General features: G+C 37.8%; 5 protein-coding genes across 5 annotated transcripts; 2 read left to right on the forward strand and 3 right to left on the reverse strand.

Annotated features, from left to right (window-relative positions):
• Positions 1-8,086: 8,086 nt before the first annotated feature.
• Positions 8,087-10,549, reverse strand: LOC116182642. The gene is made up of 3 exons (XM_031503184.1): positions 9,875-10,549; positions 8,772-9,826; positions 8,087-8,719 (listed from the first exon to the last, which is right to left on the reverse strand). The coding sequence occupies exons 1-3, from the start codon at positions 9,912-9,914 to the stop codon at positions 8,576-8,578; spliced, it is 1,239 nt and encodes a 412-aa protein (XP_031359044.1). The 5' UTR covers positions 9,915-10,549; the 3' UTR covers positions 8,087-8,575.
• Positions 10,550-16,546: 5,997 nt separating this feature from the next.
• On the forward strand, positions 16,547-33,164 carry LOC116182636 (protein yellow). Its single transcript, XM_031503177.1, has 2 exons — positions 16,547-17,284; positions 31,677-33,164. The coding sequence occupies exons 1-2, from the start codon at positions 17,026-17,028 to the stop codon at positions 32,780-32,782; spliced, it is 1,365 nt and encodes a 454-aa protein (XP_031359037.1). The 5' UTR covers positions 16,547-17,025; the 3' UTR covers positions 32,783-33,164.
• Positions 33,165-38,209: 5,045 nt separating this feature from the next.
• Positions 38,210-38,981, reverse strand: LOC116182640. Its single transcript, XM_031503182.1, has 2 exons — positions 38,682-38,981; positions 38,210-38,627 (listed from the first exon to the last, which is right to left on the reverse strand). Exons 1-2 carry the CDS (start codon positions 38,889-38,891, stop codon positions 38,247-38,249), a joined length of 591 nt encoding a protein of 196 aa, XP_031359042.1. The 5' UTR covers positions 38,892-38,981; the 3' UTR covers positions 38,210-38,246.
• A 3,886-nt stretch (positions 38,982-42,867) lies between these two features.
• On the reverse strand, positions 42,868-44,634 carry LOC116182639 (putative inorganic phosphate cotransporter). The gene is made up of 8 exons (XM_031503181.1): positions 44,536-44,634; positions 44,358-44,494; positions 44,001-44,310; positions 43,732-43,949; positions 43,534-43,686; positions 43,354-43,486; positions 43,055-43,308; positions 42,868-43,005 (listed from the first exon to the last, which is right to left on the reverse strand). The coding sequence occupies exons 1-8, from the start codon at positions 44,594-44,596 to the stop codon at positions 42,868-42,870; spliced, it is 1,404 nt and encodes a 467-aa protein (XP_031359041.1). The 5' UTR covers positions 44,597-44,634.
• A 1,050-nt stretch (positions 44,635-45,684) lies between these two features.
• Positions 45,685-47,202, forward strand: LOC116182638. The gene is made up of 3 exons (XM_031503179.1): positions 45,685-46,475; positions 46,557-47,039; positions 47,191-47,202. The coding sequence occupies exons 1-3, from the start codon at positions 46,197-46,199 to the stop codon at positions 47,200-47,202; spliced, it is 774 nt and encodes a 257-aa protein (XP_031359039.1). The 5' UTR covers positions 45,685-46,196.
• The last annotated feature ends 15,658 nt before the right edge of the window (positions 47,203-62,860 follow it).

The raw sequence follows: 62,860 nt of genomic DNA on the forward strand, positions 1-62,860 counted from the left end.
AAATTCGAGACCTGCGCGACTTTCGTTCTGATTAACGACACTCAACTTTAAAATACATCAATAAAACGGTGAGAGATCGTAAAAGGCGGACGTTTAAAAATTATCTCACCGCAGTCCAATTCATTCACTCGCCGCCATTACAATTTATGCCCCGATATTCATCTTGACGCATATTCATCATAAATATTCATGTGGGTGCCGATGTTTACAGCATATTCTGAAACATCTGCAACGCGCCTTCCAAATTTAGCCCAAGCCCCTTTCTGCTGATTCACCGCGCGCAGAATTTAGCCCATTACTTTACAAATATGAATGAAGGCGAGATTGAAAAAATAATTATAAAAAGATCGTACAATTCGATTTCGTTTGTGAAACGAGGCGTCCATAGCGTCGACCGTGAAACGAGTGAACGACGACGCGAGAGATCATTTTGAAAATAGACTTAACCCACTATCGTAAAATGTTGCATACGTTTCGTTCGGCCGTCCCTCTTCAGCCAATTATAGTCGAACATCTTTTTCTCTCTACACAATCATTCGGGTTAGATACAGAGCGTTCAAGTATTGTACCACCACCTTATTAAGCTCGGAATGTTTGAATCCACACACTCACACTCTCTCAGCCCACTTTGGAGAAAGATTACTTGCGAAGAGAACTTTGCATAAGAGAACCAATGGATCGGCGCTTCGGCTTAGTACCTATTTGGAATTTTTGAGATATCGCGCCATTCTAAATTTAGCAAAATTTTGCAATACAAGGTGGGTGGTATTAAAAAGTCTCGTATTTATAGAATCGCGTCGAAGGAAATTCGTACGCGATGAGTATGTTGACCGATTACAGAAACAAACATTTTTAAGTAAGATTTCGGCTTGGATTTTTGCTCCATTCCCAAAAAAAGAGGAGGATTGAACTTGGACCTCGAACTTAGTGGCATTGGGCATTTTTGCTCGGTCGCCGTAACTACATCTGCAAAAGCAAAATTTAAAGTCAATGTACAGAGTTGAATTATAAAAAAGACACCATCAACTTCCCCCTACGCGTTTATTATTTAAAACGAGTGTGAGTCAATTTAAAAAGTGACCAGTGTGAATCAATATGAAATGTAAATAGTATATTACGTCATTCGGTTGTAGCAGTGCGTATTACAGGTGAGTAGAAAAATTGCGCATGATGCGGCAACTCTACGAACCAAATTACTTTTCCCACAACCTCTGTGAATTTCGAAATGAAAATAAGGCAAAACCCAAAGAGACGTCTGTTGACAGTTTAGACATTCCCAACGTACGTGATCTTTTCTAATTATTTTCATTACGCACTGGTGTAGGTAATGGGCACTATATTACGGTTCTAAGTCATACGTTATGACATCATTTTCAGAGAGGTCGTGCAAAGCTTTGGGCATGCATTTATTGAAACCTCTTTTGGAATAGGAAGTCCTGGAATTGGTGTCATGTCGGATGTTTCAGTGGTGGCTCTTTCTCGTCCTATGTGGAAGGTAAATGGGAAAGGTCTCGGAGGGTACAATACAGTCCAGCATGTCCCAACGTGCAAAATGTGAGTTAGATTACGATTATGATTCTATGGCCTGTTTCTAACAAAATATTTCTAAGATTTCCTTTCGACAGGAAAGAAGGCAAAAGAAGGGAAAGAGACATCGAATCATTTCAAAAAGCTTCCAGGGCTGTGTCAGATACCACCATTAGTGTAACTACACTTTAATGTGTCAAACACAATTTTTAAAAAAGTACCATAGAATCAGAAATGTTGTAACGGTTCTAAAGTTTTTTCCAAATTTAGTTGTGAAATTACAGATTTTGAGATTTTTAAGGGTAAAGCAGCTTAACCATTGCATATCATAGAAAATTGTAGGTTGTCGAAATTTAGAGAGCTGATTTTCCAGTTGTAAGGATAATTAATAAACCACTAAACGATTAAAGATGTCCGGTTTTGTTATTAAAAAGCCATTTTGCAAGCGTTCATTAATCAAGTTCCAGATTACGCAATAGAGTGCATTAGCCAGAATTCACTTTGAGTTACTGGAGCCTCAACTGCTTAAAGAATAGTTTCTTCTTCGTGAAAGGCGTAAAATATAACCATTTCTGTTATCACTTACATATAAAAAAGTTGTCTTTCATGGGATTGCGTCTGAGCAGGAAAATTAGATCAAGTTGTGTAAACGAGAAGTTTCAGGCGAAGGTGATTTCTAGAATTTTCGGCTTCTCTGAAATTATGGTTAAATATTGCCCCAAAACATGAACTGCGCTTGAAACTAAACACCCACCAATGCATGATGAAGCAAATTATCCTCCTAGTCCTGTTCTTGACGATGTTTAACATCATATTATGAAAGTACAAAGAAAGCTCATTACAATTTCCCTAAAAGTTCTTCCGGAGGAATTGACTTTGATAATGCCTTCGATGCTTTACGAAGAGATCTATTCATTATTCACAACGGAGCCGGACCAAGTAGCACTTAGGTACACCAAAGATCCATTGCGCCTACCCCCCTTAGCCTTCTTACTTTTTACTTACTTCACCCTCCCCGGTTCAAGATAGTTGTCAAACCGGCAAGCTCTGAACCTTTTCTAGCTGCTTCCTGTAGGTTTCCCTGCGCATGTTTTTGCTTATTCCCTCAATGTGCTCTTTCCAGATCAGGCGAGAGTCTATGATGACTCCCAAATATTTCATTGACCAGGGGCCGGTAACACAAGCCGTACAAGTCCTACAATTGTTAGAATATATTTCACACTTGTAGCTTTTTCATAACACAACTCATTTGCATATATAGAATTAAGTAGGACTTGTAGGCAGATTACTTGTACCTTATAGGCTTGTTACAATTGTATTATTTGTGTTACAGGGCCTTGGGATGATCCGTTTGACGTCCTCGAAGAGGTCCGGTCGCCTGAATGTTTGGTCTCCTGATAATGGCACGATCTGTGGCAAGTTGGCAGATGTTTTCAATGTTGTTGAAATAGTCATTCTCAGGAATAAGGACCGCTAGCCCCCGTAACACATCCAAGAAAAAAATTGCCATTATACAAAATCGAAAAAACGTAAATGAAATTCGAGTGTAATAAAATCCGTTAACGGGCTCCCGTTACAAGGCTGAAGTAGTGGCCTTTTCAAACAAATACCCGTAACCAAAACAGCTAAGTGGAATTCATAGATTCGTTGCAAACTTTTTGCTTAGATAACAAAACCAAGCTTAGTAGTGGTGACAGTAGTTTGGTATGTTGCCACTAGAAGCCATTCTGCAATGTTGCCTAAGCAAACCGCATTTCATTGCGGCAGCTACTTATGACGGGAGGCACTGGGGCTTGTGTATCATTAGGTAGTTATAAGTTCATAAGCATGAATTATACCTTAGTAAACGTTGCAATCTGAAATATAATCTTTATATAATTGAAGGAGGTAAAAAAATATGGAAAAAGTAAATAAATTGAAACTTATAAAGAAACTCTATAAAATTCTTCTTTAGCTAAAATAAACAAAATTCTCTTATCTAAAGGCGCACATGCGGCAAACATCTGTTTACGAAATTAATTAACCTTTGGCGATAAGCACAACTCTTATCTACAACTGGAGAAAAACATGAGATCAACTTTTTAAATATTACGCAAATATTTCTTATCTGAACGTAATTTCTTTACAACCAAATAAAGAAAATCAACAAAGGCCCCTTTAATGAAAAATCAGACATCGCCAAAACTACACAAATTAACACGATAATATAAAACTGATCATGCCATATCCCACGACGCATCGGGGCCTTTAGCTCTCAGGCTCATTTAAAAAGTCAGGACAAAATACAAAAACTTCTAATTCGAATAAAAAGTTCCGTTAACGGCTCCCGTTACGAAGCTTTGCACAAACTAAAGAATGAGTGTCGGGAGAATCCCAAGAAACAAATCTGATAGATTATAGGAATAAAATAACAGAATTTCTTTAAAAACAGAAAACTCCAAGTATCCGATATATCCAGGGCAAAGATTATATGGTGATAGTAATTTAGAAGTAGACATAGCGATTTTTGTATTGTTTTCCCTTTGTCTAGTATATGTCTTCTGAAGGACGACCAATTTTATGCAACCAAAATAACTTCTTAAAGCAAATGAAGATTTTGCTGTCATATTAATTAATTGGAATATTATTGCTTTAGCTGTCGTATTTTTTTTCATTTGTGTGCGACGTGTTCAACTGAAGAAAAAGTTGATATTGTCAATCTTTGGTATAGTGCCGGTAACAGTTTAAGCGTAAGAAACTTATTTTCTGTGTTGATTACTTTAAAATTGGTGGTTGTTTAAATGCGATCCACAGAAGATACTGTAAACAACTCTCAATTTTAAATTTAAATAAACGATTAATGAAATTAATAGAACAGGAACAAATTACATAAGAACGGAGTTTTAAAACATAGTAAATTTCGTCAAAAGAATTACAAAAAAAAGGTAAAGTTCCTAAAATACATTCGGCATTGCCTTTTTGGATTTCTAGACTCAATGTTTTAATTTTTGTGAAAGAGAATCCTATAAGAAAGTTATGGAAAATAGCGGTCGTATTTAATATCTTTTCATCATAACCTAAAAGCGTACTATTTACTGTCGTTTTTATTTAACATCTAGAATGACAGTGCAAAATGCGTGTGCATGTTATTTCGGTTGCATAAAATTAGGCGTCTTTCAGAAGAGTTTTTGTCATTTAAAAGTAGACATAGGAAATCTCTGTGTCTACTTCTAAATGAAAATGAATATCACTGTATACTTAAAAATTGGAATATTGTGAAAGAGGCGACGAAAACCTAATAAAATTAAATAAACCGAATCCGAAGGAACATAATCGGATGATTTGCAAGGATTCGGAAAATATCACAAGAATCTAAAAAAAATCGAATGCATTGAAAGAAAATTCGACCAAGAACTTAAATATTTGAAAGGTTTGAGAAATTTGAAAGTAATTTGATCAATCCACAGAATCTAATGAAAACCGAAATAAATGGGGAACGTTTTAAAAAGTGAAGAATATGACGGATCTAAAACTGAAGCATTAAATGAAGGTAAACAATCCGAACAATCTCATGTCATGGATATGGAAAATCGAAGAAATTCCGAAGAAAATGAAGACAGTAAAAGGTAAAAATTTTGTAGATCTGAGGAGGTTGAAGAAACCAAAAATTGGAAGTATTCTAAGTAGCGAAAGGAAGAAAAATTGGAAGATTATTAGAGAACATTTCAAGAACACTGTAAAGATTCCGATGAACCCGTAGGGTAACTGAAAAATCCAAGGAGAAGAGTTGCAAATATTAAAAAATTGAATTTGAGGAAATGGAAAAATTTGCTAATACATACAGCCATTTTTTGTGTTAACGATAATAGTTTGAACAATATCCCTAATCAAATGGGGGTGTTATGAAATAATGTTTATGTCAAATAAAATACTTGGAACAAATATAGCATACGAGCTCCTGGGTCACTGAACATTTAATCAGTCCTTCCTTGGGTGATGATAAACAAAATACTGAAAACAGAATTGGATAATTCGAAACCGTCCACGAATTATCTTAGTACACAGACGGACGGACGGAAAGTTCAAAATCATGAACTCGCTAGGAGCTCGCGAGCTTCCGAGGTGCTAAAATTAGCAAACTTGTGGATAAGGTATCTCGAGGTTGCCTTTTATTGTTGTAAATAAAGATTATCATCAATCATTAACAAAAAATGTAAAAAGGTTGTCGCCTTAAGTCGTGCAACTTTAGCGCATTTTCCATGAATTGATCAGAATCCGTGATTCAAAAATATATCCATAAATCAGAAAGTTAACATTGCGCAGAGCGCACGTCTCATATTTACAGTGTGCGATATGCTTGTCTTTACTAGAAACGTCTGTGGCACAATTGCAAAGAAATATTTCCATAAATAAACAAGTTGACATTGCGTAGTTTGCGCATGCGCACATCTGAGTTGGAAAATGCGCTAAAAAATAGTCTTTTGAGCTCTTTCCGCCGCCTAATTATTCTTTTCCCAAATATAGCCCAGTCAGAATAGGAAAAATATAGGAACTAATTCATGTATTACCAGTTTCTTCGGAATTGTGTAAGGGACGTTTCCCTAATCAACGTAAAGTAAAGTCCCCCCGACTACCGGCTGTGCTAAAGGGGGGAGGGGAGCGAGAGTGGCTCTGAAGGTCCCATTTTATAGTTTTTTGCTTACACCGTAGAAAAGGTACGCTATAGCAAAAAATTTTGTACATAAAAATGAAAGCTTATTAAATTTTCTATAACTTTGAGTAGATACATAATTATGAAAAAACGCATCGTTTTTATGTTATTGACTATCCAAGGTTGAATATTTTCATATATGTGGATTATACATATCAATGTAGTATATGACCAATACCTACATCATGATTTCCTTTTGTTTTTTCCCTCCAGGAAACCTCATCGTAACTGCATAAAGGAGAAGTAGTAATTCGAAGGTGGATCGTGCTATATACAATGTGTAACATCAGATATTAACAGTACCTAAGACTAATTTTTCGCGTGTTTTCTTCATCGCCGTCCTCGAGGACCGGTGGGCCGTTAAAGTACGCACTTTCACATCCACAAGCTGAAGTGCAGTTGATGCTCGTCTTACGACACCTACACCTCGGGCCGCATCCAGTTCTAATAGTTCAGCGACAGAAGATGGAACTTACATTGGCCGGTGCTGGCGGGTCGCTAGTCTTGATACCCCATCAGCATTCGATCCTCTCCTCCCATCTAACCCCACCGCTGTGGAGGGTAAATCCGGCTATGCGGATCGAGTTGGCTAGTACGGTCATGTGTATAATCCACATATTCAATTTTGGTGGGTCAAAAACTTAAAAACGGTGGGTTTTTTAAGAAAGTGTATAGAATCAAAGTTGTAGCAAATTTAATGAGCTTGTATTTATATGTAAAGAATTTTTTCTAGAACACACCGTTTTCGAATTGTAAGTAAAAAACTATAAAATGTGACCATCAAAACCACGGTCTCCCCCCTCACTCCTCTAGCACACCCGGTACTCGGGGGGACTTTATTATATGTTGATCAGAGAACCTTCTGCTACACATTTCCGAAGGAATTAGTAATACATGATTTAGTTCCCCTATTTGCCATTTTTTGATCTATTCTTACTGGACTAATAACTATGTGGACTATGTGGAGTACATTGTATGGCCTACCCCAAGTAAATAAATTGAAGCTTTTCAAGTAAGTCTATTCGCGACATACCCACCAACTTACAATCACTACTATAACACAGTTGTAGTTAATATGTGCTACTAAGGTGCTTTTATTACCCAATAAGTGATGACATTTAGATCTTCCCTCTTTTCACGTCACACCCACGGCCTCGTTCTTCATATTTTCTTTAGTACTTATTGGCCAATGCTTCATATTATCTAAACTTGAAATCACGAATCTTTGTCCCTGCGTCATTGATTTGTGAATCAATTTCAGACATACGCTAAAACACTGTAATATCTGTCAAGTATGCGAAATCGATAAAAAACTTGTCTGAAATTGATTCACAAATCAATGACGCAGGGACAAAGATTCGTGATTTCAAGTATACTTTATATCTCGTTAACGCTCCCACTACGGTGCTTTGACACATTCTTTACACCCTCTCCGCGTTTTCTTGGTGCTTTCTACACTCATTACATCTTTATCACGGCTTTTACGCGTTTTTGTCAATTCCAATGGCTCTCGGCTCTCGCTCTCCCACCACGCGTCTTTTCGCTTTCTTCACCACTTGTTTATGCCTCCTTGGCATTCTACTACCTTTCCTTGACATGACGTTCAGATTTTTTACTCGTGTCCTTTTTTCCCTTCGTTTACATTATCTTCTATCCTCCTTCCTCTTCCTCTTTAAGGCTTACTCAGGCCCTCTATCCATTAGTCGTCTCATGTAAACGTTAGGTACGATTTACTTTCGGAAGCAAGATCTCGGGAAATAGTTCATGTGGAGGGGGAGGAGGGGGATTCACACCTACAAGTAGTGCAAAACCTAGAAGAATGCGAATAACATATTTTTTTAATTATAATTCGAAGAGGCATAAAGGAGAAATAAAGAAACCATCACTTTCCTGGAAGAATTGTTTAGCAAATAGAGTTTACTTTATCTATAAAAATTCACACCTCTATAACGAGTAGTTTCCCAGATACAGTACCTTGCTTGCTTATTTGGCCACCCTTTACGCTAATTAGTAGCATATACACTTGGATATGCTCTGTAGGTATAGAGTAGCAAAGCAAGCTTAATTGATACCAATTTACGACACGTATTGCTTATCTAAAATTGTACCTTGAGCACCTCACCGAGTTAAATCAATGTCGTTCATTATGAATCACTTTTGAAGTGAATGACTACATAATTTAGAGTATGTTCCCTAACTTAACCAAAAGGTTGGTTGTGGTTGACAGTGGTTGACAAAACTGATCAGCTGTTTTCTGAAAAACTGGTAAGTAACGGAATGCAACCTGGTTTGACATTACAACCATAACAAACCGCGCTAAAAAAGGCGGTCGTTTGGTTGACGTTTTGGTTACCAGTTTCAGCAGTGTGAAGTTGGCAAATAACTGAAATTTTCAGGTTGTTTATCGATATGGAACGCGCAACCATAATCTTGGTTGTAACCAAGGTAGTTACGGAACATACTCTTAATGCTTATCGCAATAAAAAAGTGTATTTCGATCCGCTTGAAAAAATTAAATCGTATTAAATGAGTCACTTCCACCTCTCTCACTCACGTCGTTCCTCCACCTGCGATAAACGATCGCGATTTCGTCCTTATAATTGGCAATCTTGGCCTCGTACGTTTTCTTCATGGCCGCCATCTCCTCGACCTTCCGCTCCAGCGCCGTCTCCACCTCACCGTCCTTCGCCTCGTGCTCCTCCCTCAGCGCGGCGATGAACGCGTCCTTTCCCAGCATCTCCCTCTTATGAAAGCTCTCGAGCTCCTTGCACCTCTCCTCCACCTTAAACTTTTGCCTGTTGAGCTCCTTAATAATCTCGACCTCCTCATCGGCCTTCCTCCTGATGTCGTTCTTCAGCTCCTGATTTTCGATGCTGAGCACGTCGATTTGCTGCACCAGCGACTCGTACTTCATCATCATGTCGGTCGTGTAGGGATTCTCGACGAAGTTGTCGCGAATTATTCTATCCTGGTGCTGTAGTTTCGCCTTGAGTGTCTCCACGTAGTCGGAGATGGCTTTGATTCGCTTGTAGGTGTACGTTCCCTCGTGTCTCGTGAAGTTTTTCAGCGAAGTGTAGAGGACCGAGATGGTGTTCTTCTGGTACTTCGCCTCCTCGTAGTACGTTTCCAGGGCGTGCTCGATGTTCGCGATTTCAAAATTGAGCGCGTTGTTTTTTTCGATTTCGGTCTTGAGGTGTTTTTTGACGTTCGCGAGTTCCAGTTTGAAATTCGTGTTGATTTCCGATAGTATTTCCGTTCGGTCTTTAACGAATTTAGTCTTTTCGCATTTCGAACATGGCATGCTGCAATCCTTGAGAAGGTCTAGGGTTGGTGCGCTTTCGGAGGATAGTTGCCTGAGTGGTGTTGTGGGAGGAGTGACTTCGTTTTTCTTTAATTCCTCCTGGTGGCTCTTAGAGTAGTGGAAGATCGGCCTATTGTCCGAGGTGGGGGTGCTTGATTTGGAACTACTTCTGCTGTTGCTTCTGCTTCTGCTCTCGTAGTATTCCAGCTTACTTTGCACGTTGCCATATATAGAATCGTAAATGTCTTTGATTTCTGTCGGCAACTCGTTTACGGGACTTGCACTGTGAGATGTCGCGCTTACGTTCTCTAGAGAGGAAGACCAATTATTATTGCAATGGTTAAGGTACTACTCACCAGGTAACTCCAAGTAAAGTTTTCTCTTTTCGACCTCCATTTTGATATTTTGGTGGGCGATAGGAGTTATGACAATAGCAACCTTTTCCTTTGAACTGTCGCGTCACGTAATAAAAGTAGGTTTATGATATTGTCCCTTTAGCTTGTGTTTAATTAAAGCCTGATAAGATATGATACCCACTATCATAGAGATACGCCATTCTTATTTTGGCACAAAAAGTGCACTTCATCCCCACGTTTTTCTTGTTCTGTCCCTAGGTAACAGAGATAGAATGCCGTTAACTACAACGGTAAGCAATGCGAGATACTGGACATTGTTATTTTATTTGGGAAAAGAATCATTAGGCGTCGGAAAAATCTCAATTGACTATCGTCAGGTGCCTTTGTCGCAATCGATTTAATCTGGAAGTGTTTTCGTATTATTTTTTTGTCTTTAATGATTGTCAGTAATCTTTATTTATAACAATAAAAAGCAGCTGCGAGATATCTTATCCACGAGCGTGCTAATTTTGGCACTTCGCAAGCTATTTATTACTATTTTAAGTTATCTGACGTAAACATTATTTCGTAACACCCCTTTTTGGAGGATTGGATAAGGGATTTAGGGATATTGTTCAAATTCTTATCGCCAGATGATTTAAGTCCGAAGACAAAAATTTGCAGTAGGTACTTCATGCCATATTTTTTCCAATTCTTCTGAACTATTCCATTTTTTCTTGGAACCTCTGATCTATCAAACCCTTTAATTTTTTTAGTTCTTGGTCGAATTCTACAATTCTTTAAATTCCTTTGATTGCTTAGAATTCATCTGATTCCTTGCTGTGTGCAAATGCTTTGTAACGTGAAACCGATAACGGCATATAGTGCGAAACTGTCAGCGAAGTTAAGTGAGTGACCTGCAAATCCCCATGGAGTGGTTTTTACCCACATAGCAGACTTATATACATTGCATATAACATGCACATTCCACGTGGGATTTTGTATATCCGGAAAAGTATGTCGCAAATGTCCGATGTATGTACTTTGAAACTGGCGTTAGATTTTCCTTTACTCCAAGCACCTATGTATCAAATTTCATTCAAATACTTTTATAAATAAAAAAGTTTGCAATTCGGTTTGTAAATGGTCGAGATGCGGAAAGGGCACTGTGAATTTTGAATCGATTCGACTCAACTTTTGGCATTGCGTATTGTTGGCTAAAGCTATGCCCATATTGAATTTCATGCAATTCAATTCAGAACTAACGGAGATGTCAAAGTTATCGTTTACACGGACAGATAGAGGGACAGACAGACAAAGGAACAGACGGACAGACCAACAGACGGACGACAGACAGCAATACAAAATTATAAACGATTTCTAGGATCGTTAATAAACGGCGAAAGTGTAAAATTATCATGTAAAAAACGGTTTGTTGGTTTTTTTACAATAACTTTTTTAGCAACAAACGCAGAAAAAATTCCTTCCTTGGTGAAAGCCTCGACACCATATCGAACCAAATAGCGAAAAAAGTAGAACAATAGCTCTTAAGATAAAGAACTAGTAGCGTCTCAACAAACGAGCGGACGGGCGGACGGACGAAGTGGGCACAATAGCGAATTTTTTTTTAAATTTTTGTGGAAATGCGCTAAAAAGGAGGGGCGAGGTTTTAGAAAATAAAATTTTCTGTTTTTAGCGCATTTCCACAAAAAAATGCGCTATTGTGGCCACTTTGTCCGTCCGTCCGTCCGTTCGTCTGTTGAGATGGATCTCAATTGATGCCTCAGAAATCTATGTCTGATTTTTTGAGAGATTCGTGCGGCAAGATGTAAAAAATGAAATGCGGATTTCCCTTGCACGAGAAGGGTTTCGGGCAACTACATACACCATAACAATCAAAATGGAACGGCGGGGAAGATAATAAAAGCAATATACAAGAATATAATGGTCCCACAGTTTTCGGATTGTTATCAAATGAAGTAGGGAAGCATGTATGCATTCTTTTGTGGCAATGTTAAAAAGCGAAAGAAATGATCTATGAAGATAAGCAGAAAGTAGTGATTGAGAAAAATACTTGCTTTAAGTGCTTGAAAATTAGTCACCCCTTCAGGAAATGCAAGAAGAAAGTACGATGCGAAGTCATTACCAAATTATGTGCAATTAATAAGTGGAAGTCATCCAAGGAAGTAGATTTCATAGTAGGGGAGTACTTTGAAAGTTAATATCGTTGATAAAACCGGGAAAGCAGTCTCTGTTCGGACATTTGGAGACGCCGGAGGTCAACACGGTTATATAACCACTGGAACAGCGCAACAAGAAAATGCTGTCAAACTTGTAGTTCTCGCAAATATACTCTTGGGAGGAAAACTGTCGCCACTGTACGACAAGGTCGCATAATGCTCTCAGACGTCGAAAAATACTCTTCGGATATCCAGATTTTCTTAGGAAAAAATTATTGGGGTCATGTCATAACTGGAAAGGTGGTCAAGTTAGAATATGGACGGAGTCTATCATTGGATGGACCCTGGGAGGACGATTGCATCTACAGCTACCATAATCCTTTCATTGATTGACTTATGGAATCTGGAGACCATCGGCATAAAGGACCCAATAGGCAAGAGAATGGAATCGGCTACAATGAAATTCCAATAACAAAATGTTTAATGTTTAATTAATTAATTAATTTATTTATTATCCCTCACTTGCTCTGAGCCCTCAACAGGCTTCCGTCCAATTACAGAGTGCTTTTTAGAGATGCCTCTGCCAGGCCCCGGGCTATGTCGATAGCGCCCCCGTAACTAATGGTTATAATAGTTAAATTGCGCACTAAGTGACCGCTTTTATAGGGTTATTTATTTGTATACAGGGTTCTACATGACCCCATGTAAAAACAAGTACAAATTGTGTACAACCCTTGTGCAGGTAAAGCGCACCCCTACGAAATTTCTTCCATAAATAAGAAAGTTGGCACTGCGTCTGCGCAAAACGAAATTTTGAAACTGGCGTTAAATTTGGTTTTATTCTCTCAGGAAATAATTCGTGGGGGGGGGGGCCTTTTAGACAGCGAAACTTGATGGCCGTCTGGCACACCTTCAAGGTATAGGCTACCTACTGCAATAAATTCCAGGACTCTAGGACCATTCCCCTAGAAGTAGTTCAAAACGGTAGAAGTGGGCCCGGACGGACGGACGGGCGGACGGACAAAACGCAAACAATAGCTCATTTTTTTTAATTCTTAAAAAATGCGATAAAAATTGGGTGATAGAAGAGATCAAAATAATCGTTATTTTTTTGTTATTTGCGACATTTTCAATTAACTAATTCCAGATTCGTCATTTTCATGTTTAAAAACCCCTAGATACCAAATTTCGTAGAAATCAAAATTCTTTTTCGCACCCCCAAGTAGGGGTGCGCCCTTTCGTGGTAGGAATTTAAAAAAATTTCAAAATCGGATAGGGAATACCAGAAAATCTATTCAAAGACGTGCCATCCATCTTTGTAACTCATATGGTTGCTGAGAAAAAAATTAAAGAAGAAATCCAAATTTCACCACTGCTTTGGGGGGTGGCTCTCAAACGAAGCACGTTGGACCCTTGGTTTATTTGGAAAAAGTACTCGTCCTGATCCCCTCTATCACCCAATCTTTTTTACATGCGGTCATGTAACACCCTGTATATTTTGAAACAAAATACATCAAGAACCACAGCGGGGAGGAATGTCCCACTGGAAAAAATAAACCTACACTTATTTTTGTTCATTTATTTTGAGAAAAATTATCCACAATTCTAGATCTAAATTGCAAATAATGAAAAAAAATATATAATTTAGCACATCTTACCGCCAGGGACCAAGATCAAAATTAAATATCGGTTTCGGTTCTTTTTATATTTAAGCGAAAATATTTATAACGGTTCCGGTACGGTTTTTTTTCGGTTCTAGTTTTTTTGAAAGTATGGCATTCAAAAAATTGATTATAACAACATGATTGAGGTGTGAAAAAGAAGTAAAAAGTCATGACTACCAAAACTTGACGTATCGTCAGTGTAGCTTATTTACAACGACATGGTAAATAAAGGAAGAAGAGGGAAATATGCATTTAAACTTAATTTATTAATCAAAAAGAGAAAAAATACACAAAACAATTATATATGGAGTATTGTTTTTCATTTTTATTTTCTAAAACATCGCCCCTTCTATTATTATTTACATTATCAGTAGTGTCTAAATTACCGCCACCGTTATCGGTACTGCCTTCAATTTCGACACCTTATTAAAAATTTATAATCCACCGATGCCAATTATAGAGTAATACCATTGAATTTATAACTATCATTCAATGGTAATACCATTGAATAAGCACCTTAAAGAAGTATAACGCCCGTGTTAACTGATGAAATAAGAAAATCTGCCCAGGATTCTGTCGTCCCTCTGTTGTGGGGGAAAGTGAACCACAAATTTAAAGCTAGTTACCGACTTTGCAGATTTCTTTACTTCTTTAAAATTCCAACGTTGCCAGATTTTTGGCAAGCGCTTTGAGTTTGAATAAACTAGATTAAAATATTGAATAAGCTTTTTATTCAATGCCAATAACAATATTATGTAAGGGAGGATCAATCTGAAATGTAAGATCATAAGGAACAATAAATAAAGTAAAAAATGTAGTTTAATCTAATAAGAAAACAACAAGAACTGTTCTAAGGACCATTATCTTTACATAGTAAACAATCAAACTTTACCTAGCTCCATATAAGGATTTGGTAAATATGACAACACTGTTCAACTCTGATAAACAAGGAAAACAAGTATAACTGGTTTCCCTGTTTAAAATAGTCATTATTTACCGCCCGAGGGCAAATATCCTTCAATATTTGTGGTAATTAACCACTTTGCAGTGTATACCACACACCTTACACCAATTTCAGGTTTTCCTATGTAGTTGTACTTCTTTAAAGTGCTTTATTCAATGGTAATACTTTATCAATTTGCAGGACGTTTGCCGGTGCGTCCTTCAACTTCCAATAACCTGTTAAAAACCGAGAAGAACCGAAAAAAATAATACGGGTTCCGGTTCTCAATAAGTTTCCATTCGTGAAGGAATAACCGTTTCGGTTTGGTTTTCGGTTCTGAAAAAAATATCGGTTTCGGTCCGGTTTTCGATTTATTTTTTGGTCCGGCTCGGGTCCTTACTTGTCTCTCCCTTCCATCATGCTGTGATTTTAAGAAAACACCTGGGAGTAGGTATCGTAAGATATTTCGAAGGCATTCCAAGTGTACGTGAAGAAGACAAGCCATTCCAGAAGTTTCTTTGGTTTCTCTTCTACCGGTACAATCTATTCGGTCTCAATATTGTACTCCATACCTGCTTGGCGAGACAATCAATTATTTGGATTCACGTCCGGGCCCTTTTGCGCAGAAGATGAGAAATTGTTTTTATGTGTATAATGTTCTCACTTTCGTTTCATCGCATGAAGAATATGAGAGATGTACGAAAAAGTCAAGTTTAATTATTGGAAATGCTAAAATAGGGGATGGATGTCATCTTCAGAAACAGGTTCCAATGCAAATGGCAATGGTGATTCTTTTCCAGAAATATCAGTTTGCGGCTTGAAATGAATGGAGCAAACGACACTTTACAATGCGTAATCAAGGATACGAAGTTTGAGAAAGATGTTACGAAGAGACGTATTCTCTCCTCAGTCGCAGGAGTGTTCGATCCGATGGGATACTTGTATCCAGTCACAATCCCGACAAAATCGTCCCTACCTGAAGTATTCGTACCACGTCATTTTCAAATAGAGAACGCGTCTAGCCTTCAACTTCATGTTTTTCCTGAGGCCTTTCAAGATGGCAACCGCATGTTGCTGTGTTCTTCTGTTACTTTCGAGAGCAAGATTACCCCCGTTACAAATGAAAAGTTCCAATAAGGTTGCAGTTGACGGGATGTGTAATTGGAACGAGGCAAGTTCGACTTGGGAAGGAAACCCTTGGATTAAGACATCCCCAATCACTTCTCGACTGATTCTTCAGTTGCACTCGCTTGGACACAAAGATATGGGAATTCGGGGGTGTTTGTTTATAATCGGATGAGAGAACAACTTAAAGCAACTTGACGCCGGGATTAATGAAGACATAGCTATCGCCGGTACGGTATTCTGAATCCAGGAGACTTGTCTTCGTGAGGATGCACTCAATCTCAAACTCAATTTATTAGATTCAGATTGTAGGAGCGTTGAGTAGTTTTAAGCATTAGACACATATAAAAGTGGTCTGTTGTTTCGATTAATCGTATACATCTTGGGATTCACGGATAGTGTGTCAGTGGGAGATTTAACAGTAGCCAAAAATTAATTGTTGACAGATTCCAAGAGTCATAGGACCACCAATTATCACAATTAGCATGCGTTTAGCATGTAATTAGCACCTACGGTTTGCACTAATTATCGAAGGTAGTAACACGTAGGTACATCACCATAGAGCAGCGAATTCTTCATCTATTGAGGACGTGCAGATTCTGCATTTACTTTCACTGGATCTTTTCACTGCTCCGATCCTAAGTATCATCACTACTTGGCCTGCACTTTAGCAGTAATAAAAATAATAACAGGAAATTATCGGAATGCGTGCGTCACGATAGTAATGTTTAAAAACGGCTCGATAAGAAGATCACTTTGTACTTTGGCGTTTCTGTGACTAACTAGCGGTGCGTCTAATTGCGGGAAAAATTAACACCTTCCGTCCGCGAGAGATTCGCTTTTTTTTCGGGCGCGATGACGTACGCGACGAGGCCGGTCGCACTTTCGACTCCACGCGGTATAAACCAGAGTATCCGACGAAGTCGTTAGTGTTGTAAAGGTCTTCTTGTGCTGTATTAACATTACTTTCACTAGTTAGCTAGACGGTAGCGGCGGCGGCGGCCACAGGTGAGCTGAAATGATACCCAAATGTAGTACCTGTGGCTCATCGAAATAGGTACTCATAGTTTATAGTGTTATTAGTGTCGCGGTGGCGGACGTCTACACCTGCTTGGACTTCCTGGACGTATTCCGGTTAAATCGTAATTACGCAATAAAAAACTGATCCGACCACAAGACGCGTGTGTGATGTAAGCAAGACTATAAAAAAAAGAGTTGATAGTAGAGATTTACTTTTAATTCCACCGCGGTCGCCCAACTATGCGTGTGCTATCGTATTTATTGGCGATTTTATCGTCGACTTTTGCTATGGACAATCTGCGCGTCGCGTTCGAGTGGAAGCAGGTCGATTTCGAGTACCCCTCCAGTGAGGCAAGACAGGAGGCGATCGATAATCGGGATTTCGTGCCCGAAAACAATCTACCTTTGGGACTGGAAGTGCATGGAGATCGGCTTTTTATTACGCTACCGAGGTGGAAATCCGGAGTAGCCGCCTCATTGACCTACATCAAACTGACAGGTTAGTTTGCATTCAGAACTACGCTTGGAATTTCATGCGTTTTACAGGTGCAGGTTGTCGTTTTCGGTAATGAAATACCGAAAAAAATTGTGTGGTAATGCAACCCCCCCAAGGCGATTTTGCAAATTTTTTTCCGCGGCCCCAAACCAGTTCTGCCCTCCGTCTGTTTTGATTGATCATAATTTTTGGTTTATCCTTGAAACTGAGCTCATTCGCCAGCTTCAACGTGTTTGGTTTGATTATGGCCGATTAGTAAAATCAACTCACGCCAACTCAGTCATGCAAATTAAGTAATTAGCCCCCTCTTTTCTTCTTGGTGCTTCGAAAATGCTAAACTGAAGTATTGACCATAACTCTTCCTCAATTTGGGCCAAATACATTTGGGATGATTTACGATAGCAAATTATAAACCCACATGCCCAGTCACACAAGCCATGCAATTAGACGGTAAATCGGTACAATAAATAAGGACCTAATTGAATTTGACGGGCTCGTTTCGTCACACTGCACTACTTATTGGTAATTATTATCGTAAGAGTGCAAGCTGTTTCTTCTTCGTCAAATTAGAAATTAACAAAGTCATTGACTATTGTAATTACAAGTAAAGGTAACGATGCTCTCAATGGCAATATTGCACCATCACATTAACCTAAATAATTTGTCTGCCCAATTGCTGAAATCTTCCGAGAATGATTTGGAAGCGCAATAATTATTGTTATATAAAATCGTTGCATAATTGTAGGTATGCGTGTACACTGTACAGTTCACCTTGTATTGAATTAAAATCTACGGAGAAGTCTAAGCGCATAATTTACTGTGATTAACAAGATTTTAATTAAAGCGGTAATTAGAAGAGCGTCAATGCATACCAAAACTAATTGCAACAATCGCCTATTACAATTGCTATGAGAAATAACTCGGATTCCTATCGAATCCTACCCCTCCGGCGCCGGCCAAGGATACGCCAATTTACGAATGTTTAATTATTAACCTTGTGCAATTATTTATGCATTCTTGTTGAAATTTGCGAAGGATTCTGGGTAAGATGAGCTGAAGGGAAACCGAGAAATGAGACACTTCCAAATTACCATTACAAATTATTCATTTCTCTAGGGGACCCAAAAAACCTCAAAATGCATTGAGCGTTAGTCCTTTTTTTGTTGACAGGGAATTAGGGAATGTTCCTACCGCACACCGCCGCCTTGGAACTGTCGGACGGCGGTAGTGTGGGGCTCTCACCCACTAAACCCCTTCTCCCTTACTCCACATCTGGGTATCGCTAGGGCATTCTTCCAGAGGGGTTTTTCCCTAATCCCTTTTATTACCTCGCGCCCTTTTCTCGCGTGCCTATTATCTTTTCAATCAGGTGGGCAATTTTTTTTCCATTTTTCTTCGCCTTCCAACATTATCTTCACTATGCTTTCCTTCTCTATCATTTCCCCTCTGATAGCGACCCGATATCTTTCACGTTCCCACCTAGGGCATTTTAGCACTCCGTGTCCTGCATCGTCCAGCTCACCACAGTCTACGCAGGTATCCCTCTCTCTTTTTCTTATCCATTTCAGGTAAACCCCATTCTCCCCATGCCCGGTCAGAAACTGTGTGAGGAAATAGTTAACTTCTCCATTCCTTTTTCCTACCCAGCTTTTTAGGTTGTCTATCAGTCCCTTCGTCCACGACTCTCGTTCCTCCCACTCTTCTTCCCATGCATTTAGTTCGTCTTTATTATTTATACGCCGAAGCCATTTTCCTCTGGACTTTATCCTCCACGTCCTTGGCCTTTTTTGTTTTCATTACTCTTCCCCACACGTCGCATCCATATAGTATCACGTTATCGACCGCCGAGGCTAGCACCCTTCTCTTCCACTCATTCGGTCCCCCCGTATTCGCCATCAACCTGCTCCATCCACACTTGCACCTTATGGAGCTTTGCGCATTTTCTGCCGCTCACTCGATCTTGTGGTCTGTCACCACCACGCTCAGGTCGTCGGCGTACGCCACCATAGCCACCCCGAGTCAGATGACCCCATCATAGGCAATATTCCACAGGACTGGGCCCAGCACCGACCCTTATATGGCACCCCTCCGTTCACCTCAAACTGGTACCCCTTCCCGTAGGGCAGTTTAACCCGATTCCTCCTGTTGCTTAAGTAGCTGTGCACTACCCTCCTTGTATACCCCGGTGCGCCCTTTCTTTCTAGTTCTTCTAATATGACCCCCATTGGGATAGAATTAAAAGCATTTTGAACATCTAAGGAGGTGATTATTGTCACCTCCCTAGTTAGTCGTGTGCCACGCATTGCCGTTTCAGCTATTTTATGTATTTGACTGAGCGGCTCTCGGATCCCTTTCATGAAACCATACTGTCCGTCCGAAAGACTGGCAAACTGTTGGATCCTTTCTACCAGCACCCTCTCTAGCAATTTCCCCAGATGGCTTATTAGAGATTTATACTCCCGAACTTAGCACTTCGTCGAAAGCCCTCGTAAACCACTCTGGCCTCTCCCCGGCCACTCTGGTCACTAGCTCCGGAGGAAGCCCCTCTGGTCCGGGAGCTTTATTTTCGGGCATCCTCCTGACTGCATGCCGTATCTCTTCTGTGCTAATTTTGATTATTGTCTCTTTTCCTGCCTCCCTTCGCCAGTCCCTACCGACCGGGCATCTTGTTTGCATCGGGAACAGCCTGTCAACTTTCTCCATTAACTCCTCATCGGACCCGATTACTTTTCGTCTTCCCCCGATCTTGCCAACAACGATTTTATACGCCCTTCCCCATACATCTCGTTCAAGGTCGGCACACATATTTCTCCAACATTCTTTTTTCTTTTTTTTTATCATTTTTTTTTTAGTTTATTTTTCGAGTCCTTGTATTTGCATTCATTTTCTATATACCCATGTTAGCCCTTCTACCCGTTCTCGTCACCTTCCGCCTTAGGGTTACGCATTCCTTTCTAACTGCTACCACCTCCTCGTCCCACCAGAACGTAGCTCGCCTTCCTTTTTTATTATTTTTCTTGGGCATTGTATATTTCGCTATGCGCTGCATAACCCGGTGCAGGGCCGCCGGTGACTTAGGAGCTTCAATGTGGTCCAAGATGTGGCTCAGTTTCTGCTGATCCAATTTGTTGGCCAACCAGCCCCTGACTTCCGGCTCGCCATTCTGTCGCTTCCGTTCCGTGCCCCAGTTGTCAATTTTGCCGCGTATTTCTCAGGAGATATACCTGTGGTCGCTAAGGGTCTCGACCTCCTCCACCGTCCACATGTCTATGTCTCGTGCTTTTAGCGCGCAGTTCGTTTCGATTTTCACTTTCTTTATTGGATTCATTAAACTGGGGATTCTGGAATAATTAGGGAATGAATTCGCCTAAAAACTTCAATAGGGAGGATATAATTGCGTTTTTGCATGTTATTCTTAAGTATCACTATTTGCATTTTCCGTAATTGAAGTGGACCTTTTCCTTAGGTTTCGGCTGATATTTGTCATAGTTCCATAAATCGCCTAATTTTTTACGTCTATAAATAGTTTACGTTTTAACTAACATACATTTTGGGTACCTACTATGTAGCAGAATTCTTGCTGAAGCTATTATAGAACAAGAATTGCAAAAAAATAAATAATTTTAATTCTTTTTTCGTAAGATTCAAACATGAGAAGTTTGTGTACATTGTCTCAAATTTTTTAGATTTGTAAATTAAACAATATTCTACTCTCAATAAAGATAAAAATTACCATGCGGTTTTAATGTGAGAAATGCGGCAAACGTGTTTTGTTCTGAATGCTAGAACACAATGGCCATGGACAAGACCATGTTATCATGTATACGTACACATGTTTATTGCCTTTAAATCCGTATATTATTCTCGCGTAAAAACAGAAATTTTATGCATATATTCCTTAAATATATACTGTACCGTTATATAACAATCATGGAGCGCAACGTATCTCTTTGTTTCTACTATCTCGTTCTCTCACAATATATTATTTGTCTATTAACAATTTTTTGTTAGTGATTATAAGTTCATAATATCGTTTTTAAATTTTTGCACACACATTTTTCAAGTGGTTGTCTAAGCGAATAACAAATTGCCACATTTTCGCTATAACTTTTGTGTAAATGCCCAAAAATACATAACAATCTTAAAAAATAAGATTTTTGAAATAGGGAAAGGGTTCACTTTAATATGCACTTAAAGGGCGGCTTGTGGATCCCGTAAATTGAACAAACCAAGAATCAAAAATATTTGACGTACCACAAAAATTATAGCCCTTGTAATAAAACAATCGTTATGAAGCATTAAATAGTTCGGGAAAAGTCAAATAAAATGATTACATTATTTCAGTTACTATACATATTACAGTGTGCCCCACGTTGGGCGCCAAATAAAAATGCTGTAGCTCAAAACCGATCAAGATTTAAATTTAGAATGTTTCCCCTTGATCCGCTCCATAAGTCTGATCCTGCAAACCGTTTCTTATGGATTCTTCAATTATAATTGGGATTCATCGTCTTTTTAAGAACATTGAAATTGAAGTTTCCAAATTTTCAAATAAAATTAAGATTCTTCTAGTCCCCTCAAGTTTATCTCAATCCCTCGCAATCTTTCAGTTGTTTCTTAAGTGTCTCTCAAGTTCATCTCAATCTTCTCTAAAATATATGTCCAAGTTATTTTCAGATTATTCTGATGTTTCCCTCAAGTTCTCTTTAATTCCCCTCAATTACCTCTCAGTATCTCAGCGCCTAATTACTTCTTAACCGTCTCTTAAAAAGGTTGGTGTGAGACCCTCAAATACTCCTAAATTCCCTACGCCCCGAATTATCTAGTTCTCCAGTTTCCTTCAAGCTCGTATCAAACTTTCCATAAATTTACTGTTTCATTCAATTTCCTTTTCCAAAGTTCCTCTTCATGTTTCCAGCAATACTCCACTAAGTTCCCTACAGGTTACTCTCAATTTTTTTTAAGTTCTCTTCAAAATTCCCTCATAAACTTTCCTTAATTTCTACAGAATCCGCTATGCAGTTATCCTTGCTTACCTCTAAAGTTCTTTCTGCTTCTACAACTTTCAATCGAGTTCCTACTTCTTTTATTTGCACGCTGCTGTTGGGCTAAGTATTAGGAAGTATACAGGGTGTTTCCGTTAGAGGACGGTCAATGCGGATGCGGTGTTCGGTTAACGGTCCGAGAATAGTCCACCCCACTACGCATGTGATTAGGGTGGCGAAACGAATGGTCGATTTAACCTATTAAACACCATTTTGTAGGCATCTTAGAAAATAAAAAAGTGTAGGGACGCGTCCAGGGAGGACAGCGGCAGGACGTTCGGTTTTGGACCACCAGACAGTCAACTGCATGGTTCGAAATAACAGTTTTTTTTGGGCACTAAACGTGAAGCCACGTTCATTTATAATTTTTAATTCGTGAGGAGCCATGTAGGAGTTCAAGTACAAGAATCCGTAATTAAAGGTAACGCAAAAACCGTTAGTCACTCAAAATAGAAGGAATAATCGAGTTCGAAAAAAAGAAGAATTTTTAACGCAGTAAAGCATCAAAATTATAAAAGTACGTGCGAATAAATCAGGATTTTAAGAGTGACTTCATTAAAAAATTCTAGCGCGTAAGCGAAAGTTTCATGAAACCAACTAAGTCAGTTTCGGTTGGGCCTTGCAGTAAGCTATTAATAAATTATATATCGAAAACGGAAAGATCGTTGAAAGTAGACTATAAAGGCAGACGGTTTAATGCCCAATCAACTGTACAAGAAGGGATAATGGTACTAAAAACTTCCATCTGGAGATCCACTTTTCATTATATGCTGTACAGCTGCAAGGCCCAATCCCTTCGAAAAGGGTGGTATTGATTTGTACCATAGGGAAACCATCGATTCCAGTAAACGCTATAATAAAAAAAAATTGTATCAGATCGACCGGGAAAAAAGATTTCCTTATAGAATGTGGCCTGTAGAATCCATAATTTCAAACAGTTCCAAGATTAGGCTACTAGCTCAAAAGTTACAGTCCTTTGAATTTTCTTTCGAAATTGGTTTCTAGTCCTTAACTTTTGATTGATAAGTCTAATCGAAAAAGTACGAATCGTTTTGGATTCTACGCCCCAAAATTAATAAGAAAAAGTGTTTTCCCGAGAAATTTTGGTCCTGTCTATTTTTGGTAAAATAGGACGGTTATACACTGCCTTTTTTGAGCCTCGAAAAAAAATTGTCCCAGATTTATCGGAAAAAAAGATTTCCTTATAGAATGTGGCCTGTACAATTCATAATTTCAAACAGTTCCAAGATTGGGCTACTAGTTCAAAAGTTACAGCCCTTTGAATTTTCGTTCGAAATTGGTTTCTAGTCCATAACTTTTGATTGATAAGTCTAATCGAAAAAGTACTAATCGTTTTGGATTCTACGCCCCAAAATTAATAAGAAAAAGTGTTATCCCGAGAAATTTTGGTGCAGTCGATTTTTGGTAAAAAAGGAAGGTTATACACTGCCTTTTTTTGGGCCTCGAAAAAAAAATTGTCCCAGATCGACCGGGAAAAAAGATTTCCTTATAGAATGTGGCCTGTAGAATCCATAATTTCAAACAGTTCCAAGATTGGGCTACTAGCTCAAAAGTTACAGCCCTTTGAATTTTCTTTCGAAATTGGTTTCTAGTCCTATAACTTTTGATTGAGAAGTCTAATCGAAAAAGTACGAATCGTTTTGGATTCTACGCCCCAAAATTAATAAGAAAAAGTGTTTTCCCGAGAAATTTTGGTCCTGTCTATTTTTGGTAAAATAGGACGGTTATACACTGCCTTTTTTGAGCCTCGAAAAAAAATTGTCCCAGATTTATCGGAAAAAAAGATTTCCTTATAGAATGTGGCCTGTACAATTCATAATTTCAAACAGTTCCAAGATTGGGCTACTAGTTCAAAAGTTACAGCCCTTTGAATTTTCGTTCGAAATTGGTTTCTAGTCCATAACTTTTGATTGATAAGTCTAATCGAAAAAGTACTAATCGTTTTGGATTCTACGCCCCAAAATTAATAAGAAAAAGTGTTATCCCGAGAAATTTTGGTGCAGTCGATTTTTGGTAAAAAAGGAAGGTTATACACTGCCTTTTTTTGGGCCTCGAAAAAAAAATTGTCCCAGATCGACCGGGAAAAAAGATTTCCTTATAGAATGGGGCCTGTAGAATCCATAATTTCAAACAGTTCCAAGATTGGGCTACTAGCTCAATAGTTACAGCCCTTTGAATTTTCTTTCGAAATTGGTTTCTAGTCCTTAACTTTTGATTGACAAGTCTAATCGAAAAAGTACGAATCGTTTTGGATTCTACGCCCCAAAATTCATAAGAAAAAGTGTTTTCCCGAGAAATTTTGGTCCTGTCTATTTTTGGTAAAATAGGAAGGTTATACACTGCCTTTTTTGAGCCTCGAAAAAAAATTGTCCCAGATTTATCGGAAAAAAAGATTTCCTTATAGAATGTGGCCTGTAGAATCCATAATTTCAAACAGTTCCAAGATTGGGCTACTAGCTCAATAGTTACAGCCCTTTGAATTTTCTTTCGAAATTGGTTTCTAGTCCATAACTTTTGATTGATAAGTCTAATCGAAAAAGTACGAATGTTTTGGATTCTACGCCCCAAAATTAATAAGAAAAAGTGTTTTCCCGAGAAGTTTTGGTCAGTCGATTTTTGGTAAAAAAGGAAGGTTTATACACTGCCTTTTTTTGGGCCCGAAAAAAAATTGTCTCAGATCGACCGGGAAAAACGATTTCCTTATAGAATGTGGCCTGTACAATTCATAATTTCAAACAGTTCCAAGATTGGGCTACTAGTTCAAAAGTTACAGCCCTTTGAATTTTCGTTCGAAATTGGTTTCTAGTCCATAACTTTTGATTGATAAGTCTAATCGAAAAAGTACTAATCGTTTTGGATTCTACGCGCCAAAATTAATAAGAAAAAGTGTTTTCCCGAGAAATTTTGGTGCAGTCGATTTTTGGTAAAAAGGGAAGGTTTATAATTAAGTAACATATTTTTTTTTGATTTGTATAAAAAATAACGATCGGTTTTTTTTAAAATTTATTATTAAGTAATCAGAAAAGATAGTAAATTAGTTGATATCGTATAAAATGATGATGTTTGATCGCATTTGGGAGAAGTATTAGATTCTCTTTTTTTTTAAGTTGTATTTTCAGTTTAAATAAAAATATTCCTATAAACGGGGCCAATTCTATTAGTTATATTATATAAGGGAATGTTTTTTTCTTTGCATAAAATTTCCATATTTATCATTGTTATATTTCTTTGTATCTCTAATAACTTCGGAGAAAAATGGCTTTCTCTAGCTCCGTTTGCACCCTGTATAAGTTCCAAATCGTTTTTAATAACATTTCAGAGCCCGAGATTGTTTTTCCTTATAAAATGAAGCTTAATATTGAGCTCCACAATCTTGGAGCCATGTGATACCTTGCAGGTCTCATGAAACTACCTTAAACTCTAAAGCTCTTTTGAAACTTTCTTGAGTATCTTACTATTTCCAGTATTTCAAAACTCTTATGCTCTACTTCTGCTTGATATATACTCGTAAAAGCTCACTTTTAAAGTTACAGCTCAAGAATAGGAATAGATTTTTAATTTTTTGGCCCAAGTGACTCAAAAACTTGGATTGTCCACGCCTGCTTCGATTACAACAATCTTCTTGGAAAAATGTGTGTTGATATTAACATTGGGAAAGATAAATATCGTTTTACGTCACGAATCTTGTAATTACACAAACATTCCTACCACGTTTTGTATTTACCAAGTACCGCATCGGTTAATTTACCACATATTGTAGTACCGTACTCATCAACTTTCTCTCGCGCGCATAAAAATAAATTATTCTGGCCTAGGCACGACCGACGCGGCCATAACTTATATTGTATGCAAAAATCAATCCGCTTAAATCCAATTAGTTACAAGGTTAAGAACGGCAATATAAGACGAGGTTACTTTTACATTAAAATGCTGTAAAAACCGCATGAGGCATACGTATGAATTAATATCCTATTACAAGTTATGATACTACGTGACATTAGATTTGACCAGCAGAGCAGCCTCGGTCTCGATTACAATTTTTTTTGTACACGGTCACCCGTTTCGAAACAACAAAAAATTTGAGCATTCGTTGAGCGTGCAAAATGTAAAAGAAACCGATCCATTGGTACTTTCACCGTGTGTAGCAAATTTGAATCGTCATGTATCGACGGTATTAAATTACAGTCTTCTTGTAAATGGACGGTTTTTCCTTCTTTATCTGCATTTAATTACACTATTATACTTTTAAATTTTGTCGTAATGATTCAGGATGAGTTGACAATTTAGCTCTCACTTAATCTCCAGCGGTTAATAGCCCAAACCAAAGGATTTTTAGCCAAGTCATTCGACATTCAAAACAGGGAACTTTTACCAACTTTCTTTAAATTTTCAAAAATTAAGCTTTTTGGAAATTCCTACTGTTATTTATTCTTGATAAACTTGAATAATAAGTGTATCTCCTTAATTTTCTGCTAGCGAAAGTGAGTAGACATTCTTCCCGTCAAATACTTTAGGGAGTATCCCATACATCGGGGCGCCAGCAACTTCCATCAAGGCCCCATAAAAGATTAGCCACCGGTGATAAAGAACGAAAGAGAATGTGACGGGTTTTTTTTTCCGTGAAATGCGATATGAGACGAAGTACTACTACAAGAAAAAATAAAGGAAAAGAGAAAAATAGTAATAGTGTAATATCTAAATAGGCGCCCTTAATAGTCTTCAGTAAATGTTGAGAGAGGAGGAAATACTTACAAAAAAGGGGAAACAAGGCAGATTAAGAGATTTTTGTTCTGGTCTGGGCAGCGAAAAGGGAATAAAACACTGGATAGTGATAGAACATAAACAATAGTTGAGTCACAATCAATGGTGATTTCATCCAATGGTCTCAATAATTTTGCAAATAAGATACTGTAATATAAATATCTGCTATGTCACTATTTGAATTTAAATTAATTTTAGAAAAAAAGGGGGTCAACACGAAGTCGGAGAAAATATTTACCCGCTTCCACAACGGAGCTATACTAAATTATTAAGTGAATCTCAAGCAAATGTAATAATAATTCGATGATATCGACAACCAATATGTAACCAAACGTTAAAGTAGGGGAAATCGACGAAAATAACAAAATTTACAGGTCGCAACGACCTTGTTGAGCTCAAGAAGGGCGTCTATACTGCAAATCTGTAAACAGGCAAAAACATAACAAACAACAAGAGGGGTAATGATCGCGCTGCACAAAATTTCACGTATAGCAATGTAACATCTGACACTGAGGCTGATCGTATACTGAGAACTGAAATTAATACTTAAAATGACTCATTATTGAGAAAATCCAAAATTCAGCGTTTCGGCTCTGAAATATCGATGTTGAAAGCACAATCCGGTAGGTAATAATGAAGTAAATCGTAAATCAAAAGTAAAAAGTAAGAAAAAAGAAAGCTTAAAAATGATTATTCAAAGTAAAAATGAATGCGTAATTGTTACATACCGCAAAAGAGCTTAAAAACTTGTAAGATAAATACGCAAATAGCGCCAGCGAAGCTTAAAAGTAGAATAACGAGGGACAACTTTGTTCAATTCGTTCAGGGTGAGTCAACGATTGCGCGGATTAACTTAATGCCTTGAGGATAAGATTTTTCGATAGAGTGCTTTTGTATTATGATATAGTTGAATATTCTCCACATTTTAAAAAAGTTTATAATTATACAGGGTGCGCCCACAAAGTAGGGTTCCCAAATGGTACTTTTTTTTTAAATAGAACCCCCTGTATTTGATTGCATTTTTAAATTTTACTTGTAATTATACATCTCTTTTATTATATGGTTAATATCCGAAAAGCTAGTAGTTTTAAAGATAATTCGATTTTTAAGAAAATTGGGCATTTGCAAGCGTCAGTGTATTGCCAAAATTATTACTTAAATTTTGAATCCAGGTTTTATATCTTTTTATCCTGGGTAGTAAAAGTCAAATAAATACATCTGCTATAAAACATTAAAAAAATAGATTACAGGGTGTTTTTTCTAGATCCAAAGTTACAAAACTTCATATTAAAAATATTCACTTCTTTTAAATGGAACACCCTGTATATTTCTCTGTCATCTTTTGGCTTCTCCAAAAACCTTCAACTTTTGATAATAATGCCCTATACCTATCTCTGATAGTTTTCGAAACATATTGGTTTTCCTGGTTTTTATATTCTAATCTTAAATAAGTTATATGTAATTTCAATCAATCTTCAAGGCATTAAGTTACTCCGCGCAATCGTTCACTCACCCTGTACAAGGAGTATGCGTGTCGGAAAGAATAAAAAAAAAATCTGCGCGACCTCGAACGGCAACAGAATGAACGATTCAAAGAAATCCTGTGTATATTCTTATAATCAAACATACTTCTAGTAACGTTTAATTTTGAAATCTACAAAAAAATTAAAATTTCAAGTCCTATTAATCAGCTTCCGTTACAGTACCCTCTTCTTGTTTTTAAAAGCGAAACAACTAGATGAGATTTGAAAAACAACTTAAAAATAAACGGAAGCTTATCTCTAAAACATCTCTAGCAAAGAAAAAAACTGAATTGTACTCTTTAATTTTTTGCCTCACACAATTTCACAAATCAACCTAACCAGGTATCTAGTATTCATCCTAACTCGCCTCAACTTACCAATTTAAATAAAATCTTGCCTAGACCCACTTATGCAGACTGTGCCTTATTTGAAGGAGGGAAAAAAATAGCATACAGTGCCGTGGAAGGAGCCCACCTCTAGCACTATATACAAAAAACTGTACCTAGAAACGTCACTTTCTAGACACGCAACAAAGTAGTGATAGACTAAAAATTGGGGGCAGCAACCACCCAAAATACCGATTCCCGAGAAGCGGCACGATCTGAAGGACCTACGGAGGGATCCTCGCGTTAAATGTGGGAGGACCTGCGCCATTCCTAACGGTAAATCTTCGAAAAGAAACTAAAACCTTTATATCGCAACCCCCTCCACAACTCGGTTCCAAAGTTGGGGAGCAATTCTCGGACTCGCCCCTAATCGTTCCAGTTCGCTAAACTAATCTGCCTAACTTAAAAAATCAAAAAAACAAACCCTACTTTCCTTAAAAACCTCTACCTAAAAATATATTAATGACAAAACACCCAAAAAAACTAATCTGTCCAATAAAATAAAATATAAATAAAATCATCTAATTTCTTCACCTGTTCACCGTGGACATATTTAATTCAACCTTAAATTGTTTATTAACGGAGATTAATCTTTAATTACTATTTTTTACTACTTTACTTTTTTGATTATTTTAGTTATGCATTAATTTTTTATACCAAATTTTCTAGTTTTAGTAATATTTACTTGTATCGCCTCTATTATTAGAATTTGTTTTCTGTTAGGTATTAAATTATTATTATAACTTCTTCTTCGCCCAATTTCGAATATTCATTCCTCGTCTTCTCTTAACTTGTTCTTCTTCGATTGCTTCTTTCGTGGTATTATTCAAAATTTTCTTCAAATCTCTTCCTTCGTAGGTATCTTAAAACCTTCTTCTGCTAATTCTTTCTTTGATGCAAAATTTTTTGATTTTCTTCAATTTTCATTTGGGCGACGCCTACTCTCTCATATTTTCTGACTTCTTCTACTTCTGGTCTTATTTTAAATTTTTGGTAATAATTTTTTACTCTTTTTCGAGAGACTAGTGGTGCTCCAGGTACCTGCCCCTCTAGTTTCTGATCTTGATTGTCAAATGCACCCTACCCTCTCCATTCTCCTTGTTGCCTATAGTGCTCTCCATGGTATAGCGCGACCCATGCTCTCTCCTGAATCCCACTGTATTCACGGGTCTTCTTTCTTCCTGTCGCCTCGGTGCTCGACCAGTTCGATCTTCTTGTTTGTTTCCGTTATTCCCCCTCCTTGGCTCAAAATTGGATTCTTTCCAGCGTTGTCACCAACTGTCGAATGGTCTTGCCTCCGGCACAAATTAAAATGTGTTCCACTTCTCGTGGAAAATGATGAGTGATAGCATGCACCAAGTGCCCCTCAGGCGAGCTGTTTCGCTGACCCAGTACCACACGTGGTTCACATCGTTGCTGTTGCGGTTGTTATATCTTCTCGGTGTTGCCAATCGTATTCTTATTTTATCTTGGATTTCTTCACACCAGAATTTCCCCAGGAAATCTTCTTATAGTTCCTGAAGATCCTTCCATCCTTGAATATGCAGATCCGTCCATGATTTGGCATTACCGTCGAGGAACTCTATGGTACGGTCAATAAGGTTCTTCAAATAGCTTTTTAAAGTTTTCCTAAAATTAATCGGATGGTTAGTTATAATGTTCCCATCAAATTTCCTCGGCTTTTGGTGTAAAGATTCAGCCTTGTACACCATTCAGGTGGAAGATCTTTCTTTTAAAAGTCCATTTTTTTAAATTTTCGCTTCAGGGTTCCTAATATTTGTGTCATGCTGATCAATCTTTTCTTCATTTCTCATCTCATCTTCTAGTTCCCCCACCACAGCCTTTATTCGCCCTCGAAAATTTCTTTCTTTCTTGCATTTCTAATATTATCTTGGTCAGCTTTAATCTTTTCTAGTTGAATGTTTTTCACTCTGACCTCTTGACCCACTTCCTCAAGCACCCCTTTCATTTCTCTTGCTGTTCTCTTCTAGCTTCTTGTTATTGTCTGATAAGCATCTCCATAATATTTTTCAATTGTTGGAAATCCCCTGGGGCATGACTGGTTTGGGGTTTCGGTATGCTGACTTCTTCAGCACCACTACATTTTTCTTGACTTGCTCCGGCTTCCTCATATTGGTGGCTAATTTCATTCCCTGAAGCATTTTCTTCTTGCATTTCGTGGCACCCAAAGATGTCTTGGCTTTCTTGGAACGAAATTTTACTAATTTGAATTTGAGCTTCTTGTTTTTTATTTCTTTCTTCGGCTCCTCTTCCAGTAGGCTTCTTAAATCCTGACCTTAATTCCATATACACTATACAAAAAACGTACCTTTGCACCCTCCTAGATTTCATAAATCAATTCAAAAATGTCAATAATTCCAGAAAATCTAAAAATTCCTAAACCCCCAAATTAAAAAAATCCTACACTGCCACCGGTTTATTCTCCTCCTCCTAAAAAACAATCATAAAAATCGCAACCTCTTTCATAAAGCAAGCAGGGAGGGAAATCATCTTTCGACCGGTGAAATATTCTCCAAAGTATTTACAAAAAGGTCTTTTGAAATTGAAGGCCCCAACAGACACAATTCAACAAAGAAAAATAAATCAATGAATTAAATTAAATGTGTCAAAAACCAACTAATAATGTTTTACTTTTCAGATCCTTCGGATTCGCCAAAGCTCCGTCCGTACCCCAACTGGGAGGCGCACAAACTTTCACAAACCGAAGGCAGCGATCCGCCCGAGATTGTTTCGCCGTTTCGCATCAGGGCGGATCAGTGCGGGAGACTTTGGGTGTTGGATACCGGAGTCGTCGACGCCTTGGGCGATATACGCTTCTACGCGGCGCAGTTACTCATCTACGACCTGCACAATGACGCCCTGCTGAGGCGCTACATGATACCAAAGGACCAGTACACCACCGACAGTCTTTTGGGGAACATCGCCGTCGAAGACGAAAACTGCCAGGATGCGTACGCGTACCTGGCCGATCTGGGCGACGCCGGTTTGATCGTGTACTCGTGGGCGAATCAAACGTCGTGGCTGGTGAAGCACCACTACTTTAACATGGACCCGATGGCCGGCAATTTCAACGTCGCTGGTTTGCAGTTCAGCTGGAGCGATGGGATTCTGGGCGTCGCGCTGTCTGCGCCCGACGCCGAGGGTTACAGTACGCTTTACTTCCATTGCCTCACGGGCGTGCACCAGTTTTCGATCAACACAAAATTTTTGCGCAACCCCACTCTGGCCCAGAACAGCTTTAAGGAGTTCAAAGTGTTGGGTAGCCGAGGGCCCAGGGGTCAAAGTAACGTTTCATTCCTCGACAAGAAAACGGGCGTCCTGTTTTACGCTTTGGTCAGCTTGAACGCCATCGCCTGCTGGAAAACAACCAACCCCTCGTACACCATGGAATCACAAGGGCGAGTCTACATGAGCAACGTCACCATGGTCTTCCCGAACGACATCAAGGTAGACGCCAACAACAACCTTTGGGTTCTCTCCGATCGCTTGCCAATTTTCATGTACTCCAGACTGAACCAAAGCGATGTCAATTTCAGAATACTCACCTCGCCGGTTGCGGATGCCATTCGCAACACGTCATGCGACTCAAAATTAGTAATCTCCCCGGAACTGACCAACAGGATTAAGCTCAACATGCAGACCTCAACGACGGAAGCTCCGACAACGAAAGGAAACAGTTCCGAAAGTGTAACACTAACGCTTGCCCTTCTTTTGGCGGCTTTCTTCTCCGTAAGACTTATTTAATTGCAGTATTGTCGTTATACGATTTAATTTAATGCGGCATGTTATTATTAATACTCCTAGTGCCATTGAATTCGCCGACGACATTGACCAGATTTGATACGTCACAATTTCGTCAACTTAGTGAATGTAGTCGTCCCTATCCTTAATGGTAACAAGGTCTAGCGCCATATTATCAATCTAGTATTTGTTTATGTTTAGTAATAATGATAATAATTTATAATTACGTCTGTCTAGCGAATAAAAATGCCAAAAAACTTACTCACCTGTACATATTGTGTTACCAGATATTACTTAATTTAATTATAGTGTAAGGATAATTATTACTTTTATCGTCTTGTTTGTATATTTTGTTTTATGTCTTGTAATAAATTACTTACTTGAATGTTTGCTTTTATCTTGCGAATTGATCCGTAAATTAACCGCAGATAATAAAGTTTGTGGCACAAAATTAATAAATGGAGGCGAAGATTAAAGTTTTGCTCGCATAAGGCACTTTGTTTGTCATTTGTTTGGCTACAACAGCCTAGAGGCCCCCAACTGAATGCCTAGCGGTCTCAATATTTTTTCAAATGTGAGGAAATGGTACTCAGGTTGGCGGCTGACTAAAGACCCCTGCGCATTAGGATCAGAATCGCATCCCAGCACTGCGGCCACATTTTTTAAGCTAGCGCAACTGTTTCAGTGTTCATCTGATGAGAACCATAGATTCACATTTTCGTTCTATCATCGTTCTACCCCAAACGAGTTTCCGGTACCCTTACAATCGTCGTGCTTGGTGCCATGTGGGCGCCCCTATCCAACCTGCACGCTGCACTACCACAACGTGTCACTCTAACTTACCATACCTCCGTTTTTTGGCGTTTTTGCTAATTTGCAACTCCACCAGAACTGAATAACTAAGAAGTTACAGTCAACTAGATATACCCGTTTCTACACAATTCGTCTGTTCCCTTTTGATCCTATAAAGGTAGCTCCTTACCTTCCCATTCCCATTCCCGGTCAAAAATTGAGACTGGTAGTCGTGTACTGTTCTCATCGCGAATATTTGGGATAGAAGTGCTAGTCTCATGCCTTCCAAAGATTACATCCTCTTTCTTCCATCGCTTTCCTCTAGTGGAGTAGTATGTCTTCTAGTGCTTTCATTTTATATGTGTTGCAATGATTCAGTGCCATCGAGCATAGATCCCCGTCTATCAAACCCTCCAAACAGGGGTGAGTACGCTAAAGCTTAGAACGGAAAACAGACACAGACGAATAATTTATGAGAATTGACATACAGAAATCCCTGCGTCTAAATTTTGGTCTTCGTGGGTTAACCCATTGAGACAGGGCAGCAAAAGACGCATGCCCGTGCTACTTCCCTTATACCCTTAAGTATGTTTATTCATGTACTTTGTAGCATGTCTGATGGTTTATCTTGTTCTTAAGGCATGGATATTTAACTTCTAAAGAAAGCGTTCGGGAAGTGGTCAAGCTTACCCGTTGATAAGAGAAATATGTAGAAATGTGCAGCTAGAAGCGTTTGTTATAGTAATTAAGGTATCAAGGGCGTTATAACGGAAATAACGCCCTAAGCCGATAGAGTATAAGCCCTCGGGTGTACGTCGGCTGTGGACGATAGCTATTTCTGACTGGCAATTGATCCTGTGGTTATTATGCATTTGCCATTTTTGCTTGTCAATAAGCTTTACAATATAAAACTAGTGCGAAACTTAAATTCAAAATGGTCCTTGGACGACTCCCCGAAGAAGTGCTTGCGCGAGTACGCAACGAGGTGATACTAAGAAGTCGGTAATAGCATTTGCAAAAGAGTTGCAAAAGTTAGAAGAATGGGAGGGTAGGAAATGCTTGAATGCCGTATCAGAAACGTGCTTATTTTCGAGAGTTATCGAAGAGTTTTGCTCCCAATTCTATAGGTATGGACGAAATACTTACTCGATCTTAAAAAAGGGGCTGATTGTTCACAAATATGTAAATAAGTATATGATTTGAGTATGGGAGTTACTCAACTGTTTATAACTAGGTTTATATATAATATCTGTATAGGGAACTATTAATTAGTACACTGACAGTACAACATTTAACAATCCTTCAAATAATAACTTTTCTTCTTAAATGTTGTCATAGAAACGAATGACAGAAAAATAAAGCCCTTGAGAATTATGATAATTCCCTTGGGCGTTATAGGTATTGTAATACACCTAAAAACTAGTCAAATGTGAGGTCATAATAACATAAAAGATCAATCATATTCAGTGCGACTCCACTATGTATAGGAATAATTCACTACAAGGTAAATTCTTTTCAATTAAGATTAATTAATTAAATTCCAGATGTAATATTTGCAAGTAGATAATTATAATCCTATAAAAATGTGGCTGTGGTGTGATATGAATAAATGCAACAGATGAAGGCGGTAGTCAGGGACGGATTTAATAAATTAATGTTAGGAGTTGCAGATTTGCGTATGTGCTTTCTTATAAGCCGCGCGAAACCATACGTTCGGTGGCAATTATTGATAATTGGAAATGGCATTAAGTTTGCTAATTACACTAACTGACTTCAAGATTACATTAGCAGGGCTTTCGAATGGCCTTTCCATCCCGTCAATGTTTTTCACGAGGACGCTTTCAAGTTGGGTATTTTCACTTTCCTTCGTTGTATTGTTTTAGAGGCAGAATCACTGAGTCAAGACTTATTGAGACTGAATTTTCCTAAGAACTTTGGAGAGGGATAACTTTCCTTGGTGACGAAAGTTCCAGAAGCTAATTATTGAAGGGGGGTTTGTACTTTTTAGAGGTTACCGTTGTGGGTGAACTTTCATTAAATGTGAAATCTTTTTCAGGGCCCGGGTACCTTGGAGAGGAATTTTGGTAGAGTGAACATTCCTAGTTCATTTACTCGAAGGATAGCAAGATTTGTAGGTGTTCTAGGTATTTCTTTAAACGCATTCAGGGTCAAGTTACATTGAAAGTCAGTTTTCTTTGGAGCGTATTGGAGGGGAGAACTTCCCTTGGAGGCGAACATGGTTCCATGGATCGGTAGGGTCTTTAGGTACAGCTTTTAAGTCAAGCGTCAATAAAACTGAATTTCCTTTGTATCCTTGTATTGGTACAAGTTTCCAGTACTTCAGAGAGGAGAACACCTGGAAGTCGATAATTCTCTGGACCAACTGCTCGGGTAAGGGAAGGGCGAGGCGAATTTTTTTAGAGGCGACCGTTTCCAACGTGCTTTATTGAAGGGGAATTTTTATTGGTACAAATTCTCAGTAGGCTATGTGCCATTTACTTGTAGGAAGGTGAGCCCTTTGGGTTGTATTTTTCTTAGGAAAGTCGTCAAGCTTCATTAAAGGTGCATTATTCTTAGATAAAGTTTCCAGGAGGGGGAGCAATTTCGCTTACGGGCTAAAACTCAGTCAGCTATTCGAGGGAAAGCAAGGTAAATCTTCCTTAGAACCGGAGGAAAGTGCATTTTCTTGGTTGTATCTTTTATTAGAGACACCCAGTACAGTATGTGCAATTATCCGGGAAAATTTTTCTTAGCTGTACTTTTTTAAATGGCAACTCTGTATATTCGAGCTTTATCGTAGGTGAAACTTTCTTAGAACATGCACCCAGTCTTCCTTAGACGAAAAACTTTCTTTTGGGGGGAACATTCCAAAACCCTAATGTTACTAGGAGGAAAGGTAGTTTTCTTGGTTGCCGTTTTTTTTGGAAGCAATCCTTTTGACTCAAGTGCCATCGAAGGTGAGGTTTCCTTGGAACAATTGCTAGTACTTCGGAAAACAAGACTTTTCTTGCGTGTAATCGAAAATTTCAGGAGCTAATCACTAGGAGGAAGGCGAGGTTCTCTTGTTGCACTTTATCGAGTCCATCCTTTTGTATTACACGTCATTGAAGGTGCACTTCTTTTCCTTACATTCACTTAGATTGTGCTGATTGGTACTAATTAAGAATCTGTGACTATTTGAGGGACATTTTTTTCTAGATTGAGCTATTTCCAATAGTGTACAAACTGGAAACGCATTGTAAATTTTCCCCTTGTTTCCAAGCTTGTTACCGGTTTTCCCATTTCCAGTGGTTCCCGGATTTCCGATTTCCAGATCCTAGTTCCCATTTTTTATATCTCGAGATCCCAGTGTGCGGCTTACATATTCTGATTTTCTGATTGCGATCGGTTCAGTTTCCATGCCAATTTTGCGGTTTCTAATGAACTCCCGATTATTTTATTGACCACTTCCAGTAGCAATTTCTGATTTCAGGTTCACTATTCTCTGGTTTAGCTTCCTTTTTCTTCTGCTAATCTTCGGCTTCCACTTTCTGGTTTGAATGATCAATTTCCAGTTTCTATTTCCAAGTCTTTTGTTTCCAACCATGGTTCTAAATTTTCAGTTTCCATACTCCAACTCAGGTTTCCCGTTTTGAACTTCTCGTTCCGTATACTGGCTTACTGTAATCCGATTTTCAATTTCCAGCAATTTTTTGTAAACGTGCAAGTACTATTTTACTGTTGTGAGCTTCCCGACTCCAGTTGCTTCTCATTTACCTACCAGGTACCAAGGTTTCTACTTCCATCTTTTAGTTCAGACATCTTCCATTTCTTTTCCAGTTGTTAGTTCAATTTCCAATCTCTGGTTCTCAATACCAAGTTTAAGTGTCCAGCATCACCTTTTCTTCCTACCAAATTTTCTGAGCTTTTTATCCCTTTAGCCTTGTTGTGAAACGCGTGTGAAAAGCACTAAAAACTGAATTATTTATAACTCAAGAATAATCTTTGAAAAAGCTCTAAATTCTTTAGAGCCACATAAATGCTTTACAGAGCACCTACATATTATCGAAACAATTCAAGGGTTTGACACGTTCCAAATTCTGTCGTTATACCAGGTTTTTGTACCATAACGCATTAGTTTCTTCCAGACCTTTACCAGCATCGGGAAAGCTGTGAAATGCTTTTGAACTTTGTTTCTTCTAACGCCTTTCTAGAATCCTATAGGTATATTTGCCACACAAGACAAAGAACGCTTCAAGACTAACACTAAAAAAATTTGGAAAGCTTTCTTAACTAAATGAAAGAGTCTCTAGAAAGCATGTAATCGTTTGAATAGGAGGCTGTAGAACTATTCCCGGGATTATGTGCCTCTTATAACAATGAAAAGCTCTCTAGAGCTTTCTGGTGCGCCTTGTAGAACATTTTAGTGCATTTCTAGACCACAACTGCACTCTTCCATTGCCTCACTTAGGGCCTTACTAGAACTTTCTGTATTAGAAACAACCCCTACGTATATTACCAAATCTAGCAATACGGCAACACTGCTAGTAGAATATTACTGCTCTGTAGAAAGAAATGCCACAGTTGCTGTAGCCGCTGGACATCTTATTGCAGAGTCCTTTGGACTTTAACAGGACCTTAACCATGCAGAGAAAAAAGAGCCTTTAAAAAACGTTTAATAACATAAAAATACAAATTATAAGAGAGGAAGCGTGGGATACCCAATAATATTCGAAGCTTCTGGTAAGAGACATTCCTGGGTCTGAATCAGCGCCCTCTCATCCATCGTGCTTTTAAGATTCGTATTTAACTGCCTCAACGTTTGCATTTCCTTGGCATTCTGCTCCAGCTGCTCCCTCAGGTTGCCGATAAGGTCATTTTGAATTTTAAACGTTTCGTCGAACTGTTCCTGCTTTCTCTCCATAATCGATTGGAAATTGTCCTTCCGAATTGCCTCCAGCCCATCCAGCTTCTGCTTCAACTGAACATTTTCATAATTGAGCCTTTCGTTTTGGTGGATTAACTCGTTGCCACTCTCGTTTGTTACCCTTAAATGCTCGATCTCCTTCTGCATCGTCTTGATTTCAGAGTTGAGTTTGTCGACAGTGCTCCGATACTCTACAAAACTCACCTCCAAATAAGGTTCGAAGTACTCCTTTATTGCGTTTAGCGATTTGTCCGTGTGAATTAGAGCTTCTTTAATTTTCCGCTCGGTTTCGGTCGACCTTCCCTCGCTGAGAATCCACGATTTTCCTACTTTATTCAGATATTCGTGGTCTGCCCTGTAATTTTTCAGCAGGTTTTTCCATTTTCGCAACCGTTCCGATTGGTTATCCATCATCTGTCACAGGAGTTGCACTGTCGCGTACGAGAGATTATAGGTGGTTATCGGTACACTTGGAAATTCGGTAAATATCGGAATCGTGTATGGGTTGGTTATCATCATTATAGCTTTATCAAGTATAACACGAGTAAATATTGATTCGTTTGATTAGGGGGTTAAAATAGGTTGTTTATGTCGGCGGATTCGTTAAACAAAGGACGTATCTAAAGCTTACTCAAAGAAAAGTTAATAATATCTGAACTGAGGAGTATTTAGAAACATTTAGAGATTATGCATATAATATTAGTTTTGACAAAGGTTTATTTGATAGATATTATTCAAATTGTATTTGAGATCATTAACTTCTCATTTATTAGTACATAGTTAGATTGCGAAGGAAGTCACTAGAGTTGATTTTCAACTGTGCTGTTTTTCCCACACCTACATATGAATTGATCATTTGGTTTGACAGACTCAGACATTCTCACGTGGTCAATAAACTGGTCTCGCTTCAGTCCCTATTTCACCCTATCTACTGGAATTGGTTTCTTTTATTCATTTTATTCATTTTATTCATTTTATTCATTTTATTCATTTTATTCATTTTATTCATTTTATTCATTTTATTCATTTTATTCATTTTATTCATTTTATTCATTTTATTCATTTTATTCATTTTATTCATTTTATTCATTTTATTCATTTTTTCCATTTGCTAAACTATTGACTATTTACTAAAAAACTTCACAAAGAATATCCGAAAATGCTCCTTCTCTGACGAATTTTTCTAGAATCAACAAAGTATCACGCAGACTCTCTAAATGTATTAATTTAAGAATCTCCAAGAAAGGCGTTAGTGTGGATTTCAGAAGTTGCTTTAAATTCCGTGGCCTATTCAAAATATTCACACACATTTGAATGTTAAACAAAATTTCAATCCAACCGAAGGAAATTAAATGCAAATCCCCAACTAATAAAAAAACCTAAAGCCTATCCGATTATTTCATCAAAAAAATGCAATGCAAATCTGCTTCATGCAATTGATTACGTTAAATGAAATTCTTATACAAATTCCTAAAAACAATCGGCCAAGACATTTATACAAATCAAGAATTTAAAGGCACACACAGTTATTGGTGATACTGGGGCTTTCTTCATTGATTGATTGATATTATCCTCCTTTGGAACGTCTAAACAGATTGTTTAATGGAAATTTTGACATAAAGTTGTCCGTATGTATTCCGAACACGTGTAAATCCACATCAGACTCTTGAAAACATGTACGAGATCTTATTTATGCACAGGAATAAAAAGCCACTTCCCCACTGTACTAATTGCATAAAATTAATTGTCTTAAACGTGCTCGCTCTCAAAGTTGGGCTGCGAAGGCTAATAAATAATAACATTTTTACGCACAAAATACCTGAGACTGCGAATCTTCACAGTTAAGTACGCAAATTAATTTTCTTGTACCAAAGTTGCACGTGCTTACTTAAGCTGCGAACTAGTTCTGGTTGCTTTCGAAGCCAAAATGAGAATTCCGGCTCTCCTGTTTCGTTGGCTATTTGTATTTCGCCCACTACACCCAAACGACGCACTCTCTGCTTTTTTTTTTACATAAACGTCCAGACACTCGAAAACCCTCCCACTTCTTCTCTGTCGCAGCGGTTAATAAAACTTGCAATACGGTCGATCAAACGCTCATCTACTAAACTCAGCCTGCTTGCGTTTTACTCGAAATGCGCGCCGTTATCGTTCTTATCACTAGACATACTTTCGTTCAAGTTTACTATGAAGCGGTATGTGTCCAGTTTTCAATGTTGAATGAATTTTTTTTTAAATTACAAAGCGGTCACCCGTTATATGTTTTTTTAGTTCATTTAGTACCATCTGAGATTTATCCCTTGTAGAAAGGTCACAGGTGGTACAAGGTTAATTTCAAATGGGCTAACAATATCTTCCTGAAGATCATCGAGGGTAGGGTTTGGATCTGTAGAGTTTCCTGATTGAACTTCAGGCTAACATAAAACTTGAGGCAGTACTTGGAATGTGTGGGTCTGCCTACAGGTACAATGCTAGTTTTTCTGGTTTCAATTTCTCCACACGATAATCAGCATCAGAAAAGTATTTTAATCTAGGGCCCAAATTCCTGTGACTCTAAAGTTATTTTGCAAGCGGTTACCCCTTTCTCCCTATAAGGGTATTTTGCTTGGACCTATGGATAATCCCGTTTCATCCAAATTAAATGTTTGGTGGCATTCATATTCCGTGTCCACATTTTCTTTATTAAATCCCAAAGCTCTGGCAAACGACGTTCCAGTTGGCGTCCGAGGAGAAAGGAAATCATTGTACCGTCGTAAAATAGCATCCATCCAACTGCGACCTGCGACTCCATTTCTGAATGGATGTTCCATTCCATTCCTCACTAAGGAATAAGCCATTTTTTTATTAATCCATAACAACTGACTTTTCATTAATTTTCAATCTGTGGCCACTAATCTTCCTCTCCTCCTTAGCATACCCGTCTCCATGGTTTCGTATCTACCACTTGGGTGAGTGGTGCTTCAATGCTTCTTGATTTTTTTATTATAAACTTTGCAAGGTAGATCTAGGCCCACTGAAGTGCTTGGCAACAAGGAGATCTCCCCACTTCTGGGCGAAACGTAAAGAAATTTATCTTTATTTGTGATTAATTTTAATGTTAATTAAATGTTCTCCATTACCTTAGTTATTTATTTTCGCTGTTGTAGACTTCTTATTACAACAGTCCTTTGCTTCGCCAACGGAGGTCATGCAGACGTTTTCCGTGGTACTTCTAGTTATATCCCTTCTTTTTTTTCTGCTTACGCATTCGCCGTACTTCTTCCTTTTCAGTGATGTTCCTGTAACAAGCAAATTTTTCTCTTGGTAGGTACGCCATTACTTTTACTGACTATCGTCTTACTCAATATATATCTTTAGAGTGGTTGCCGAGGTGGTTTCTCTTTCTTTTTAATGTCTGTGGCTGTGCTTACGCAGCATTTTTCTTAGTTTCTTTAGCGGTTCATCTTCCCTCGCTGTTTTCTTTTTGTTTCTCTTTTGGGTTACCTTCTACGTTATGATCTACCTGGATATTGCCTACTAACACTACTTACGCAGTACGTTAATGACATCGCATTTGTACCTGGACCCGCCATCTTATTAGGATTGGTGTTGGCGTGCGCGCGACGCGATGGATGTTTCTACATTACCGGCTTAAAGAATTATACCAACATTACCTGTGACCTACTTTCATGGGAATTTGTTTACCTACACTTCGAGATATAGTTCCTAACCGCAAGTATTAACGAAATTTTTGTAATTTGCTTCGATTTTACTAACATTACCTGTGTCGCTACGAAGAATATAATATATATACTTACCTACTGAAGAATTTGTTCATATTATTATCTACATTCTGAATTGATTAGACTACATTGCTATCATATAGAAATTTAGTTATTTGTGGATCGTAAAGTAATTTTCCTGAATTTAACATCACGTTTATGCTTTTATGCGGATGTTCTAAAAATAATCCGTGATCGGTCCAAAATTCTGCTTTCGCTAGTGTATAGTCATTCAAATTATTGAGTTATATTGAGTACTGATTATGGTTTAGTATACGATTTTCTCAGAGTCAAACGTTAGCATTGCTTACGCAATACTTTATGTGCCGGGCCATTCACTACCCCTCCTGTTTGTTTGTTTGTGTTGCTGTCTGTTACAGATTAGGCAAAAAGCGTCCTTCTTGAACCCAACAAGACTGTTGCGAGTTCAAAAGGTAATTAGACTAAGAGGTGCCTATCCGGTTTACTATTGCTACATTTCCCCTTTTCTTTATTTTTGCTAGTCTACCAGAATCCCGATATTCTACTTTGCCTGAGCTGTGTGTTTCTTTCAAGGTAATTTTGAATTACAACTGATTTATGTGCAAGGATTACAAGCGTATCATTATTTTACAAAAGCTTACAAATAATCAACTATTTTCATCGTCCTCCTCAACATTATTCCACGGTTGCGTTTCTCCTGAGCCAAATACGACAAAAACCGTATTTCCAATCAAATAAATGGCCGAGGTTATGTAAAAGACGGTAGCCCATTGAAATGCGTCTTTCTGTAACTCAATCGTAATTATGACATTTCTTCCCTTGGAAGTATCTAACCTCATCTGTCACGATAAATTGTAGTAGTAGAGGTGCAAAGAGACATAAGAAGTTCGTACTTCCGCTAGCAATTCCCATAAGCGTTCCTGAATGGACGGGAGACAGATCGATGTGGTTCATGTGATATCCGCACGTGGAACTACCATTAAATCCGACCGAAATGAATAAGAGAATTACGGCCGCATCAGTTATGTCCCACTGGGCGTTACCAATTACACCAAGCACTATTAAACCAATACCAGGAACGCAGAGTGCTACAATAGATGGTTTGTTCGACGATTCAATGAGGGGAAGCTTACCTATTGTGTTCGCGAATTTCCTCGCAAATCCCACTGTTACGTACTCCCGAGACACTACATAGTCGCTAATCACCCCCGATAGAAGACTAAAAATCCAAAATGCAAAGTACGGTCCAGCTGAGAGTGCCCCGTTCTATAAGTGGATCAGGTAGTTGTCTTGTCGACTGAGGGTATTTTTACCTTTTTAATGTCAAATCCCAAAACATTACTCATGTAAGTTGGAATGTTTGTAATTAGTATCGTGAAACCCCAAGCTTGTCCAAACTGAGCGATGAGAACGGCCCAAAATGGCATAGAAGTAAAAATGGCCTTCCAAGGAGTCGGAGGTGACCGCTAAAAATGTCGCAATTTACGTTATTCTTATCGACTACTACATACAGCGCATCCAATCTCCCCCAATGAAACCTCAATGTACTGCTTCTCCAGAGGAACAATAGTGTCATGCTCCGCAGGGCTACTTCGTCCGAAGACAATCCAAACTCCGGTCCACAGTAAACCCGCAGCACCGTAAACGTAGAAAGCCCAAGGCCAACCGACCCACGTCTCCGATATCCACCCAGTAAAGCTCATCGAAATCACCGTGCCCAAGTTGGCTCCTAGAAATGTAACCCTCGATTTTGCTACGCCGGCCGAAAATGCAGTCTTACCTGAATAAACGAACGTAACGAATCGCGCCCTTTCTAAAGGGGGCGCCCACTTCGAAAGCGTCTGGTGTATGCAAGGGTAGATGAATCCCTGTCCCAATCCCTGCAACGCTCTGCAAACGATAACGGCCCACGAACCGAGCGGCGCGACTATCGGTACCAGTACTACCATCAGCGAGTTCACCGCGAACGACCCCGCTATTATCCACTTAGGACCGTAGTTTTTCGCCAAGAGACCCGCCGGGGCTTGCGGAATGAAGTATCCCATGAAAAACGATGAGAGTATGACACCTTGGTCGCTCCACTCGTACGTCTACAAACACGGGGTGAATGAGAAAGGGAGAGGTGGCAATCGCTTACGGGAACATCGGGATTTAGGCTCGCCACTGGATCGGTCATTGCGACTATTCCGACGGACATGTTGACTCTCATTCCGTACGCCAGTAACGGTAGTAAGAATAGCAACAGAATTTGTGAGTGTCGAGTGCCCCATCCACCTAAAGAAAACTTCATTAACATTTCTTGGAAATGAGCTTACGTGGTGGTGTAACGTATGGTTCCCACCCAGCGTCGAGTTTGACATTCACTTCGTCTTCCATTCTAATACTTCCGTTGACTCTAGTAATTCGTGGCCCATTTTGCGTGACACATTTTGTTGATTGTGATAAAGCCTACCTGTTATCGCTGTTATCATTATAACTACAGACACTATCTCATTTTATATGCAGAGTTGTACAAAATTCCTGCTTGGGTTAAATATAAAGGTTACGTAAGAGTAGTATACATGTCGCAATTCAACCAGATAATAAAGTTGAAAGTCACACACGAGGCACAATATTTCTTAAGGACAAAATCAACTTTTGCTTTGGGACAGAGGTGTACCGGAACAGGACGTATTAACTGACGCTCCCATCCTTCCCCTTCCGAACGAGTTATCAATTAAGCACAAAAATTGAATGCGAAATGGAGTCGTTTTCCTCACGACACTTGAGGTGCCCCAAGGGCATTAAGAAAAGCAAACCCGAGGCTTCCATTTGAATCAGTGGAGTCGATTTACGAAAGGAACCAGTTTTCGCCGAAATCCAGGGAACAACAAATTTTTGAGATTTTGATCAAAACACTTCCTTGGTCCAAACAAAGACCAAAAAGCAAAAGGGCACACAAAAATCACACGACCCCATCTCCTGTGGTTCTATTTCTTTATATCGGCTCTTAAGAACGCTTACGAGTGACTAAGGTTCGAGAAATGGTACAGCTTTTTCTGTATCTCTATCAATTTAACAAGCAAAAAACCAAAAGAAAAATTCTAAAACTGCAATTACACAAGTATTTCATCGTTAGCCTTTTCTGTTTTGCTTCGCTTTTTCTACGACACGACATACCTGTCTAGCTTGTAGGACAATTCTCAACTCTCAACTCGAATAATTCGCTCTCGCATCCGGACATTTCGCACCAAGGAAAATTCGCACCAAAGATATTTCGCACCCGGACATTTCGCTCCCGGACAATTCAGACCCGGATAATACGCACCGGAATAATTCGCACCAGAATTTCGCTCCCCTGACATTTTGATGTTTGGACACTTTTGCACCCGCATACTTATCGTCAAGAGAGTTCACATTTCCCACCGCATCGTACATTTTCGCACTCGAAATAGTATATTGTAATACAAGTGCGGAAAGGGCTTTATTGAAAAACGCGTATGAAAGTTGGAGCACGAGCGTTAGCGAGTGCTCCAATCATACAAGTTTTTCAATAATCCTTTCCGCAAGTGTATTACATACTATTTTTTCTACGAAAGTTCTCGAATTTAAAGATTTAGAGAAAAATTTTATATCAAAATGTTAAAACAACAATTTCTGTATAAATCAAGTCGTAGTACGATTCTCGTGTTTATCTGTAAAAATATAAAATCAAGTCTTCGTGACGCCGCTACGTTGTCTTAGTTACCAACGAGTTGTTTATAAAAAAGCCGGTTAGTAATTTTGCATGTAGTTTTGTACGAAGCAATTTCTTCAGTAAAACAAGAATTTAAAAGCTGAAAATGAGTGTTCATGAAGAAAGTGAGAGCGGCGATGAATTTATGTGCACTCCGCCTGAGGTTGCTGCAATGTCGGAATCAATTATGCCTGAGCTTTTGCCTGAAAAATCGAGAGTCGGTACGAAAAAGAACGAGAGAGGTTTTTTAATTGGTGTAAAATGAAACAAGTCAAGCGGTATACAGAAACCGTGTTGCTTGCCTATTTTGTCGAAAAATCTGGAAAATTGAAATCATCGACACTGTGGTCAATGTATTCCATGTTGAAAAGTATGTTGATTTTGCAAGACAACGTCGACATTTCCAAGTATGCCAAGTTACAATCGTTTTTGAAACGTAAATCTGTTGGTCACAAGCCGAAAAAATCGCTGACTTTTACGAGACAACAAATCAGAACGTTTTTAGAGGAAGCACCCGATGAAACATTTTTAATGATGAAAGTAAGCACCTATACTTACCTACTATTTTTTCATGTCTATACATTTGTTATATGTCACACAAATAATGAAATTTATTTGTAGGTTGCTCTAATATTAGGAGTTGCTGGGGTTTGTCGTCGAGAGGAGTTGACGAAAATGACGGTGAACGATATCCAAGGCGAAGATACGTTTTTACTCGTAACGATTCCAGACTCCAAAACGCATGTTCCAAGAACTTTTTCTGTTACGGAGGGAAAAGAGAATTGGATACACTTGTACCAGAAATATAAAGCGCTTCGTCCTCAAAATGCTCAAACTTCGCGACTTTTTTTAAATTATAAAATGGGAAAATGTACCGTACAACCTGTGGGTATTAATACATTTGGAGCAATTCCTAAGAAAATTGCGAGTTACCTGAAATTGCCAAATGCTTCTAGTTTTACGAGTCATTGTTTTCGGCGTACCTCCGCAACGCTACTTGCTAATGCTGGAGCAGACCTTTTGAGTCTTAAACGTCATGGGGGCTGGCGGTCGTCGACGGTAGCGGAAGGATACATAGAAGGTTCTCTTCAAGGCAAATTAGAAGTATGTAACAAAATAATTGGTAATGCTTGTCAATCAAATGATCCTTGCACACCTTCGACATGTCAACCAGATGATCCTTGCACATCTTCGACAGCGTCCACATCTACATTAATAACTTCTAAATGCTCTGTGTCAAATTCGTTACTTCCAGGTGTTAATATAAGTAACTGTTCATCATTTACCATTAATTTAAATATTACTAGCCAGAAGTAGCTGTAATTGTAAATTGTGGCATTAAAATAAAAAAAAGGTATCTTTGTTTTTACTTAAGAGTGTGGAAAATAAGTGTGGAAAAATTTTTCCACACTAGTGCGACAAAACCCTACTTTCAAAGGCTACTTTTTTCTCAGAAAACAAGACTTTCATCACTTTCGTAGAAAAATACTTTTTTCTCCAACCACCTGAATAAGACGCTATTTTGTGACAGTGTTCGGTACCTAAAATTGACGTTTTGCGGATTAATTGCTTTCACCATGGCAACTGTACAAAAAGTGGATACTTTTGGTCCTAGTACCAAAAAGAAATTGACCTTGAAAGTTGCCCAATTAAAAAATTACAATCACGGAGATATGTCACATTGAGATCGTTTTACATTGCAGGTTGTAAGATATTTCTATACATACAAATCAAATATTTTTGCAGTTTCAATGCAAATAATGCTGTTACCTATACGTATGTACATGTATTGAAAATGATTTACGCTCGCTATTTTTATTTAAACCATGTGTAACGTAATTTACATATTCCGTGAACGTAATTTTAATACGTAGACAACCCGCCGTCGCGCGTAACGCCATCCTTTTCAGACCCATTGCACTATTATCTGTCATTTTGAATTCAAAATTTGAAAAAGTTAATTGCAATTAATTTTAATTAAAAAACTGTATGGTAAGTTTTTTATTTCAATACCAAATATAACAATATTAATTGTGTATACAATAAAATGACTGAAACTGATAGCGACATGGATTGCACTCCGTCAGAGATTATAGAAACGGCAGAACATGCTACCTCAAGATTTGCTCCCTACAAAGTCGCGAGAGGTGAGAAGTAAGAAGTCAGAACGAATAGGTTATAAATTAACCTAAAAACTAGAGTGGCATGACACGTGAGGACAAGAAAGCAGAAGTTCTTATACTATAGTAGTGAAACTGTAACTGAATCTAAATTGGAATATAATTTGAAGTAAAGGGGGATGGAGAAAAAATTTTATGTTTTATTCGTACAAAAAATGCGTTTTCGGGACTCGGAAGGTTGGGTGGGAGACTCCGCTATAACGCGTCGTCCAATAGCAACCTATCTTTACCTCGTCCCTGAAAAAACTGACATCTTTTTTTGTAACTAATGAACAAATAACTATTATTCGGCGCTTTAAAAGCTCCAAACAACGCTTAGATTCGCCAATTCGTTGTTGTTTTTGTTCCACTGTGAGCAAACGCGACACCCACTTCGAAAAAGTTTTTTCATGCCTAAATTTTTGTGTAAAATCTTGAACACGGTGCCTTTTGATATCTTTAGGACGTCAGCTATCTCCTACAATTTCACTTTGCGGTCACCCATAACAATTTTCGACACTTTTTTGTTGTTTTCTGGCGTAGTCACCTTTCTTGGCTTTCCGGAGCGTTCTGAGTCTTCGGTGGTCGTACGACCACGTTTGAAATCAGCATACCATCGTTGTTTTCGACGGAGAATTTTCCCGGTACTTACCACTTTTCAAACCATTCCTGAGCTTGTACGGTATTTTTACCCATTAAACAGGCAGTGTTTTATTGAAACGCGAAACTCGGTTTGATTCATTGGCCCGTATGAATAAAAGTAAGCAAATGCTTATACTTGCAAAATTCAAAGTAAATACTCGTAAGTGCTCCTTCGCACTAGGCGACTTAGCAGCCCTTCTAAGCAGAAGGACAGGACGCAGTGCAGCGCTGCTAAACCATGCTAAACAGACCAGTATGAAGGGGCAGTTACGAGTATTTACTTTGAATTTTGCAAGTATAAGCATTTGCTTACTTTTATTCATACGGGCCATTGTTTACAAATTCACAAAAGTAGCGTCACTTCAACCTCAATATTTCGAAAAACTGTTTACAAAATCGGAATGGGCACAACATTTCTAGATAGAAAATCGGCACATAGTCATATTGGACAAAGCGGCCTTTTAATGGGGTTGATTTTTTTTTAATGTTAGGGTAGCTCAGTTTTAGGTGTAAGCATGAGAAAGTATACAAGGTGGTTCCTTTAGAGGGCTGTTTGCCGCAAAGTTTTATTACTTTAAATTTAGTTAATGTTTCTTACGAATTTGTCGATTTATAGGTTGAGAGTATAACAAAACGGTTATCTTAAAGATATATTTAATTTTTTAGTTGTTTGTTTATACTTTCCGCTAGATGGCGCCATTTGTATAATTTAAACTGATTTCAAAATTTGTCCTTGTTTCAATTGTTTGCAATGTATCTGGCATGTGCCCTATTACGAGTAAAAAAACTGGATTTAATATGATATCTGCGTTGGGCCTGGATTTTGCGTGGCGTGGGGTTTTTTCCGCTTTGCGATTGATCCTTACAGGCACCTGAGGATAGAAAATTTAATTTACGCAAAATTTTCGTGCGGTTATCCAATAGGGATGTACATATATTTCTTCATTTGTAATTAGTTTGTAATGTTTGTTATCTAATAGCGGAAAAGCAATTAAACGATCAGAGTAGTGACTTTTATGGCCAACTCTTCGTCCAACGACCCACGAACAAAGAACTTCCTTTGAAAGGGATCAAGTTCCACTGTAAGAGTCATCGGCTATGGGATGATTTTCTCCAACAACAAAAGTTCCACTGTAAGAGTCATCGGCTATGGGATGATTTTCTCCAACAACAATTTAGCAGAACTGAGATAGTAAGTAAAGTAATTGAAAATACACACGTTGTAATCGCCGTTTATTTCCAGACATAATTTTATTTCTGTTCGCTATAAAGCGGTACATGTGTAAATTTTTCTATGCTTACCAAAATATAAATTCGAAAAATGACTTCATTTAAAAAGCGGCCAAAGCAACCACCACGAGTAATTTTCACATTTACATTGATTAATTAGTACATAGGATATTAGGATTCAGGATCTATTAAAATGATAATCAACAAATGCTAATTCTTCATTTTACTGAAATGAAATTAGTAGGTACATTCGCAAGTAAAACAAATCAAAACCTTACTTTCATTTACGAGAAGAGCGGAAAAATGTTTATGTCCCCAACTGGCTTCGTCTGGATTACCTTTAATATTACTCGGCCACAGAAACAGCCTTAAAAGTCAACGTCTAATGCGTCTTTGAATTTACTGTGTTATCAAATAACCTACTACGAAGTTCCATTTCGTCGTTCATGTACAATTTATGAAATTAAACGAACCAAGATTTCATCTGAAACGCTGTTAAGATATTCGTATTCGACATGCAAATATCTTAAAGTACTAGCAAATTTTATTTATCTTTCAGCAAAAGGGGAGCTTATCGTATATGTTATTTTCTCTTTTACGTCACGAATTAGTCACATTATATTTCCCAATGCTTGTGAATGTTCAGATTTAGTAAGTGGCAACCCATCAAATCAGGGTTAATACCCCAAATGAAAACCACCAGTTTTGTAAGAAAATTGCAATTATACAGGCTACACGCTAGTACAATTTTTTGATTTGATAGAAAAGTGGTAAATGCTCAATTACTAAGAGAAGGGTAAGTGAAATAAACTGAGTAATTATACAGTCCGTTCGCTTTACAAAACTCCATGATTGCGCTATTAACGAGGTAATTATGTACTTTGCCTTCAGGATTAAAATCAAAATCACAGGGTATGAATTTTCTACTCAACAATTAAAATGAATGCGAAACGGCTCGCCAAATTTTATTTATTAATCGTCTCCAGAAGCATTAATGAAATATTCCTTTACTACGCTGAAAAGAAAGGCATGAAGAGCGCAAGCGATAAATTATGTTGTTTCGTATAAATCTATAGTTCTCGAGGAGCTTAAAAAATCTTTCGTTCCAGGAGGAGATTGTTCGCGCCAAAACAACGGGCAATTAGGAAGGCTGACAATCAAACAAATGTGCAGTAGAGACTGAAATTTGTATGCGGTACACGGGCTTCTCTCTCTTTCTTGCTTTTATTTTACAAATCGCTGTGTTGCTTGCTTTGCTGAGATGCTGCAGAGATTCACCATTATGTCATACCGTTGAAGAATGATATTATTTTCTTCTCAATGATTTATGGTTGGAAATAACGTAGGAAGTAATTAGAGCCAGATGTCGCAAATAAAGTTTTCAAAGACTTTCAATTTATATGAAGTCGCTTAATGCACCACTGCCATTACTGTCACAAGGCGTGGATGTGTATTATTTTCAACTATAAATTCTAATTAACGCGCGACTTGCTTAAGAATGTGGTTACGAGATAACTGGGGGTTAATATCAGCGCCGTTTTTTAATTAAAGTAATATGAGTTCATTATAGAGCCGATATTTCGCTAGCAGCAACATTTGGTATAACGTTAAATGGGAACAATACGACCGTTTCCACATGGGAAGTACTTTGCACAATATGCACATGACAATATTCTTTCTTTCATTTGCATAATTTGTTTTGCTAATATGAACTGAGACCATTTTCGTTGAGGAACAATACAAACAAGTTGTAAATCAGCATATGCATGATTAAAGCGCATTTTTGGTAATGCAGGTCAGTATTTTATTAGCGAAGTTTAAAATTATCGATCTCACGAGTAATTTTGGCTGCGTTAAATAATTAATATTATTTAATTTCAATTGACCGTACGTCTTCATTGTGTAAAACAAATCACAAAGTAAATAATAAGTTTTTATACTGGTAACGCTATCTAACGGTAAAATTATAGCACCTCCGAAACCAATATCGAAATTATTTTCTTCAATTATCGATCTCACAAGTAATCTAACTCAAAATAGACTAGTGCCTGCACATCTACACTATAGCAGAAAGCTTTTAGTGAACATTTGAAGTCTCTAGCTATTGTAGTTGTGGAGATCTAACGCGGACAGCCGGCCTGCCAGCAATGACGAATATAATAGCGTATTTTTTTCAAAAATGCGCTAAAAATACATTAGCAGAGCAGATCAAGCCACCGAATAGCGCTTACTATGAAACCGTAGAGATCGTCTCAATTCTCATGGGTGGTAAAGTTAAAAACGCTGTTCTACTAGTACCTATACTTTAACAAAGAATTATAATGAACATAAAAACGTCGGCAAAAAGCGTTCACATTTGCTTTGCTTTCTTTTTTATGTGCATTTCTGCTGTTTTTTCGTTTTCTTACTTGACGGTTCCTTGCCATTTTATTTTCTCGTTTTCCCCATTTGTGGAGTAGTTTTTCCACGTATTTATTGTAATCTTTGGTAAGACACGCATATGCATTTAAATGTTCTAATTTAGTCTATTGTCTTGTATTAATTTTTACCATGTTTTAAGTTGAATGTACGCCTAACATTTCTGTTGTTGCTGTTTTTTTATAGAAAACTTCAGCTAATTAAAGAAAATCGTGGAAATGATTATTTGATAACCATCTTCGAATCTCTCTCTCTCGTCAGGTTCAATAAACATACGAAGTTTGACTATGGAAGAGGCAAAGGGCGAACAAAGCTTTTAAAATATAATTTTGGAATAGTGCTGTGATAACAAGCACGTTTACGAAAAAGGCATAGATGGTTCGTTTTTTGTTTAATTAGGTGAGCCGGATAAATGAACTCTTATTTAATTTAAGGTAAGACATTTAAGTTGATAATGTTTGCAGGTGTTTTTTTGTGTAAAATCATTAGAGGTTATCGTTAGGCGTTATTTTTGTTTTGTAGAAAATGGTACAGTGTGTTAAAAGTGAGTTTGGATCAGATAATTGTTGATAACATGTTGTTTACGTTGAGCGTCTTTAACAAAATGTGGAGGTGGTTCATTATGCGGTATTATAAATAGTCTTAGAAGAAAAGAGGATTCCTAGTTTTCACGGAATAATGATTCTTGAGAGCTTTTTACTTGATTAAGCGTCATTGAAAATATCTAAGTTGATTCGACGTTTGAAACAATCTTTTGTTTTGTGACTTTTTGGTATCACTTTCAATAACGAATAGTGAACTGACCGTCTCAGCCCTGAAATTCACTGTTGTATTGTAACTGGTGGCTGCTTTAGAGTTAAAAAAGTAATTTTTCGAATGTATACCTTGGTTACCAGGAAAATTAACCAATGTACCACATTATAGCGAACCTTAACGCAATAAGTCTGGCAATAACAAACGATATCAAGAAATATTTTGTGGCAAGCAAGCGCGGTTCTACGATCTCTTCGGACCTAAAAGTTTCGTTCCGGGTGACAGAAATTCTGGTTTCCTATTAGTTTAAAGGATGTCGCGACTAGAGTTGTTTTTTACTGAAATTATTGGAGCAGGCGCGTGCTATTTTGTGTATGAGAGATGTTATTCGGCGTATGTGGGAAGGTTCGTGGTGCAAGTTCAAGAACTGGAACGTGTATGTTAGTAAGAGAATTTTATCCGGATAGTAGTAAAGAATTAGCAGTTTAACTTCGAGTAAAAACACAGTGGCGAGAACTCTTAAATTCAGGGACAAATTAGTGTTACCAGTAACTTTATACGTTTCTAGAGGCCTGACTCATACCAAAGTCGTTTAAACTTAATGCAAAGAGGATTTTACACATCTGGAACTGGAAATCAAAGTTTGAGTTTAACGGCATAGGGTAAAGATTTTAAAGACAATTAATTTGTGCATATTGCTCGCAAAAAAAACCTAGCAATAAATTGAGCAACATTCAATCTCAATACAAAGGAAACCTCTGCGCATAAATAACCACGATCTCGAGTATCACATTATACGAATGTTTCTTCTGTCAAAATTGGCATTCGTGACGAAGATAACGTACAGAGGCGCTGCAAGAGGTTTCGCTGTACCGCACAGCACGAGCTATTTCAATATTTCTAAGAAATTATACCTTTTCCAAGGAGAGATAAGATCAATTCAATGTTTGCTTAATTTATGTGTTTGATTACATGGCCTTGACCCCAAGTTAAATTAATCATTCTTTTAAACATGTGGAAATCATCGAATTGTTTGAAGTTTGATATGTGCACGAGTGCGAACTTGTTGTTTTAAACCAACACTTTTCTCCGTTAAGATAAAGTCACGGGGGTAGTATATAACTGTAACTACATTAGCTACGACACCTAATGCCGGGACTGTTCTCGAATCTCAATCTAAGGACATCAAATATTAGTATATTCTGTGGTATTACTTATATGTAATTAGAGAAAACTGAAAAAGGGAAAAGACTAATGTTTATTAAGGTGGTAATTAGGTTTTTAAGCTGATTTTTTCCCTAAAAAATTAGGGATCTTATTTTCATGCTAACTCGCTTATGCTAAAGGTTTTTTTTTAAACAGTTTAAAAAAGGTTCTACAAGATTTTCGCAATAAATGCATAGTTTTGCCGTTATTTGACTATGAAACTCTGTATTTTAGCGTTTGGCGTACAAGATCCAACCTTTAAAAAGCCAGGCCTCGGTTCGGATTGACCATACAGAAATTATTTAAAAAAAACTTTTTTTGTTTTTACGGTTTTTTAATAAAATGCATACTTTTCGAGTTTTTCGCGATAAACCAATTAAAACATTGATCTTTTCTCCGAAAAATGATACCTTTGGTCGCGAATAACTTTACAAAAAAAAGGTATAGAACACATTTTGCTTAGAATTAATTTTTATATCTATTCCGTGTTCAAATTATAATAAAAAATTCCACCCTCGAGATGGGGTGGCAACCACCCCAGGGTGAAAGTGTATGATATAAAAATAGCCAAGTCAAAACCTACACTTCGTGGACTATTAAGAGATGTGAAATTGCGATCTTCTAGCCTGTCTGATCTTATTTTCGGGAGGCACCCTCGCATGCTACTGGACTAATTCGCATTCCAAAACTTACCCAAAACTATACCACAGGTGTTTGTTCAAAACAATTCAATTCAAAATTACATGGAAGTAGGAATATTCCAAAGTTTTACAAAGTGCCAAGAAGGTACAAGAAATGATATTAGCTGTCCTCAGCGGAAAATAATTTATCTTAATTTGAACGTGGAAAACCTAAATAATTGGAGTTTTCCAGTGCTTAATACAGCTTTGTTATTGTGGGAAACAATATGCAGGAAATAGGTATAGTATGGCTATGATTAATGAAGCCATATAAGTGTGAAGTTATATTTGGCGAGAGAAATTCATTTCAATAATTTAAAACACTACAATATCAGCCCCAACATAAAGAGGAACTATAGTAAGAGATTTTCACCTATCGGTAACAATGTTTTTTGCAATAGTCTACTAGTTAGGTAAAAAGATCGAAAACGAAAAGAAAACATACGAAACTTTTATGTGGAAAAATGGCTAAACTCTTGCAAAAAGAAGTAATAATAAAAAATGATCGCAAGTTTTCGAGCAGTAATCGTTTAATTACGAAAAACGAATTCAGTCGGGTAATGTTTAGAATTTAAAAAATTTCAAACCCACATACTTGTTCCCAGACGGTATCTGTAACATCAATTACAGCAGTGTATGCTAACCTGAAAATACAGAGGAATGTAAATAAGGGTTTTAAATGAGTCAGGTTAAATAGCTATATCGCAATAATAGTTCGAGAATGATCCCTAAATTAACGAACCGTTTTAATTATCTGTGTATTTACTACAGGAAATTATTGAGGTCGAGCTAAAATCTCGGGTATTTAAACATGGTTAAAATAACACTGTCCAGAAAACAATCGAATCGTTTACTAACTGAAAGAAACTTAATTAAATTTCTACAGATGATCATGTAAGAGTGAGTGAAGCTTATATAATAAGGGAATAATTATTACGACAGGTGCAAATGGCGGTTCTATAGGTACTTAAACTTGTCCATCCCTCATCATCCTTTATATTGTTTACTCATTATCCTCTTTGGGTGAGCTTATTTAATCTCGAAATCCATCGCCGATTTTAGACGAAAATAAAATACATCGAAGTAAATTACCGTCTCCTTTGTCTTCTCAAGGCGTTGCCCATTCTTCCACCATGTGATGCTGGCTGGAGGGCGCGATCCCGAACTTTGACACAGCAAATCGTACCGTCTCCCCGCCGACAGCGCTTGATTGGCTCCGAGGATTTTTACGTCAACCGGTCCAACTGAAAGAAAAATATTACAGTAATGTAGAATTTGTAGGATATATTACAAGAAGATAATTTGGATAGAGAAGGGTCTAATCCTTTGAGGTTATCGAATGGATGTGACTGAAATTGGCATTAACAAGTTTAATCCAACCTCAATTAGATTAATGAAATTACATCTCATTAGGCGTAAATGACAGTACCGTTGTGGTTACTTACGTAATTTTTCGGTAGATTTACAATTCATTTCTTTTTTGGAGAAAAAATATTCGATTTCAACACATCTAGTAATAAGTAATAGTTTTAAAAAGATGAGAGCGAGAACGCTGTTTTTGCACTCACCCGATACCTATCACATAAATTGACTTCTAACATAGTTAAATATATTGGCGTCTAACAATTCATCATAACTCGGAAAAACTCCACCCTGATTCCTGAAGCCATAAATATAGCAACTACGTTCGGAATCGATGTCCAGCAAAAGGACTACTCCGTACGAAGTAAGGACGGATGAGGTTCTCAACTCCACTAATCTCAGAGTGTTCAGTTCTAAGGTAATTTACAACAATGAAGGGAAAGTTTGAGGCGAGAAGAAAGAATGGAGAATTCTTATAGGCTACATGCGGACGAATGCAATGGATTCAGAATCGGTTTGCTGTTGAAGGAGAAAGCAACTCTGGAGGAGCTCGAAGCGAACTTTTGTAGATTGAAGCAATACCAGCGACGACGGTTGTCATCTTCAATTTGTTTTTTTTTAATTACGTTGAATACTTGTCAGCAAGACTCTTGATAAAGTAGCCAGTGGTCTTGTTCTTAATGTAGGCTCCATCGCAACGTGTTCCAGAACAAAATATACCTATACCAGAAATGCGTAACTAGTTCAATTCGGATAAAGTGGACGCTTTCCATTGCCACCTCGAATAATACGGAATTTTCTTAAGAACTATGAGGCTCGATTAACACGGAAGATCGCTTTTTACTGTAGTATTATTTAATTTAGATATTCCTCTCAAAACTAAAATGACGTACTCCAGCGTTTCTGGCTAAACTGCCAATTGGCATCGACTGTTTTTAATGAGTCACCCTATATATTGCAGTATACAACGGTATGCGGTCACTACACCACCCAATAGACACTTACCTAGTTAGCTCAAATTACCCAATTTAGTTTTCTTCTTCTTTTTAAATTTTCCCTTAGGGCACAACTGGGTTCCGACACAACACGTAAATCCTAACAATAACCTAAAACTCTTACAAACTTAAAAGAGCCGAAGGCTCCCAATCAAATTCCGTAAATTCCAATGCAATCGCTACTCAAATTTTGAATAAAATCGGAAATAACATTCGGATAAAAAGAAATTAGAAAAGTCTGACACAAACATAAAACTATAGCTGGATTTCAAATTGGAATTCAAATAGACACATAAAAAATTTCAACACACAGGAAATACACAATAATCCTGTACGAAAAGTGTGCCCTTTGAGTACAACACACCCGGTTTGCAAACGTTCGACCTAAAAACAAATTGATCTCACAGTTCTGTTAATAATAATCCAATGAACTGACCAGGACAAGAAATATGCGATGTTCGGCGAAATCACACTTACGAATCTGACAGATTCTTCTCAGAAAGAAGACTTCTCTCTCTACACTAATTACTTCTTCATTTTGAACAGACTTTTTAAAGTCGAAATTCCATGGGTAAAAACTCCTTGCATAAAATTAAACTAGTTTCCGCATTTTTTTTCTTTTTTTTAAAATTACATAGCCGACTGAACTACCGGCACCAAAATTCGCGTCACAGACATTTACGTTCTCTATCAAAATAACCCGAGACAACAACGTTTATTTTTCATTCTTCCTATTTAAGCAAAATCCACTTCCTCTAACAGTCCAACGAATTCAACATCGTTATTTACCCGACAACACTCGAAATTCCTCTACGTCGCTAGACCTGATTAAACACCTGCATCGCTTGTAACCTTGTTTGTCGAAAAACCAATTAAATCCCGCCCGGGAACAATTCCCAAACAACACCTGACTAGACAAATCCCCGAACTTCGACGAAGTTTCTCTAGTTACCCGCCTCAAACCTTCCACACACTGACTAAACCCTCAACAACAAAAACTAACAACAAAATGGTAATTGAACAAGTCCATGCCAACTATACGCACTACTAAGGTGACTCGTTCTCATCTTCGGCATCGATTCAACCTAAAAAAAGTTAAAAGACCTACGCACGTGGGCCATACCGCATTTTTCATACGTAGATTAGTGCACATAATAGCTATTTATATATAAAGTACATAAACTGGGTCTTTATGGACGAGTCGTTTATTTAGCCGAGCGAGCTTGCGAGCAAGGCACAAATAAACGAGGCGAGTCCCCATAAAGCCTATTTATGGACGCGATATACACAAAGGTTTATATACGACTGCAACAACCCTTAAAAATGACAATTCAACTCATGTATAAAAAATCGCATAAGCCGCAGTGCAATTGTCACTTTGACAGCGGCAAAAGTTACCTGCAACTTTTCCAGCGACAAATGCACTAGTGTTTTTATCACTATCACATTTTCGAACCAATTATCGTATTATCCTTTCCCATATGACTACTTTGACGTCTGCCCATAATTGATTAGTTTGGTGAATTTCTTGTTCGTTAAATTGTCCTGCCGAATTACACTCGAGGTTTGTATTTAAACTGAGTAAATTTGGGTTGTTGAAATTCAAATCTGTTTCCTTCTAGCAATTGAACTCTAATTGCTAGGCAACAGATTTTCATTACCTAAACAATCCAAATTTACTCGGTAAAATACAAACCTCTTGTACAATTATAAGTGACTATTCAATTCATCTAACATTTGTCACATTTCAGCCAGTGAAATGTCTCGATTTCAAATTGCTGCGCCAATGGGAACGAATTATAGTGATAATTGCACGTGTGGTATTTCAGCGATAATTTCACGTGTGGTATTTCAGCAACAATTCAATGCGATTATTCAATGACATTTGTCAAACTTCCACCAGTGAAATGACGCGACGAAATTTTGTCGTATTAACCGGAACATTCTTCTTAGTTTGTTAATCAATTTCGACAACCGACTTATCACCACATCTTTTAATTTAATCACTCATAACGAATTACCTTGGAGCACAAAAGTTCGAATAGAATCAATAGCAAAATGAAAAGCAACTTCCATAATTTATTTTGACGTTTATTGTTGTCATGGAAATACATTAGCGTGGGTAATTATGCTTAATTTTTCTTTTGATTCATTGAATAGTCCTCCGAATACCATTCGTAGTCGAAGTATTTGTAGATTATTTTTGAGCTACTGCTCCACTCATGCTAGTTACGCTTTTTAATACCACTCGCGCAAGCGCTCGTGGTATTAATCAGCGTAACTAGCATTCGTGACAGCACCTCAAAAATATTCGACAATACTTCGACTACTTATGGTATTATATATGATAATTTCACGTGTGGTATTTCAGCGACAATTCAATGCGATTATTCAATGACATTTGTCAAACTTCCACCAGTGAAATGACGCGAAATTTTGTCATATTAACCGGAACATTCTTCTTAGTTTGTTAATCAATTTCGACAACCGACTTATCACCACATCTTTTAATTTAATCACTCATAACGAGTTAGCTTGGAGCACAAAAGTTCGAATAGAATCAATAGCAAAATGAAAAGCAACTTCCGTAATTTATTTTGACGTTTATTGTTGTCATGGAAATACATTCGCGTGGGTAATTATGCTTAATTTTTCTTTTGATTCATTGAATAGTCCTCCGAATACCATTCGTAGTCGAAGTATTTGTAGATTATTTTTGAGCTGCTGCTCCACTCATGCTATTTAATACCACTCGCGCAAGCGCTCGTGGTATTAATCAGCGTAACTATAGATCGTCTCACGTAAAAAAAGGAATCGGGTGAAAGTAGTGTAACCTCCCACTAAGTTTATTGTTCATCTCAATGTCGCTGTGCTTTGAATAAAGATAGGTATAAAACTGGTAATTATTCGGGCCGTTGGAACCACCCTCTAGACTCCCAATGAATGAGCGAATTGTTTATAACCGCATAGATGTTTATAATTTGAATGGTCAACTGTATAAGCATTAAGGCTGATTCTCACTATACATACCTAACGTTTGCATACCATATCCATTCCATAACCATTCCGTAAATTATTATAGGCTACGAAATTGACCTTTAAGTGATATGTGCGTAAGACATTCAGTCGCGCGCTAATACACATTCGCCTTCCATATGTGAACGGAAAGGCGAATGTGTATTAGCGCGCGACTGAATGTCTTACGCACATATCACTTAAAGGTCAATTTCGTAGCCTATAATAATTTACGGAATGGTTATGAAATGGATATGGTATGGAAACGTTATGTATAGTGAGAATCAGCCTTAATGCTTATACAGTTCTCCCGTACAAAGTAATAACCAAGTAAGTCGACATCCTTTAAAATTGAGCTATTATTACCATTCGATTCAGCGCAAAAAGATCTACCTACCAGTGCTTTTAAAATTGTAATACGTTAAAACCCCGACATTGTATAACTACTTACTTTTCGGCGTGTTTTTTACTTTACATTATAATATGTTAAATTTACCAAGTTAAAATCAAGTATGTTACTTTTACAATCCAAAAACGAAGTAAGTCGACATGCCCAAAACCTAAATATTTGTAATTCTATGAACTAAATATTTGTATACTTAATTACCACACAACAAACAAGCAAGTGGACTTGCAATTTCAAAATTTACTCTCGTACTATCAGTTAAACTGGTTCAAGCTGGTGGTGGTGGTAGCTGAAAGCGTAGAACTTAAGTCAGTTTGGTTCGGCCGTTCGTTAAAGAAGTTTGTGTTGAAAAATATGGATACCGCTATTAGTGCAATGGCGTCCAGGCGAAGTGTTCTAATTTTACAAAGGGCTCGACATGAAGTATTACTAAGGTAGGTAACTAAAAGTTTGCAATATAATTTTATTTTGTAGCTGAATATCCGTGGATTATTTATAATGATTTATTTGAATGATTAATATCTTCTCTAGGAAAACCCCCCTCCCGACTCCTTCACCGGAAGACGATTCCGATAAAGATCCCGACTATGACCCTGAAGCTGATAAAGAAAATAAGACCGTTAAGTTCTTTACTGCGAAGGATCTTCAGTATAAAGATATCGGTTCAATGATGAAGAAATTACATCGCAGCTTTGAAAGAGGAGACGTTGTCCCTACTTTTGGAAATTGGGAGTTTGGATCAGGTCCTACAGAGTCTGTCGAGTATTCAGATGTCCGGAAAATTCTTTGCAGCAATCCTGAGAATCTACTACCTGCCGGTATACCTCATCGGAATAATGTAGACAGTGTTAATACAGTAGAAACTCCAGCAGAAATAATTTATCCCATGCTGCTCACTGAAAGTACAGCAAGTATGCCATACGACAATCAGATATTACACAATTCAAATGTAGATAACCCACAAGTTAGTATTACTAATAAGAAAGTGAATGGAAATCAAATCAGGAGGAAAAAATTACTAGCACCGTGTAAGGAAACATGTAGACAGAAATGTTCGGAGAAAATCAATAACGAACATCGAAATATAATATTTGAATACTATAATAATCTTAGCTTTGGAGAAAAACGGTTATTTCTTGTCAACTTTTTAGAAAAGCGTAATGTAAAATGTTATAGGAGCGATGCAGTTTCACATAAAAGTGCTTCTATAAAATACACCCTGCCGGTAACAACGGCCGAAACAATTGACAAACAAGAAGCAAATGATCTAATTTCAAATTCCAGCAGCAGTAATAAAATGCAAGTTTGCAAAACTATGTTTTTGCACACGATTGGGCAGACATGTGACGCAGTTATTACTGGATATTTGAATAATGTAGATGAATCGTTCGCAGAAGTAAAAGATAAAAGAGGGAGTGCGAGAGCGAAAATAGTGAAACAGGTATCCGCGGCCAATTATTCACAAATTAAAAGTCATATTGAGTCATTTCATCCTACTCAGTCCCACTACAATTTATCGCACGCGCCAAATAGAAGATATTTGCCAAGCGACATATCGATTTATAAGTTATGGGAAGATTTTAAATCTAAAATTAAATCAATATCTTACGAGACCTACAGAAAAGTGTTTGAGAAAGAGAATATTGGGTTTTCTAAGCCTTCCCAAGATGAATGCCCGAGTTGTTTATTATACAGTTCACACATCCGTAACCGAAATGATAGTCACTCAAACGCAGAAACAGAAAAAGCAGCTGACCATCCACAAGATTGTGAAGTATGTGCGCAATACCATGCCCACAAACAAAAATACACAGCCGCAAGAAAATCCTACGAAGATGATGTTACTAAAACTTGGGAAAACACAACTGAATTATTTGCAGTTGATATGCAAAAGGTACTGATTATACCAAAAATGACAACAAAAAACGCATGCTTTGTCAGTCGTTTGGTATGTTTCAACGAAACGTTTGCCAATTTAAGAAAAAATGGCACCAATTTTTGCGTGATGTGGCACGAAGCAATAAAAGGAAGGACGGGACCTGACGTTGTTTCGACATTT

Source organism: Photinus pyralis, unplaced genomic scaffold (genome assembly GCF_008802855.1).
Source record: "Photinus pyralis isolate 1611_PpyrPB1 unplaced genomic scaffold, Ppyr1.3 Ppyr1.4_unclustered_Scaffold6493, whole genome shotgun sequence".
NCBI classification, from domain to species: Eukaryota; Metazoa; Arthropoda; class Insecta; order Coleoptera; family Lampyridae; genus Photinus; species Photinus pyralis.

Excerpts from the sequence above, each read along its gene's own strand:
- LOC116182642 (XM_031503184.1), bottom strand. The coding sequence starts at position 9,914 with ATGGAGGTCGAAAAGAGAAAACTTTACTTGGAGTTACCTG. Across the intron at positions 9,827-9,874 it reads ACTTTACTTGGAGTTACCTG|AGAACGTAAGCGCGACATCT; the intron begins GTGAGTAGTACC and ends CTTCCTCTCTAG. Across the intron at positions 8,720-8,771 it reads ATCGCAGGTGGAGGAACGAC|CGGATCGAAATACACTTTTT; the intron begins GTGAGTGAGAGA and ends AATTTTTTCAAG.
- LOC116182636 (XM_031503177.1), top strand. The coding sequence starts at position 17,026 with ATGCGTGTGCTATCGTATTTATTGGCGATTTTATCGTCGACTTTTGCT. Across the intron at positions 17,285-31,676 it reads GACCTACATCAAACTGACAG|ATCCTTCGGATTCGCCAAAG; the intron begins GTTAGTTTGCAT and ends TTTACTTTTCAG.
- LOC116182640 (XM_031503182.1), bottom strand. The coding sequence starts at position 38,891 with ATGATGGATAACCAATCGGAACGGTTGCGAAAATGGAAAAACCTGCTG. Across the intron at positions 38,628-38,681 it reads ACTTCGAACCTTATTTGGAG|ACGATGCAGAAGGAGATCGA; the intron begins GTGAGTTTTGTA and ends TCTGAAATCAAG.
- LOC116182639 (XM_031503181.1), bottom strand. The coding sequence starts at position 44,596 with ATGGAAGACGAAGTGAATGTCAAACTCGACGCTGGGTGGGAACCATAC. Across the intron at positions 44,311-44,357 it reads GCCTAAATCCCGATGTTCCC|ACGTACGAGTGGAGCGACCA; the intron begins GTAAGCGATTGC and ends CCGTGTTTGTAG. Across the intron at positions 43,309-43,353 it reads GAAATTCGCGAACACAATAG|CACTCTGCGTTCCTGGTATT; the intron begins GTAAGCTTCCCC and ends CATCTATTGTAG.
- LOC116182638 (XM_031503179.1), top strand. The coding sequence starts at position 46,197 with ATGAAACAAGTCAAGCGGTATACAGAAACCGTGTTGCTTGCCTATTTT. Across the intron at positions 46,476-46,556 it reads AAACATTTTTAATGATGAAA|GTTGCTCTAATATTAGGAGT; the intron begins GTAAGCACCTAT and ends ATTTATTTGTAG.